Raw genomic sequence first — 60,948 nt, forward strand, 5'->3', positions numbered from 1 at the left:
TACTTAGGTAGCCCTTTTCCCTCCTTTCTAGGTGGGAAGTCGTCTTTGTTTGTGGCACTATAGCCCTTAAGCTTCACGGCCGTGTTTTGTATTGTTTTTGTCGGCGTCATCCTAAATAAAAGGAGTATGTACGCTCACCACGCTGCGGTTTGGTCTACTTCTTACGACGGCCGTGACATGAGTAATTTGTGTCTATTTGTGATAGTGTGTTGCTTATTTCGGCTTTTCATCTAGGATGAATTTGCTGCACACTATTGAGGAAGAGAGTTGTCTTTTCACACCCACATGTGTTTGACAACAGCTGATAGTCAGATAAGGCTGTACCAAAATTAACGAATGGCGGGGAACAACCTAATTGCACATTAGACGAAGCCTTCTCAGTATGCATGAGCGTACTATGTTTCTATTTATTCCGTTTTTACTAAACAGTATGTTATAGGTAGTGTGGTTAGCACACAGTATGTAGTAGGCGAGAACGATTTCAGACACAGCCTATGTTTGTAACTTACTATGACTTTCATCTTCCACACAGCAATCCTGACGGTGCCAGCTATAACTGTGACCACCATGGGAGATGCCCTGCAGGTGACTTTCAAAAGCCTTCCCCTGACCGTGGGAGTGACTGTGACTATCTGGAAGAGAGGCGAGTTGGTCATGGTGAGGATTTTACATGTACAGTATATTATAGTCTTGCAGGGATTTTTCTGCCATTGAAATCCTTGGGCGGGCCTCTAAGCGTTTTTTTTTCGGGTCACCTATGTTCAAACAGTGTAAAAATATATATATAAGATACAAAAAAAATACAAATAATTACCAAAATAAAAGCTAGACAGTCAGGGAGAATTCAAAAAGCAATGAATTTAGCAGTTTTGATTTTATTGTTATGTTTGTGCAAAAGAATACAATGTCAGCCATGGAAAAATGCATAGAATTGCAGGAAATAAGCTTTAAAACAGCAACAACAACAAAACTGCTCTCCATGGCAGAATATGTAGTATTGCAGGAAATGAGATTTAAAACTGCACCATATTCTCTCAACTCCATGGCAAAATGCGTAGAATTGCAGGAAATGTGCATTAAAACCTGTTATGGCTGCAAGGGGCAGTATTGAGTAGCCAGTTAAATCGTGCCCATTTCAAACGGCCTCGTACTCAATTCTTGCTCGTACAATATGCATATTATTATTACTATTGGATAGAAAACACTCTCTAGTTTCTAAAACCGTTTGAATTATTTCTCTGAGTGAAACAGAAGTCATTCTGCAGCACACTTCCTGACCAGGAAGTGGAATGTCAGAAATCGATGCTCTGTTCAACTTCCTGCCTATACATGGGCATGATACGTAAGAGTCTACATACACTTCATACACCTTCCCCTGGTTGTCAAGAGGCGGTGAGAGAAAAAAATTCGTGTTTATCTTGGTCTGAGGTGGAATTAAAGCTCTTTGTTTGACGTGACCGTCCACTTCCTGTTTCTGGAGCGCGCGAAAGAGGACATGGATTTGCCTTCTGTTTTGCTCTCGTTATGGACGACTAACATCTCCGTCTTAGATTTTATTTGATACATGTGACCATATCATCGTAAAGTATGTTTTTTCAATATAGTTTAATCAGATTATTTTAATTTTTTCGGGAGTTTTGCCGTGTTCCGTTCTCTGACTTTGTTGACGTTGGAGAGATCCGTAGCACTTGGCAAGTGCCCATGCTAAATGAAGAGGAAAATTTGCCGTTCCAGATCCAAACAACGACTGTTCTGGACAAAGGACACCTTGTCCAACATTCTGACGGAAGATCACCAAAAGCAAGAAACATTTTATGATGCTATTTCTAATATCTGTCGTGCATGTGAACTGGTCGTCGGCGCCCAAGTGTTTCTGGCTATTGTGGCTATGCTAATATAACGCTACATTTTGTTTTCGCTGTAAAACATTTAATAAATCGGAAATATTGTCTGGAATCACAAGATGCCTGTCTTTCAATTGCTGTACACTATGTATTTTTCAGAAATGTTTTATGATGAGTAATTAGGTATTTGACGTTGGTGTCTGTAAATATTATGGCTGCTTTCGGTGCAATTTCTGATTGTAGCTGAAATGTAAACTATGATTTATACCTGAAATATGCAAATTTTTCGAACAAAACATATGCTATACAATAAATATGTTATCAGACTGTCATCTGATGAAGTTGTTTCTTGGTTAGTGGCTATTTATATCTTTATTTGGTCGAATTTGTGATAGCTACTGATGGAGTAAAAAACTGATGGAGTAAGAAAAGTGGTGTCTTTTGCTAACGTGGTTAGCTAATAGATTTACATATTTTGTCTTCCCTGTAAAACATTTTAAAAATCGGACATGTTGGCTTGATTCACAAGATGTGTACCTTTCATATGCTGTATTGGACTTGTTAATGTGTGAAAGTTAAATATTTTCAAAAAATATCTTTTGAATTTCGCGCCCTGCACTTGAGCTGGATGTTGTCATAAGTGTACCGGTGTCGGGCTGCACCCCAAACAGGTTAAAACAAAAAAAAACTTATCTCAGCTCCATGGACAAATTTGTAGAGTTGCAGGAAATTGGCATAAACATTTTAAAATGTATCTACACCGCCAAGACGGAGACTTCTTCTAAAATTCAGCCGCCCCTACGGGACAACAGCGGCCATTGCCACGCCCCCTGCCACACCCAACACCTAAGCCCCTTTTTCATCTAGAGCAGTGGTTCCCAAACTTTTTATAGTCCCATATCCCTTCAAACATTCAACCTCCGCTGTGTATCCCTTCAAACATTCAACCTCCAGCTGCGTACCTCCTCTAGCACCAGTGCACTCTCAAATGTTGTTTTTTGCCATCATTGTAAGCCTGCCACACACACTATACGATACATTTATTAAACATAAGAATGAGTGTAATAATAAATAATTTTGCTCTTTATTTAACCATCTTACATATAAAAGGTGAGCCTGATTGGGCATATTGGGTTCACCTGGTGTATGACTATTTAGGTCCTCTGTGGACTGGGCTGGTTGCTCAGGTCTCTTGTTTTGTTTAGTGATTAATGTGCCAGTGCGTTGTTTTTAATTAATTTGCACACAGAAAATCATACAATGATAGAAAGACCTGTGTGTTGTCCTTGTTAATGCAGACAGAAAAGAGCTCTAACTTCTTAATCATAGCCTCAATTTTGTCCCGCACATTGAATATAGTTGCCGGAGAGTCCCTGTAATCCTATATTCAGATCATTCAGGCAAGACAAAACATCACCCTGAAAGGCCAGTCATGTGAGAAACTCGTCATCATGCAAGCGGTCAGACAAGTGAAAATGATGGTCAGTAAAGGAAACTTTAAGCTCGTCTCTCAATTTCCAAAAACGTGTCAATACTTTGCCCCTTGATAACTTTGCCCCTCACTTCTGTATGTTGTAAAAGCGTTACATGGTCACTGCCCATATCAATGCATAGTGCAGAACATACACGAGAGTTCAGGGGCCTTGCTTTAACAAGGTTAAACATTTTCACTGTAGTATCCAAAACATCTTTCAAGCTGTCAGGCATTCCCTTGGCAGCAACAGCCTCTCGGTGGATGCTGCAGTGTACCCAAGTAGCGTCGGGAGCAACTGCTTGTACGCGCGTTCTCGTTACCACTCCACTATGTCTCCCTGTCATGGCTTTTGACCACCAAAGTCCATTTGATGTCACAAAACTGTCCAGTATTTTAAAAATATAATCTCCCGTTGTCCTGGTTTCCAATGGTTTGCAGAGGAGGTCTTCCTTAATTGACCCCCCATAAAAGTAACAGACATATACCAGGAACTGTGCCAGGCCTGCCAAATCTGTTGACTCATCCAGCTGTAACGCATAGAATTCACTAGCTTGTATGCTGTAGTATCCTTAAAGGCTTCTTAGAGTTACGACTCATGAGACTTAAGTACGGCTTAGTATTTAATTGTAATTTCGAATTACACTCTCTTATGCACCTGGCTTAAACTACCTGAAGCTTTCTTGAACATAGTTAAATAGGCAGACATAGGAAATAGCTACGGATAGCGGGAAGCAAACCCCCGTCTTGAGTCAATACTGCCATCTATTGGTAACATAAATATACCAGGTTACTACATATGCGAAGCAGTAATTGTTTCAAAACATCTCCTGCCATGTCACGGATGCGTGGTGAAACGGTGTTGTTTGATGAAGACATTGTCTGTATAGATTTTTTTTGCCTTTTCCCCCAGCATTGTCCCAGCCATATCCGCAGCAGCAGGAAGAATTAAGTCCTCCACACTAGTATGGGACTTGCCTGTCTTAGCCACTCGGTAGCTCACCATATAAGATGCTTCTAGCCACTTCTTATTAATGGTATCTGTTTTTTTTATTCATGTCTTACTACTCAAAAGTAATCTTATTCTCGCTCAAAAAACTCCTGTGGCTTATAAATGGACTGTTTGAAAATGTGAAAAAAAAGTTTTACATGTGAATCACATTTTTATTTGACGTACCACCGACGGCGTTGGGAATACCCCTGGGTTGGGAATACCTGACCTAGACAACCCTGTCGTGTATTGGGAGAGATTGGAGCTTGTTGTGTGGGAGATGCCTAGGGATTGGAGCAAGGGATTGGTTTGGAATTGGTCCTAAAGGTGACCCGCTAGGTAGAACGATAATGACCTCCTCCTATAAAACTCACTTCAAGCAGTGGTTGAGTTCTCTCTTCAGCAGCGTCTCACTGTGCTCTGTCTCCTAGGGCAAGTCCTCCTTGCGTGTGATCACAGTGCAACAGAATCCGCTCCACATCGACGCCCTGCAGGAGGGAGCAGTGTACTGCGTCAAAGCCCAGGCCCATCTGGACACCCACAGCAAAAGCAGCAGCACTGACACACAGTGCGTCTCCATCACAGGTGGGCTGCAAATTATAATACACACTCATAAACACACACGTACAGTACATCTGCATGTGCTCACACATTCTGTTAAATGTATTGATCATTTATTGATCCTTCAAACCAGATAGACCTTTGGCAATTGGTCGTTCGAGACAGATGTGGCCTTTTTTAAAACACACACACTGATCAGGCAATGGTATACTTTACCATTATGTGTACCATGGAAAGAGATCCGAAATATAACGTCTTGTATCTATTTCACGTGCGCATACATTTCAAATGCACACCAACCACACACACATAGGGATTCTCGATCGTCTCTGTGCACTTTGTAACAGTTCTAGCTTTCTACTTAAGAGTAATGCATAAAAAAATCTGCAAATCATGGAAACATAACCTTGCGATGGATACAGGCGCCTTGACTTTTACCACATTTTGTTACCTTTTAAAGCCTTATTCTAAAATTTATTAAATCGTTTTTCCCCCTGATTTGATCTACACACAATACCCCATAATGACAAAGCATAAACAGGTAAAAAACATTTTTTATAATAATAAAAAATACCATATTTACTACTAACTTTGCTATGAGACTCGAAATTGAGCTCAGGTGAATCCTGTTTCCATTGATCATCCTTGAGATGTTTCTACAACTTGATTGGAGTCCACCTGTGGTCAATTCAATTGATTGGACATGATTTGGAAAGGCACACACCTGTCTATATAAAGTCCCACAATTGACAGTGTATGCCAGAGCAAAAAACAAGCCATGAGGTTGAAGCAATTGTCTGAGCTCTGAGGGGAAGGGTACCCAAAACATTTCTGCAGCATTGAAGGTCTCCAAGAACAGTAGGCTCCAAATCAAATCAGTTTAAAGTTTATTTGTCATGTGCGCCTGTGCGAATACAACAGGTGTAGACCTTACAGTGAAATGCTTACTTACAGGCTCTAACCAATAGTGCAAAAAAGGTATTAGGTGAACAATAGGTAAGTAAAGAAATAAAAACAACAGTAAAAAGACAGTGAAAAATAACAGTAGCGAGGCTATATACAGTAGCGAGGCTTTAACAGTAGGGAGGCTACATACAAGCACCGGTTAGTCGAGCTGATTGAGGTAGTATGTACATGTAGATATGGTTAAAGTGACTATGCATATATGATAAACAGAGAGTAGCAGTAGCGTAAAAGAGGTGGTGGTGGGTGGCGGGACACAATGCAGATAGTCCGGTTAGCCAATGTGCGGGGGCACTGGTTGGTCGGGACAATTGAGGTAGTATGTACATGAATGTATAGTTAAAGTGACTGCATATATGATAAACAGAGTAGCAGCAGCTTAAAATATGGGTTGGGGGGGCACACAATGCAAATAGTCCGGGTAGCCATTTGATTACCTGTTCAGGAGTCTTATGGCTTTGGGGTAAAAACTGCCTTTTTGTCCTAGACTTGGCACTCCGGTACCGCCTGCCATGCAGTAGTAGAGAGAACAGTCTATAACTGGGGTGGCTGGGATCTTTGACAATTTTTAGGGCCTTCCTCTGGCACTGCCTGGTGTAGAGGTCCTGGATGGCAGGGAGCTTGGCCCCAGTGACGTACTGGGCCGTACGCACTACCCCCTGGTAGTGCCTTGCGGTCGGAGGCCGAGCAATTGCCGTACAAGGCAGTGATGCAACCAGTCAGGATTCTCTCGACGTTGCAACTGTAGAACCTTTTGAGGACCCATGCCAAATCTTTTTAGTTTCCTGAGGGGGAATAGGCTTTGTCATGCCCTCTTCATGACCGTCTTGGTGTGTTTGGACCATTCCAGGTGTTGGTGATGTGGACACCAAGGAACTTGAAGCTCTCAACCGGCTCCACTACAGCCCCGTCGAAGAGAATGGGGGCGTGCTCGGTCCTCCTTTTCCTGTAGTCCACAATCATCTCCTTAGTCTTGGTTACGTTGAGGGATAGGCTGTTATTCTGGCACCACCCGGCCAGGTCTTTGACGTCCTCCCTATAGGCTGTCTTGTCGTTGTCGGTGATCAGGCCTACCACTGTTGCGTCATCTGCAAACTTAATGATGGTGTTGGAGTCGTGCCTGGCCATGCAGTCGTGGGTGAACAGGGAGTACAGGAGGGGACTGAGCACGCAACCCTGGGGGGCTCCAGTGTTGAGGATCAGTGTGGCAGATGTGTTGCTACCTACCCTCACCACCTGGGGGCGGCCCGTCAGGAAGTCCAGGATCCAGTTGCAGAGGGAGGTGTTTAGTCCCAGGATACTTAGCTTAGTGATGAGCTTTGAGGGTACTATGGTGTTGAACGCTGAGCTGTAGTCAATGAATTGCATTCTCACATAGGTGCTCCTTTTGTCCAGGTGGGAAAGGGCAGTGTGGAGTGCAATGGAGATTGCATCATCTGTGGATTTGTTTGGGCTGTATGAAAATTGGAGTTGTGTCTAGGGCTTCTGGGATAATGGTGTTGATGTGAGCCATTACCAGCCTTTCATCATCATTCTTAAATCCATCAACCGTCATTCTTAATTGGAAGAAGTTTGGAACCACCAAGACTCTCCTAGAGCTGGCCGCCTGGCCAAACTCAGCTGAAGAGTTTGGCTAAGAACCTGATGGTCACTCTGACAGAGCTCCAGAGTTCCTCTGTGGAGATGGGAGAACCTTCCAGAAGGACAATCATCTCTGCAGCACTCCACCACACAGGCCTTTATGGTATAGTGGCCAGACGGAAGCCACTCCTCAGTAAAAGGCACATGATAGCCCGCTTGGAGTTTTCCAAAAAGCACCTAAAGGACTCTCAGACCATGAGAAACAAAATTCTCCAGTCTGATGAAACCAAGATGGAACTCTTGGGCCTGAATGCCAAGCATCACATCTGGAGGAAACCTTGTGGTGGCAGCATCCAGCTGTGGGAGGGACTGGGAGACTAGTCAGGATTGGGGGAAAGATGAACGGAGCAAAGTACAAAGAGATCCTTGATGAAAACCTGCTCCAGAGCGCTCAGGACCTCAGACTGGGGCTAAGGTTCACCTTCCATCAGGACAATGACCCTAAGCACACAGCCAAGTCAACACATGAGTGGCTTCTGGACAAGTCTCTGAATGTCTGAGTGGCCCAGCAAGAGCCCGACTTGAACCCGATCTAACGTCTCTGGAGAGACCTGAACATAGCTGTGTAGCAACACTCCCCATCCAACCTGACAGAGCTTGAAAGGATCTGCAGAAAATAATGGGAGACTCCCCAAATACAGGTGTGCCAAGCTTGTAGCATCATACCCAAGAAGACTCGAGGCTGTAATTGCTGCTAAAGGTTCTTCAACAAAGGACTGAGTAAAGGGTACTTATATAAATGTGATTTCCCCCCCCCCCCCCCCCCCATAACTTTGCAAAGATTTCTGTAAAGCTGTTTTTTCTTTGTCATTATGGGGTATTGTGTGTAAATTGATGGAAAAAATGTTTTTAATCCATTTTAGAATAAGGCTGTAACGTAACAAAATGTGGAAAAATTCATGGGGCCTGAATTCTTTCCAAATGCACTGTATTGCGCTGTCGTGCTACATTAAGGCTGTATACTTCACCTTAATAACAGTAAGACAAATATTGTCACTGTGTTCAAAGGTCCTGGACCTACCTGGCTGAAGCCCACTACAGTGACTGTTATCGTGGTGATATTGGCCGGCCTGGTGTTTTTTCTCTCTTGGTCAGTAACCCACTGTAGCCCAGAGGCCTGCTACGCCTATTTTCGCAAGGAGCCACAGCCCACTGCACTGGTGAGTCCTGCAATGATTGGTCATTATCTCTCTCTCTCTGCCCATGCAAGGCACTGTTGAGCATGAGTCCAGTGCCTGTAGACATATTGTAAACTTTGATGTTTTCAAAGGAGACCAAAATACAATTGCAATCTCTCTCTTTTCTCGGTTCCTGGTATCTGTAGCTCCTTGATTGGCCGCTCACAAGAGTCAAGATCTATCCCCAAGATGAGCTTCGTGAACCAATCCACGCCGTCCTTTTAACTGAGCAGCAAAGAGGACTGAGCAGCAGTGAGCCATCCAGTCAATTGGATAAGTGGACACGATCTATATGTTCAGAAGGCACAGACAGACCATATCAAGTTTGATTGATACTGTAGGTTAATAAGAATGGTCAGAAGTGATGAGTCTGGATTGGAGAAGTCAGGAGGCCGGCAGTTGCTCAGAGGGAGACAGAAGGGTCCTGTGTGGCTCAGTTGGTTAGGGCAATGACGCTTGTAACTCCAGGGTTGTGGGTTCGATTCCCATGGGGGACCAGTATGAAAAGTGTATGCACTCACTTCTGTAAGTCTGCTAAACGTCAATGTACAATTTAGTATTTGTGTTCTAGATAAGTCCGAGATGTATATGGGTGATTCTACAGAAGTGGTGCAAATTGCAGTCCCACCCCCCAAAAAAACTGTTACGTCTCCAAACTTAGGAACTTTATTTACATCATGATATGTTCTAATTCAATCTAAGACAATAACAAACATATTGTTAATTAATATAATACAAAGTCATTGTTTATACACTATTTATATCGACAGGTGGCTATTCCAAACCATGTCTCCTAAATTCCATGTTTGAAAATAAAGCAATGAATGATTTTAGTAATTTTTATTTCAGTTGAACATCTTGACTTGTTTTATTGAAAGATACTGATCTAATTATTAGTTTATTTTATTTTAAACTTCTTAAAAAAAAAAAGTGATCTCACTACCGAAATACACACCAAAAGCCTGTAGAATGAATGTGCCTTGAGCCCTACAAATATCACCAGGTGATGGGATTGCACCCCTCTACATGGCCACATGGTGAGTAGTCTGTCTGCAACGATTTTGGAGAAAATCAGTGAGCAAGTTGGTAAATCTTCATGTATTTTTAAGAAGTGTCACTACCTAATCTAATATATCAACAAATATGTAAAGTACGGTTTTGGGACAGAAATATACAGTATGTTTGCTGGGATGTACATCTGTCCAAATGAAAGATCGACCTCCATATGTTAGCTATGGGGATTCTTTATTAAAGGCCAAAATAAGTCAAAATTGTCCAAACTGAAATGGTCACAACCCAAACAATTGACACCATTAGTGATGTGTGGGTCAGCTGTTTGTTCACCTGCCCGCAATTGCTAATAACCCTTCTGCAACCGGCAGACTGTGATAAATGTACCTTTTAAGATAGGCTTATGTTTCTGCTTATAATTATAGGCATTTTGGGAGTCAACTTATCTATAATTAGATACATGCAGCTTCTCTTCTGTCATTATTTGTTGCCCTAGAAGACTAAATAAACCCGTGCTCACCTGAAGTTCTCTTTCGTCTCTTCTCTCACGCAAAACGTCCCCAAAGATGTGTACGGACCAGGGAGAAAATGAAGTAAGATTGTCTGTGCGAAAATGTTCAAATGACATCCGTTTGACAGTTTTCAGGAATTAAAAGCTGTGAAAACTACCCAACATGTTTCTGATCAAATGTCAGTTTGGCTTGGATGCATATTTTGGGGTTGAGAAATACTATCCGCTTTTATGATGCTGATAAAGATAGCACCTTTACAGACGGTACCTAAGCGTGCATTCATTCTCTCAAGACACTGAAATAAATAAATCATATTTCTTCACTCCATAGTCAAAATGTACATTTGGTGTATAATTTTACTGCAAGAAATGCTTAATTGTGCAGGAGTTAATATTATATTAGGCTACAGTCAGTGTCCAGACTTCAGTTACTTCTATTGAACCCATTTGAACAGTAGCCTACAGTTCCCTTGATGTGCCATTTTGAAGTCCCGTCTTGTGACTGTCAAATTTGTATAGCGCCTCACAATCATCACACATAACATAGCCGGCCGGCACTGCTTTCACCCTCTTTTGCCACTTCACCAAATATTTCCCAGCCCTCCCTTCTATATATTTGAAATTCTCAATTTTGCAGCTTTTCTCTTATTGAATTAAATGCCAACATTGTCCTTTTTGCCTCAGTGGATCGACCTTAACCTTTTCTGCACAAGTATTAGGCAATTGGTGTTTATTTGGCGAGTGTACAGTTAGGCCCTAAGCTTAGGCTACACACTAGCGCATGGGACTGAGGGTTTTAAGCCAACCTGTGCATCACTAGACACCATAGAGATATATAGAGGTCTCATCTTTGTATCTGTGCCATTATGGCATTTATGACAGCACGGGCACTGCCGTTGAGGCTATCTCCATTTTAAAGTAGCATGTACCATGCTCTACCAACTGAGCTACAGAGGACCACCATGTGGGTAGTGGACTGACGGCGCAAAAGCCATGACAGGGAGACATAGTGGAGTGGTAATGCGCATGCAAGCATTTGCTCCTGACGCCACTTGGGTACACTGCAGTATCCACCGAGAGGCTCTTGCTGCAAAGGGAATGCCTGACAGCTTGAAAGACATTTTGGACACTACAGTGAAAATGGTTAACTTTGTTAAAGCAAGGCCCCTGAACTCTCGTGTATTTTCTGCACTATGCAATGACATGGGCAGTGACCATGTAATGTTTTTACAACATACAGAAGTGCGCTGGTTATCAAGGGTCAAAGTATTAACACGTTTTTTAAAATTGAGGGACGAGCTTAAAGTTTCCTTTACTGACCATCATTTTCACTTGTCTGACCGCTTGCATGATTACGAGTTTCTCACACGACTGGCCTATCTGGGTGATGTTTTTTCTCGCCTGAATGATCTGAATCTAGGATTACAGTGACTCTCTGAAACTATATTCAATGTGCGGGACAAAATTGAGGCTATGATTAAGAAGTTGGAGCTCTTCTCTGTCTGCATTAACAGGGACAACATACAGTTTTTTTCCATCATTGTATGATTTTTTGTGTGCAAATGAAGTCAAGCTTACAGACAATGTCAAATGTGATATAGAGAAGCACCTGAGTGAGTTGGGTGCGCAATTACGCAGGTACTCTCCCGAAACGGACACAACCAACTGGATTCGTTATCCCTTTCATGCCATGCCTCCAGTACACTTACCGATATATGAACAAGAGAGCCTCATCGAAATTGCAACAAGCGGTTCTGTGAAAATTGAATTTAATCAGATGCCACTGCCAGATTTCTGGATTGGGCTGCGCTCAGAGTATCCTGCCCTGGTAAATCGCGCTGTTAAGACACTGATGCACTTTGCAACCACGTACCTATGTGAGAGTGGATTCTCGGCCCTCACTAGCATGAAAACTAAATACAGGCACAGACTGTGTGTGGAAAATGATTTAAGACTGAGACTCTCTCCAATACAACCCAACATTGCAGAGTTATGTGCATCCTTTCAAGCACGCCGTTCTCATTAACCTGTGGTGAGATATTCACAATTAATGAGCAACTAAAGTATTATATGTAAGATGGCTACATAAAGAGCAAAAGTATTGATTATTATTATTTGTGACCTGGTCCTATAAGAGCTCTTTGTCACTTCCCACGAGCTGGGTTGTGACGACAACTCACACTCATTCTTATGTTTAATAAATGTATCGTACAGTGCGTGTATTGTTCATTGTGTAGCAGGCTTACAATGATGGCAAAAAACAACATTTGAGAGTGCGCTGACCCTGGTGCTAGAGGGGGTACGCAGCTGGAGGTTGAATGTTTGAAGGGGTACGGGACTGTAAAATGTTTGGGAACCACTGGCCTACTCAATACCACAGACTATTTCACCAGAATCACAACATTTTCCTTTCTTTCTCTGCCACCCTATGTTTGCATAATACTGGTACAGTGAGCAGGTTTATTTAATACTGTAACATTATGGAACAATGTTGTTTAAATTAAGGAAATGGTTAGCCGGGAGAAGTTTCAAACATTAGGAACACCTTCCTAATATTGAATTGCTCCCCCTTTTGCCCTCAGAACAGCCTCAATTCAAGGACTCTATAAGGTGTCGAAAGCGTTCCACAGGGATGCTGGCCAATGTTCCCGCTCATTTTTTTCGGCACTGAGCAAATTTCAGGTCTGCCAATGCAAACTTGTTGTGAAAATTCTGTGCAACTTCCAGTTTACTGTGAATACAGGCTGTACCCGATTTAAGTTACAGTTTCAGACAGTGGTTAAGTAGGCTACTGTGGCTATTTGATCATAATGTCGGCCTACCAGGGTGGCCCTATCATCAAAAACAATGGAGAAAATTCATCCCATAACATTTTAACATTTTAAAATAGCTGTTCGAACATTCAGCCTACAGTAGCAACCAATGTGTGGTGTTCAATGTAGGCTTACATCCCATGAGACTTTTGAAAAAAAAAACATGCAGGGCTTAACATTAACCTGCTTATCCACTTGTCCTTCAGACAAGGAGGTGACTGAAAATGTTATGTTGTTTGATGCAAGAAAGCACTTTACAAAATAAAATGCATTATTATCCCATAACATTACTACAGAGAATCAGACAAATAATTCTACCCTCTGCCTATTGGCTACTTAGCTCAGGAAGCAATCACTCCCCATTGCTGACTAAAAAGTATTCATAACTGGGCTAATAACTCACTAAGTAGCAAAGGATATGAACAAATGTTCACACTTGGCTACATATTTGCATATAGGCCTACTGCAGCTCTAATTGGTTATGCCACACCTGTCTGTGTAGAGTATGGGCTGTCAATGGAATGGAATCCTACTCAGATGCATTCTGCCTACAGCAGAATCTCTTGCATACTTAGCATACTAAGTCTTGTACGGTTCGTTTTGTTTTTGTAAAGTGGCTAATATTGCGTTGATTAGATCACAATTACCACAGTAAAAGGGGAACGTTGACCTCTTAAGGATCGGACCCTTTTAAAAATGTTCGCCTAAAATGACATACCCAAATCTAACTGCCTGTAGCTCAGGGCCTGAAGCAAGGATATGCATATTCTTGATACCATTTGAAAGGAAACACTTTGAAGTTTGTGGATATGTGAAATTAATGTAGGAGAATATAACACATTAGATCTGGTAAAAGATAATACAAAGAAAAAAACATGCATTTTTTTTTTGTACCATCATCTTTGAAATGCAAGAGAAAGGCCATAATGTCTTATTCCAGCCCAGGCGCAATTTAGATTGGCCACTAGGTGGCAGTGTATGTGCAAAGTTTTAGACTGAACAAATGAACCATTGCATATCTGTTCAAAATGTTGTATCAAGATTGCCCAAATGTGCCTAATTGGTTTACTAATACATTTTGATGTTCATAATTGTGCACTCTCCTCAAACAACAGCATGGTATTCTTTTACTGTAATAGCTACTGGAAATTGGACAGTGCAGTTAGATTAACAAGAATGTAAGCTTTCTGTCCATGTCAGATATACAACCTCATGCTACTCACATTAGCCTACGTTAGCTCAACCGTCCCGCGGGGGGCAACCATTCTTGATACACACGGGAAACTGTTGAGCATGAAAAACCCAGCAGTGCTGCAGTTCTTGACACTCAAACCGGTGCGCCTGGCACCTAGTACCATACCCCATTCAAAGGCACTTAAATATTTTGTTTTCCCCATTCACCCTCTGAATGGCACACATATACAATCCATGTCTCAATTATCTAAAGACTTAAAAATCCTTCTTTAACCTGTCTCCTCCCCTTCATCTACACTGATCAAAGTGGATTTAACAAGTGACATCAATAAGGGATTATAGCTTTCACCTGAATTCACCTGGTAGGGCTGTAATGGCAACATAATGTGTTCCTAATGTTTTGTACACTCAGTGTATATTGGACATGTTATCCTTTATCCCATGCCAGTATTTGTTTTATATCCAATGTATTTAGTTTACGTTAGGATGAAGTAGCCTGGGCCTTCTAATCTGGGTAGATTGCATCCTATCACCTTTCAATATTAGTTATCAACAAATATAAAACCATGTTATCTTGAACATCAGTGTAATTTAATAATATGCATGGGGTGTGATAGTTGTATGAATTAATCAACATGCAAGCCTACTCATTAGTAGAAAGCGGCAGCTCTAATGCAATATTAGGTTAACAGTGAAACACCACTATTCTGGCTATTAATCCTTCTTAAATAGTCAGTAAAATAGCTAATTTAGCTATCTCAAAAAACCATAGCCTCTATGACGTCATGTCCACAACGATGGAGCAGCAGACCGAGCAATATGCGAGAGGAGGACTCCATACCGTAGGATCATTTTTTGGGGTCGGTTAAAAATGTATTAATTAACAGGTATTGAGAAGATCGATTATGTTACTTGTGTCAGATATTTCCATGTTGTGATAGTTGCTCACTGAATTGCTAGCACTAGTTGCTCACATTGCTACAGTGGCAACAATGTGGCTACAAACATCTCACGCTCGGGTGGAATGTGAATACGTTATTATGGGATGCTGCATTCGAATCCCATCCCAAATGTCAGTAACCTACTGGGAAAGTGCTACCTACTACAGTAGGCGCCTTTGGAGACAGGTAGGCAGTAGCCTTTGGAATTGTTAAATAATAACAGTATGCTACACCAACATTAGTTTCCATTCATATAAATTGTCAAAACGGTTGCCCAGCACTGGGCGCGAACTCGTGATGCTCGTGATGAGGTCGGTTGGTTTGCAGAGCCTTCCCTAAAACATAGCCCCCTATGCTGCATTGTATAGCCTACAAACATTTCTTCGAGCTGCCCCTTGCGGCGATTATACATTTCTAATATTTATAAAAATTTATACAAATTCAGGATTATTTTACTCCTGCGGCGAAATGCATAAATGACTATTGCCCCGTAGCACTCACATCTATAGCCATGAAATGCTTTGAAAGGCTGGTCATGGCTGACATCAACACCATCATCCCAGACACCCTGGACCCACTCCAATCACTAAAGCTGTAGACTCTTACCTCCCTCACTAGCTGTAAGCACCAGCTGTCAGAGCAGCTCACAGATCACTGCACATAGCTCATCTGTAAATAGCCCATCCAATCTACCTCATCCCCATACTGTATTTATTTATTTATCTTGCTCCTTTGCACCCCAGTATCTCTACTTGCACATTCATCTTCTGCACATTCGACCATTCCAGTGTTTAATTGCTATATTGTTATTTCTCCGCCACCATGGCCTATGTATTGCCTTACCTCTCTTATCCTACCTCATTTGCACATGCTGTATATAGATTTTTCTACTGTATTATTGATTGTATGTTTGTTTATTTCATGTGTAACTCTGTGTTGTTGTATGTGTCGAACTGCTTTGCATTATCTTGGCCAGGTCGCAGTTGCAAATGAGAACTTGTTCTCAACTAGTCTACCTGGTTAAATAAAGGTGAAAAATAAATAAAAAATGTGCTTACCGCCCCAACATATCCACAGATGACGCAATCTCTATTGCACTCCACACTGCCCTGACCTACCTGGACAGAAGGAATATATATGTAAGAATGCTGTTAATTGACTGCAGCTTAGCATTCAACACCATATCAATCAATCAATCAATCAAATGTACTTATAAAGCCCTTTTTACATCAGCCGATGTGCTATACAGAAACCCAGCCTAAAACCCTAAACAGCAAGCAATGCAGATGTAGAAGCACGGTGGCTAGGAAAAACTCTGTAGAAAGGCAGGAACATAGGAAGAAACCTAGAGAGGAACCAGGCTCTGAGGGGTGGCCAGTCCTCTTCTGGCTGTGCCGGGTGGAGATTTTAACAGTACATGGCCAAGATATTCAAGCATTCATAGATGACCAGTAGTGTCAAATAATAATAACCACAGTGGTTGTAGAGAGTGCAACAGGTCAGCACCTCAGGAGTGAGTGTCAATTGGATTTTCATAGCCGATCATTCAGAGTTAGAGACAGTAGGTGCGGTAGAGAGAGAGAGTCGAAAACAGCAGGTCCAGGACAAAGTAGCACGTCCGGTGAACAGGGCAGGGTTCCATAGCCGGCAGGCAGAACAGTTGAAACTGGAGTAGCAGCACGACCAGGTGGACTGGGGACAGCAAGGAGTCATCAGGCCAGGTAGTCCTGAGGCATGGTCCTAGGGCTCAGGTCATCCGAGAGAGAGAGAGAGAGAGAGAGAGAGCGAGAGAGAGAGAGGGGGAGAGAGAGAATTAGAGGGAGCATACTTAAATTCACACAGGACACCGGATAAGACAGGAGAAATACTCCAGATATAACATACTGACCCTAGCCCCCCGACACATAAACTATTGCAGCATAAATACTGGAGGCTGAGACAGGAGGGGTCGGGAGACACTGTGGCCCCGTCCAACGATACCCCAGGACAAGGACAACCAGGCAGGATATAACCCCACCCACTTTGCCAAAGCACAGCCACCACACCACTAGAGGGATATCTTCAACCTACAACTTACTACCCTGAGTCAAGGCCGAGTATAGCCCATGAAGATCTCCCCAACGGCACGAACCCAAGGGGGGCGTCAACCTGGACAGGAATATCACGTCAGTGACTCAACCCACTCAAGTGATGCTCCCCTCCTAGGGACGGCATGGAAGAGCAGTAATAGGGTAAGCATGGAAGAGCAGTAACCAGTAAGCCAGTGACTCAGACCCCGTAATAGGGTTAGAGGCAGAGGATCCCAGTGGAGAGAGGGGAACCGGCCAGGCAGAGACAGCAAGGGCAGTTCGTTGCTCCAGTGCGTTTCCGTTCACCTTCACACCCCTGGGCCAGACTACACTCTATCATAGGACCTACTGAAGAGATGAGTCTTCAATAAAGACTTAAAGGTCGAGACCGAGTCCGCGTCTCTGACATGGATAGGCAGACCATTCCATAAAAATGGAGCTCTATAGGAGAAAGCCTAGCCTCCAGCTGTTTGCTTAGAAATTATAGGAACAATAAGGGGGCCTGCGTCTTGTGACGGTAGCGTACGTGTAGGTATGTACGGCAGGACCAAATCGGAAAGATAGGTAGGAGCAAGCCTATGTAATGCCTTGTAGGTCAGCAGTAAAACCTTGAAATCAGCCCTAGCCTTAACAGGAAGCCAGTGTAGAGAGGCTAACACTGGAGTATATTCATACTCATATGATCACATTTTTTGGTTCTAGTCAAGATTCTAGCAGCCGTGTTTAGCACTAAGTGAAGTTTATTTAGTGCTTCATCCGGGTAGCTGGAAAGTAGAGCATTGCAGTAGTCTAATCTAGACTACTGAAACACAGGCTTTCAGGGAGGACAATTTTGGGGCTTCACCATGTTTCATTGAAATGAACAGCTGTGTATCAACTGCGTAGCAGTGACAATTAACATTATGTTTCCGAATTACATCAACAAGAGGTAAAATATATAGTGAAAACAATAGTGGTCCTGAAACAGAACCTTGATGAACACCAGAATTTACAGTTGATTTGTCAGAGGACAAACCATCCACAGAGACAAACTGATACATTTCTGACAGATAAGATCTAAACCAGGCCAGAACTTGGCCATGTAGACCAATTTGGGGTTCCAATTTCCCCAAAAGAATGTTGTGAGCGATGGTGTCAAAAGCAGCACTAAGGTCTAGGGGGACGAGGACAGATGCAGAGCCTTGGTCTGACGCCATTAAAAGGTAATTTACCACCTTCACGAGTGCAGTCTCAGTGCTATGATGGGGTCTGAAACCAGAATGAAGCGTTCCGTATACATTGGTTGTCTTCAGGAAGGCAGTGAGTTGCTGCGCAACAGCTTTTTCAAAAATGTTTGAGAGGAATGGGAGAATCGATGTAGGCCGATAGTTTTTTATATTTTCTGGGCTTTTTCAAGAGAGGCTTTATTACTGCCACTTTTAGTAAGTTTGGTACACATCCGGTGGATAGGGAGCTGTTTATTATGTTCAACATAGGAGGGCCAAGCACAGGAAGCAACTATTTCAGTGGTTCAGTTGGAATAGGGTCTAGTATGCCGCTTGAAGGTTTAGTGGCCATGACTATTTTCATGAATGTGTCAAGAGATATAGTATTAAAAACTTGAGTGTCTCACTTGATCCTAGGTCCTGGCAGAGTTGTGCAGACTCAGGACAACTGAGCTTTGGAGAATTACGCAGATTTAAAGAGGAGTCCGTAATTAGCTTTTTAATGATCATGATCTTTTAGTCAAAGAAGTTCATGAATTTATCACAGCTGAAGTGAAAGCCATCCTCTCTTGGGGAATGCTGCTTTTTAGTTAGTTTTGCGACAGTATAAAAAATAAATTTGTGAATTGTTTTTATTCTCCTCAATTAAGTTGGAAAAATAGGATGATCGCGCAGCAGTGCGCAGCAAAAAACATTTGCAGTCGCACCCCTAAAAACAAAAAACATTTGCCATAAGAAACTAGCTCCCTGGTATACAGAAAATACACGAGCTTCCAGAAAATTGGAACGGAAATGGCGTTACTCCAAACTGGAAGTATTCTGACTGGCTTGGAAAGACAGTACCGTGCAGTATCGATAAAATAGATACATAATTGCCAATCTAACTCACCTGGACAGAATCAGCTACAGCACATTGTATCAGTGGAGTGCAACATTGTAACTACTAGCATGCCTGCAGCCTTTCTCTGTACCTCTGTTTCTTGTGGTGTTTTGTTTTTTCACCCATTTTTTTCTTTCTTCTCTCAAGTGAAGCTAGGTGGATTGCACCAACCTGCTGTATTTTTTTATTATAAATAAATAAAATACACATTTCAAGAGACTAAAGAACGTAACCCATTATAACTAAGGAAAATAGGCTGATCTACTCAACTGAGGACTGTTGAAGCACTGTAAAGCCAAGATGCCTGGCAAGGAGGAGGCTCAAACACTGAAGCTTTCTGAAGAGACCCAGCTCCTTCTAAATCACATCTAGGATATAAAGCAGCGACTTCAGACTGTGAAGAAGCACCTAGATGAATGGGATGAGCAACAGAACAAACATCTTGGTGAGGTTGATGACAGTAGAGAGATCCGGGAGGGGGGCCGGCCCATACCCGCCTTTCTACATGGGTGGAATGAGACCATCACTGATGCCACAGCCATTCAACATGCCACTGCCGCAGCCAGCCAGGCCCGTCATCCCACATATCCAGCAGACACCTTCAGCCAGCCCCAAGCCTTGGAGAGCAACCTGAGAACCAACCGCCCAGGAATATCACCAGGATTTGACAATGTCAACAATGTCATCGATATGTACAACTCGCAGACAGTTGATGTGGTGGCCACCTCCACTCAGGTGCCCGCAGCGGTAACAGTGACCGTCAACATGGCCTCAGCCCCACGACACCACACTACCTTCTCGCTGGGGCTCGTCCAAGGCACTATGCAGTGGCTCTGGACCCATATACCCAGCCGGTCAACCCTCTGGACCCAGGCTATACATGACACCAGGGTTACCAGGCTGATGTCTACTCTGGCTGGCCTGTTTCCACGTAAGAACATGATCAGCAACAAAGCCACACATCAGCTACATAGCCTCAATGCCCACCATTCATCATAGCTGAGAATGGCTACTCTCTGCCTAATGCAACGGCCAAACACTATGAGCCCCGTTACCTCACAGACCATGTGAACAATGGACATGGTCAGACTGATGGCCTCTCAGCTACTTGCCACCCTAATGGATCAAGGCAGAGGCAGACAAAGTACATAGGCTGCACTTCTGTCTCAGCGGCACTACCAAGTTTGTGTGAGCACTACCAGAACATATCCGGGAGTCCTACCAGAGCCTAACTAGTAACATGGCTGCCAGGTTTGGACAGAAAGACCAAGCAACCTCGATGGAGTTTGTGGAGGAGGTACGGCACCTCGCTGCCATAGCCTACCCGGGGATGGAACAGCGGCTGCTCTAACATCTGATGCCTTCCTAAAGGGCCTACGTGATCAAACAGCTGGCTTACGACATCATGCACCCTGAACCCCCTACTCTGCTGCAGTTCATCTCCACCTACGAGCTGAACTTCAAAGCCACCATTGGCAGGGATTCCGACAAATCAAGAGAAAGACGCGTGGCCTGGACAGGCCAACAGGATGACCCCTCAGACCTGGAGGAGGCCAGCTCCACATGCCTACAGCTGGAATCCAGCCAAACGCTTGTAGAAAAGGTGGATAAGCTACACATAAACATTAAAATTCTTTCTGAGGCGGCCAGGCTGGGTCCGCCAACACATGCCCCACTGAGCCAAGAACACACATCTCACCCTCCCCAGGAAGACAGGGATCAACAATATCAGAAAGTCAGGGTCGTGTTCGCTTCAGGTCCCCAGCCTCAACACCCCTATCAGTGCATACTTTCTCTTCGGGGAGGAGGGGCACTACAAGAGGAATTGCTCGTGCTCACCAAGCCCCTCTCACAGAGCAACAATCTAACAAGTCAACCGTAAGCAAGATTACAACTGGAGTGGACAGGATAAAGACAGGTCAGAGATCATACAGGTCCAAGAGAGCACTAAACCATGGTCCTAGCCTACGCGTTGCTCCCTCTGTCGAAGACATGCCCATCCATGCGGTGGTGGAAACAGGCGCCAAAGCTGCTATAATGTCTGAGATGTTCAAGCTGCTGTCACGAAGAGAACAACCTAACGAGAGAACAGTGCATCTCAAGAATGCAGTCTGGCAAGGAAATAAATGCAAAGGGAAGAATCAAGGCCAACTCCCTGCCATGGAAAATCTGAGTGGCGCCAATCCAGGACCCCCTTCTGCTTGGGCTGGATCTGATGCAAACATAACAATCCAGGAAAAGTCTGTCAGGACAGAAGCTGTTCCTACATTCGTCAGCGAACAGAGCAGTTTCGACTACTCAATCTCCAGAGTGACCTTGGAGAAAGACACCACTATACCTCTGGGGAGCGAATAGCTGGTGTGGGGTGAAGTCCACGATCCTAAACCTGACCTGCATGCTGTTCAAGAAACCTACAATCCTTGCTGATGGAGTGTAGAAAGGAAGCTCACTGACTGAAATGCAGCTGAGGGTCCCAGTCAGATTGTGCAATTGGTCTCCTACAAACAAGTCTCTCGCAAAGGGCTTCTGCCTCAGCTTCTTGGTGTGGAGGCTATCCCATCTCTGCGCCAACTGAGAAGGGGACGTCACCAGAGGACCCCTCTAGTTTAGTCACAAGAAGACACAACACTACCAGCTCCAGAGATAAGAGTCAGCGCCGTTAGCCTGCTGGATCTTTCAGAGCATCTACAGTCCTTGTATGCCAAGTCCACTGACGCTTTAACGGTGGACCAACAAAAGAAGCTGATCAGTCTGCTGATAGTGCACAAGTCTGTGTTCTCTGCCCAGCAACGCAGACTTTGGAAAATTCTCAGCTGTCACCCACCAGATCGATACAGGAGCAGCAAGACCCATTTGCCAACCTGTAAGACGCACACCCTTGGGTTTACAAAGTTAAGAAAAATAACACCTGCAGACAATACTGAATACAGGAGTTGTGGGGCCATCCAGCTCTGAGTGGGCCTCACCAGTCATCCTCGTCAGGAAGAAGGATGGAGGTGTACGTTGGTGTGTTGACTATAGAGGGATCAACGATTTCACTCTTCAATTCTTTTCCTAAGATTGAAGTATGCCTGGATGTCCTGGAAGGTACAAAGATCTTCTCGACGCTGGACTTACATTGAGCCCCTGGCCTGAGAGGATGGATGAATTTATGGTTGGATTAGAATTGTGGTATAATCATTGGCCAGAATGGAGAATTGGCTGCAGCGATGGTCAGCAGACTGCACCAGGAGGTGAACGACAGCAGGGGGATCTGATAATTGCTCACCTCTCCTGCAATAAAAGTGTTGAATGCAGAATGGTGATTGAATGAAAAATAAATCCTTGCCACTAGTTGAGAAGAGCTGATGTTGCTAAACTAGTCCCAGATCTGTATGTCCACTCACCCACATCTACTAATCTATAAACCAGGAGGTCAGTCTGAAGTTATAGACAGGATGAGGGAGAGCGAATTCTCCATCAGAGTAGGAGTGCTGATCTAGGATCAGGCCACTCTCCATATAAGACTAGTATTCATTCTTATATTTTGCAAATGCTTAGTCTGGATTGTTGTCTTAGGTCAAAGTGGACCCTGTACATGAATGAAATAGCACTCTAAATCCATATGAACATGTACTGGCTACCTGTAGTAGTAGCAAAAACAGGATACTTGTATCAGCTGTTATACATTAACTTCATGACAAAGAGCTTATACATGGGCTCCAGTATTAAATGTGCCCTCCTATGGCCACCACCACTCCTCCAGCCACATCGGAATCTCCAAGACAGACAGGCTGGCTGGCAGGCATACAGACAGACGCATACACACAGTCAGAGAGCTCGGCAAAATAGACTAATGTAAAACAAATGTTGTTATTCATAGGTTGCACATCCGGCACTGGGTCGCGTCATGCGTTCTCAAGCAGCACTCTGCCGGCAGCGCCATAGTGGTGCCAAGAAGTCGTGATAGATAAAGGCTAGCGACTGTTTTGTCTAAATAACACTATAGTGGCCTGGAAATATGATGCCATTGCTAAAGTGGCAAATGTTTAGTAGGAAACAACTTAGCCATTACTATCATGTCGTCAAATGGATGGTAGAACATATTGCATCCAACATTTCATCAAATGTTGAAATGTTTCATCAAATGTTTCATCAGACTTCAAAATCGGTGGTGTGAACTAGGTTTCTATTCAAGCGTTGATCGACATGGTAATGGCTCTATAGTATTGGAGAAAAGTTGAAAAAAAACGTTACATCTTGACGTGTCATGTCGTAACGTACAGCACGCATAAAGCAACTATTTCTGTCTTACAATCTCTATCCACCAGGTGTAGCACTTCTCTCATCGTTTAAAAACAAGAAATGGACAGTGACGGGGGTAAGGGGGGGATACCTAGTCATTTTTTTCGTCATCATTGCATGCGATCATCATTCTCAAAGCCGCTATTTTAGAGGCGATAAGGTGATAATTTGGACAGATCGAGTGAAAAAAGCCATTTTCCCACACAACATCTGTTCTTCTCACGACATCTGTTCTTCTCACTATCACGCATTAGTTTCGCTTCCCCACCCGCCATTTTTTTTTTTACCCGACGGGGCTCATTGCCTCCTTGAATTATGCAGAAACGGGCAGTGTTTAGGTCATGTAATTTATTTTGTTGGAAAGGGGAGAAATTGTGCTTTACAATGGTATTGACATTACAGTTGATCTGGAAGTATTACGTTTTCGGGGCGCTAAAATAAGGGCAATTGTACGGACCAAGGCGATGTACGAGTTTACATTACTTGGCCGTAGCGATCCCCTCGAGAGTAGCTTATTTTATTGTATCATTCATATAGCTTGCAAGCTAGCTTGTTGGCTATGCTAGAAATGATATAATCATGTTAGCTAATTGTTTCAATGCACCTTCCAAATGTGAAATTACAAGACAAAAACGATTCTTACTCTTAATGTTCCTCCATGTCCTCTTCTTGGTTGTGAAGGTAATGTAACGTTAGCAAGCTAGCTAGCTAATCTCGGTCCCAGAGACTTCCGACCAAACGTGCACTCCATGGGGGTCTAAAATATGATGTAAACACCTGACTGTTTTGAGTCACCACATACAGTATCCCGCTTGGGTGCATTAGCTTGTATCCATGAATCTTCACGTCAGCCCAGGTGATCAAGAAAGAGTTATTCTATGTCAAGGAGGTCCAATGTTTTTTTCCGTCTGTAGAGCCTTTGCTTGAAGGCTGAACATGAATGATGAATAAGAAAAGGGTAACAAACAAAATACGTAACCCGACCTATGAGGAAATTAGATGTGATATGTTAAACTAAAGTTAAACACTTATATAAAATGTTAAAATGCTTGTTCAACGTCACAGTTGTATGAAGTAGCACCTACAATTCAAGTAGCTCATGTTATATTTCAACATGGTACAATGACCAATGACTTGATAAGGTAGTGATTACATTACCTATACACAAATACATAAATACACAGAACCTGCTACCGGCAAATGGATTTAGACTGCCATCCAGTGGTCACCAAGAGGTCAAATGACTAAACTCACATTTTCTCTGGAAGCAATTGTCAGTGGAAGGCTTACCGTATACCGTATACCAGGGTATTCCAAATACCGACGGTATGATTAAAAGTACAATAAGACATCTAAGATGTGTCAAATAAATGATATCCAGCTAATGCATTTGTTATGCTAACTTTAACACATTTCTTATGGAAGCAATGTTTTTGAGTTTAGCTAAGTGTCAAGATCAAGCTTCTTGGTTACAGCAGACATTCAAATTGTTTTGTGCCCCCCCCCCCCCCCTCCAAGTTATAATAGCGCCCCTTGTGTGCACTTCCAGCAATACAGAAGTGAACAGTATGAAAACCTGAATACTGCCCAGCCCTATTCAGTTGCACTCTGTCAATTGAGTTCAATGTCAGAGGACCTGCCCGAGCAGCATAACTACTTTCAAGTTCCAGATCGAAAGTCTTTTCAATGTTCACGTTACATTCTTGTGGGTGCAGTCATACTCTACTTATCCAGCGAGGCCAAAGAGGTGGTGGTAGGCAATAACTTTTATTTTCTTCTGGAATGTAAAGTAACACATATTACATCCAAAGCTGCCTGACGTACACAACAGTAAAATAATGGCACACAAAATAGTTCTCTTCATGATGTACCTCTTCCTTAAACAGTGTGTGAAACAGATGAAAACATACATTTTTCCTGACCAAAGGTTTGGTTGTCTTTTCAAAACACAGCGAGATGAGATATTGGCACGATAACTTAAAAACATAATACCACTTTGAGTGGCTTCATTCTGAACAGACATAGATCACACATTCATCATAGGACCTTTGAAAGAAGTTACCACTATAATCACTTCGTGAAGAGAAAATGTACTCATGTATCAGATCGATCGATATCTATCTAGTCCCATGACTGGATATCCCTATTGACACTGGCTAAATTAACAAACTTAGGGATAGAGATGGAGCCTTTTTTCTCTAATAGACTACTTTCATGGGGAGAAAATGCTCAACACAGTGTTACTTGTGAGATACTGTACCTCGTAAATTAGCCTTGATTTGCAGAGCTAATTCAAACCCATTCACAACCAACTTTCCTCTGTGAGGACAATGTAACAGACTTAAAAGACTGATCCAAGTCCCCCCCACCGAGTATAGCACTATGCACACAATTCCCGAGGCATAGTGATATTAACTGCCCTTAAATTGGCTTGATTCGTTTTGATCGGGCATTTAAAGACTTGGTGCACTGTTACCAAGGAGGTGGGTTAGGTTGGGATTAAAACAGGCTCAAGCCGACTGGCACTTACAATGTTTAAAGTTACAACCTGTGGTACAGTGGCCCCGAAATTGGGCATGAAGCCTCCTTGCCCAATCAATGAGCTTTCACTTGACCCTTGTGGATTTGAAATAAACACAACATTAAAAGGATTGGCCCTTGTTCTGACGCCCACAAACAAAGCTTGTCCTTTCCAAACATCCCGTCAACAAAACACGGTCCTCCATTTAGTTTTTTTTTAACTGTAAATCTTGACCAGAAATAAAACATGAAGCACACTGAGGGAAGACAGACAGCTACGCAACACCAAAGGTTTGTCAGACATAAAAAACACATACAGAACACATGCCAATTGACATTTTGCAACAGTTGTACCTTGACCAAAAATAAATGTTCACACTAATCATTTCTTTTTCACTTCTTGGAGGAGAGGAGATGAGAGGGAAAGACACCGTAATGGCTGACTCGTGATGTGGCCACTTGGCAGATGAGACACACGGCGCTTGGTCCTGTCAGTTTGAGGAGTGTTTCTCAACACTGCTGGTGTTCCAAGGATGCCTGTGCATGTGGGCTTACAATCAAACTTAAGGCTACATTCTGTTCTAAATCAACTAACCATGTTCGATTAATCTATTCCTTCTCCCAGTACCAAGTTCGGTTTGGAATCAAACCTGCAAACACAGGGGTCCTTGGAGACCAGGTTTGAGATCCATCAGTTTAGAGGTCTATTTCCAGCTGGATTTTATGTTCAAAGATTGCGATGAGCAGCATGATGCAGAAGCCCAACAGGATGCCTGCGTTCTGGAGCAGGAAGAAGCCGCAGTGGCTGAAGCCGTGGTCCCCAGCATCGTTGTGGAGCATCTCCGGGACCTGTGAAACGTCAAACATTGGTTTGTACTGAACGGAACTTATCTGGTAAAGCAGCTTCTAATTCGAGGCATAGAATCAAGTAAACAGGTAAACATCCCCATTCTCCACCCTTCCGCTAAGTACGCAATTTTACACTTTCTTGAAAGAATTTAACAATGGTGGAAACGCTCTCCAACCAATAATTACACCAACCTTTTGCTTTTAAATGCATGATGGTAGGGGCTGCACGATTTATATTGAAATTGCTATATTTGACATGTGCAATATCCATATCACAAGAGACCCATATTTTTACTATATTTTGAAATGCCACTGAGCCGCTTGTAATGTAAATGTGTGGTAACAGAAGCCTCCAATCACAGACGCACATTAAATTGTATTCCTGGTCGAGAAATTGCTCTTATGCAGCTTTGGAAGACATCGCATGCATTCAACATGGCCACAAGAGGTCAGACTTGAGAGGAATTAGCTGGGCTGTACAACAGTCAGCTGCCTGTGACAGCCCAGTCAGTCCCTACCTGATTCTCTCACATAGGTGTGTGTAACTGCTTCTCTCACGTACGTGTGTGTGTGTGAGAGAGAGAGAAGAGGCCATATGGTTCAGAGGGCCACTTATCAGCAAGCTAAGCAAAAGGCTAAGCAACAGTACAATGCTGTTTGCCTTGGTGGGATGGGTATTTTTGACAAGTCCTGCTGAACCAGCATAACAGATGGCAATGACTGTTGGTAAAAAAAAATCAATGTTGCTCTGTTGGTGGGAGGACAACTGACTACTGCTAAAAACACTGTATGGCCTGAAAATTAGGGGTGTAACAGTTCACCAACCCCACGGTTCGGTACGTATTGCCGTTTTGGGGTCATGTTTTTCCTTTTAGCAGGAAAATGAAACGTCAACAGTTAAATAAACAAAAAATGTTGTACAGTAAGTAAATGCAAAGTGTTGGTATTCCTGATTCCATACATTATCACGAGACATAATGACTGATGAGAGAACAAAATCAGGAACACCAACACTTTGTATTTTCTTAAATTAAAAAACACACTATTACTCAACAACACTAAAATAAAGTGCAATATGCGTGTGAAATCAATATGTAAACATGGCTTAGACATTGTATAGGTCTATGCTAAATTGTTTTCTTACAAACAGAAAGAAATATGTGAACTTGTGTGACTTTCATAAAGAGTGTGTAGCACAGTACTTCTCATTTCCCACTCCGGTATAATGTGATGTCACAGTGCCTTCGGAAAGTCTTCTTGGGTATCACGCTACAAGCTTGGCACACCTGCATTTGGGGAGTTTCTTCCATTTTTCTCTGCAGATCCTCTCAAGCTCTGTCAGGTTTGACAGGGAGTGTCGCTGCACAGCTATTTTCAGGTCTCTCCAGAGATGTTAGATTGGGTTCAAGAGACTTGTCCCGAAGCCACTCCTGCATTGTCTTGGCTGTGTGCTTAGGGTCGTTGTTCTGTTGGAAGGTGAACATTCACCCCAGTCTGAGTGCTCTGGATCACTCTGTACTTTGCTCCATTCATCTTTCCCCTCGATCCTGACTAGTCTCCCAGTCCCTGCCGCAGAAAAACATCCCCACAGCATGATGCTGCCACCACCGTGCTTCACCATAGGGATGGTGCCAGGTTTCCTCCAGACGTGACGCTTGGCGAGGTCAATATTGGTTAGACCAGAGAATCTTGTTTCACATCGTCTGCGAGTCTTTAGGTGCCTTTTGGTAAACTCCAAGCAAGCTGTCATGTGCCTTTTACTGAGGAGTGGCTTCTGTCTGGGGAGACGAAGTTGTGCTGTTTTTGTCCGGTGGTAGGAATATGTAAACGTGAGGTGTTGGCTGCTGAATAGGATATTCTCGTTGAGCGTTGGCAACATACTCTCTGTCCATCGCCATTGTAATCTACTGGGAAGCCAAAATGTTCCCAAACTGGAGTTTTCAACGAGGATGGAGAATCCTCCAGGTTTATCAACCCCACCATTCACCATCGTGCATAACTAGTCAGTGGTGTAAAGTACTTAAGTAAAAATACTTTGAAGTACAACTTTTTTTACATTTACATGTAAAAATGTGTCGTTCTGCCCCTGAACAAGGCAGTTAACCCAGTGTTCACCAGTAGGCCGTCATTGTAAATAAGAATTTGTTCTTAACTGACTTGCCTAGTTAACTTCTTGCCACTATAGGGGGTGCTGTTTCGCATTAGCATAATTTGCTCTCCAGATTAAACTGCCTAGTACTCAATTCTTGCTCGTACAATATGCATATTATTGTTATTATTGGATAGAAAACACTCTCTAGTTTCTATAGCCGTTTGAATTATGTCTCTGAGTGAAACAGAACTCATTCTACAGCACTTTTCCTCCCAGTGTGTGAGATTTCAGCTATCTTGGCCTCTGGTTCCAGATCAGTTTTAAAGTCCCTGTAAATCCTATGAGGATACAAACACTGCCCACGCCTTCCTCTAGATGTCAGTAAGTGGTGACAATTTGAATGGCGCAGGATGGACGTTGGACCTCCTCTCTTTCCAAGCTGTTGTTTAGCCACTTATATATCGCCGGTCATGTTTTTACTCGTTATTGGTGTTAAAAACATCATAAGGTAGTTAATTTAAACCGTTTTATAGCAATTTATATCCGTTTAGTGCGATTTTGAGGCAGTTCTATGTGACGCCCATCCAAGAGCTGGGCACGTTTCGGGGTCCCGGTCGAACGTTAGTGGGCATTTCGACGGACAGAGGACATCTTTCGACCAAAAGAAGATTAGACCCAAGAAAGGATACATTGCCCAAGATTCTGATGGAAGATCACCTCATAGTAAGAAATATTTAAGATGATAAATCGTTGTTCTGTCGAAAAATTTTAAACGCATATTCCGCCATTTTGTTTGGTATAGCTTCGCTTGGCGAACCCTGTATTGCACAGTAAGGATAATTTTAGAAATGTAATTCAGCGATTGCATTAAGAACTAATTTGTCTTTCGATAGCTGTCCAACTTATATTTTTTTAGTCAAGTTTATGAATAGTTATCCATGAGACAAGATCACTGTGAAAGATGGCGTCCGACATTTTCAGGCTAGTTTTGCTAGTATTGTCATTGTATAACCACGGTTGTTTGTGGCTAAATATGCACATTTTCGAACAAACTCTATATGTATGTTGTAATATGATGTTACAGGAGTGTCATCGGAAGAATTCTGAGAAGGTTAGTGAAAAAATTAATATATTTTGGCGATGATTACGTTATCGCTCTCTTTGGCTTGAATCGATGCTCTGGTAACGTTTGCACATGTGGTATGCTAATATAACGATTTATTGTGTTTTCGCTGTAAAACACTTAGAACATCTGAAATATTGTCTGAATTCACAAGATCTGTGTCTTTCCATTGCTGTGCGCTGTGTATTTTTAAGAAATGTTTTATGATTAGTAATTAGGTAATACACGTTGCTCTGTGTATTTATTCTAGTCGAGTTGTGATGGTGGGTGCAATTGTAAACTAGGATTTATACCTGAAATATGCACATTTTTCTAACAAAACCTATCCTATACAATAAATATGTTATCAGACTGTCATCTGATGAGGTTTTTTCTTGGTTAGTGGCTATCAATATCTTTATTTGGCCGAATTGGTGATAGCACCTGATGGAGTAAGAAACTGATGGAGTTAGGAAAGTGCTTTTACTTTTACTTCCCTACAATCCTAGAGAAAATAATGTACTTTTTACTCCAAACATTCTCTGACACCCAAAAGTACTCGTTACATTTTTAATGCTTAGCAGGACAGAAAATGGTCCAATTCACACACTTCAAGATAACATCCCTGGTCAACCCTACTGCATCTGATCTGGTGGACTCAAACACAAATGCTTAGTTTGTCTGAGTGTACCCCTGGCTATCCGTAAATAAGTAAAAAACAAAAGATAATTGTGCCGTCTAGTCTGCTTAATTTAAGGAATTTGAAATGATTCTTACCTTTTATCTTGATATTTAAGTATATTTTTGCAATTACATTTACCTTTCTATTGGTGTTTTTTATATTTAAAACCAAATACTTTTACTCAAGTAGTATTTCAATGGGTGACTTTCACTTAAGTCATTTTCTATTAAAAAGGTATCTTTACTTTTACTCAAGTATTACAGTTTGGTGGAAAAAGTACCTATGTAACTAGTTCCCGGCTGCGCCTCACAAAAAAGAAAGTTTGAAACGCAGCAATTAAGATGCAAATTTTGATCACAACGTGAGCATAGGCTCTAGTTGTTTTAACGGAATAGCCCGAAATGTTTGTTTTTTCAGCTCCAATTTACTCAAGAGGCACACAACGCAGCGTAGGCATAGCCTATAGGCCTAAAGTTTTTATTTAAATTTTTTTTTATGTACAGAGGTCCCTGTATGAACAGTTCGGGTACGAATATGTGTACCGTTACACCCCTACTGAATATGACTATGGCTTGTGCAAAACATTTTTAAAAGTATGGCCAATAACGCTATCATTTACAAAGCTACACCATCTTCATTACAATGTCCTTTCAAGAACCTGCGAGTACACAGACATGCATGTTAATAATGTTCAAACCGTGGGACTTACCATGTCCACCAGGGCAACATACAGGAAGAGCCCGGCGGTGAGGGCGAAGATCCACATGCAGATGTTGTCAGCGTAGTGCCCAATGAGGATGCCCGTGATCATGCCCAGGTACGCCATCATGGCAGACAGCATGTTGTAGAGAATGGCCTGTCGCACTGTCATGCCAGCCTTCAACAGCACAGCGAAGTCACCTAAGGGGGAGGAAGGATGCAAGGCTTTAGGACACATGGACCGGAGAAAAAGATGCAGCAATTCAATCAGAGCAGTGCACTGGGGCAGGGCCGAGGCAGTGATTTTTTCTAAATTCCTTTAGCAGCGGCACTGCACCAATGTTAAATTGTTGCCAAACCCCAAAAATATGGAACACGAAAAAATATTTCTGAATAGGCGCACTTTCAAGATGCTAAAGCTGTCCACGTTCACGAAGACAATCCCATAGTAGTAAGCTTTTCTATTGGTCAGCTTGTCGTTGTGCGTTCTATGAGAGAGAAAAACATTCCTCGAAGTGCTTTCAAATTGCAAGTGCTACTGCCAGAGGGAGAGAAACATGCAAAAGCCCAGTCATTGCACAACATTTTGATGCAATTGGGGAAAACCACACCTTTGAAAGCAGTTTTGACGGCTACTGTTAAAAAAAATAAAAAGAGGGGGTGTTCATTCAACATCAAAAGTGTCCAACCTCAAGTTAAAATGACAGCTGTAAGTATTGGCTAGGCCGTTTCGTCTTACCCAGCTCGTGAGGCAGTTCATGGCAGAACACGGCCACCGACGTACTGAGGCCACTGGACAGCCCTTCCGTGAACGCCGCCCCTGTCATAAGTCATTAAGAAACATTAAATAACCGTAAAACCCTTCATTATGGGTCATAAAGATTGAGTTGAATAATGTAAACAAAATCAATGTTTATTGGTCGCGTACACAGTTTAGCAGTTGTTATATCGGGTGCAGCGAAATGCTTATGTTACTAGCTCCTAACAATTAAAATAAGAATTAAAAAAAAAAAAAAATACAGCAGGGTGATTACTGTAGCAGTAATCAAATGCAATCTATACCCAGCTACAAAAGATAGAGTAAGCCATGTAAAGAATCCAGTGTATAAATAAATATGCAGTGTGTATAAACAGTAACTAAAATACAATGTACAGTGGTAGAAATACTATGATGAGCTGTCAGACATACAGTATTTCAATAGTGCGAAACGGGAAGTGATCAACGGTTAAATGTCTATAGCGTAGGACAGCAGCTTTGGCTGTGGGAGCATGTACGCGAGCGTGTGTGCGTCTTTGTGCGTGTGAGTATGTGGCGTGTGTGTGATAGCTTGTGTGTGTCGTGTGGGAGTGCGTCACCTGGTAGACGGCTAGTGATGGCTGTTCAACAGCGATGGACTAGACATAATACTTTTAAATATCAGATCTTGACAAAACAGCAGATACAAAAAGAGTGAAGTTTCTCACTCTTAAGCCATGGTTAAAAAGTGTTCAAACCTAAGAGTATGTTAAACCGAAGAATATGTAGGTTCAAATAAAATTTCTCCTAAATCCTCATGTATAGTCATGACTAGTACTACTGGCGGTTAAGAGCATTTGGCCAGTAACCGAAAAGTCGCTGGTTCGAATCCAAAGGTGGGAGGAAAAAAATCTGCCGTTCTGCCCTTGAGCAAGACAGTTAACCCAAAAACAACAACTGCTCCCTGGGCTCCAATGATGTGGACTTTGATTAAGGCAGCCCCCCCCCCCCCCCCGCACCTCTCTGACACAGAGGGGTTGGGTTAAATGTGGAAGACATTTAGGTTGAATGCATTCAGTTGTGCAACTGACTAGGTATCCCCTTTCCCTTTACAAAAATGTTAAGAAATAATGTTTCTGCACAGCACTTTGAGAGATCAGCCGATGGAAGAAGGGCTATATAAATACATTTGATTGATTGATTCTATGATAGCGCAAACTCATTTCTCTCCTCGTCAACTTATTTATGTCATCCTCAAATAGCTGAAAAGAAAAACAAACGTTAAAACAGCATTATCACACTATTATCAAACTGACGCTTTCCCCTTGTATTGAGGTCAAGTTAAAACGTGAACCCACCGATGGCCAGGCCGTCACTGAAGTTGTGCAGCCCGTCGCCCATGATAACCATCCAGGCCAGCGTGGCCACACCCGCCTGCTGGAAGTGTTGTTCCGAATACGAATGCGAGTGGCTGTGTGGATGGTGGTTCTGAGAGTGGTGGTGGTGCAGGATGTGATGGTATTCGTGGTGGTGGTGGTGCAGGTTGTCTGCCTCGCCCACCGTGTCGTGGAAGTGGGAGTGGCACTTGTTCTCACAGTCCCCTGCTGTGTAGGTGGCAGCAGCCGCCGAGCCCGACACGGAGGCGTAGCCCTCGGGTGAGGTGGCGGGCGCCAGCATTACCTCCTCCTCCTCGCTGCCCCGGTGGAGTCCATCGCTGTGGTGGTCGCCGAAGTTGCCACCTCCGTTAGTATTCACATCTTTGGGGGATAGGGACACGACAGAAGGCAGGGTTAATTGTTTTGTGTGGTTTTTTTTTTAGAGTGGGTATTCTCACTCATTTCTGTATTTTTCATGTTTATTGGAAAGAGACAGTGAGAGAAACAAAGTTAGGCGGACAGTGTGTGTTAGAAATGGCATGGGTCGGATTCGAACTCACAAACACTAGCATCAATGTGCTCCGAAGGTAATTGCTAACCAACAACACATGGTCGTTTAAATGTTAATCCTTTGGTCTTTTTGTCTGGGTTCTGACGCAAGGACAATGTCTTACTGGTGAAAATTAGCCTTTGAGCTAAATCTGGCACATGCGTTACATAAATGATGATTAAAGTGAATTATCCCTGTCAAATAGACGTCATAAAAATAAAGTAAGTAAAAGGTTGGTTGCATGCATTGTCAATAAATGTTAGGATTATAAAACTAGGAAGTCAAACTTTTGGTCTCTGCATCTGTGTTTTAACGCACTGAGACAGAGTGAATGTTGTCACATTGTTAAACGTCTCCAAAACGATCTCTTTCAGATTGACCTTCAATTGGCTTTAGGTCGTTCTCCTCCAGTCCCGGTAGTTTCTCAGGATCCACCTTGTCATCATTCTGGTCATATTTCTTCACCTGTTTGGTTAATAGGAGATTAATAGTGGTAAGAACAAAGATAATCATCACATTTATGTAAATGATCATTGCTATCCGTAAACCAATTCTGCAGATCGCAAAATACATGAAATCAAAGGCAGAAATACAAATACAAGATGCTGAATGATGGAACCATGTAGTTGTAACGGGATTTCCCCTAGGATTGTTTTCAGCGGTGGTGAAAAGGGTGAGGGGGCATTGCTACTAGCATAAGTACAACGAGACGCTAGCTGCTCCCATTCATCGAATTGACTATCCATTTAAAAGCGTGTCTCGGCAGAAATACTGTACACACGTCTTGTGTAACTAACCTTGTGGGGACACACAATTCAGTCCCATTCAAAATCCTATTTTACCTAACCCCAACCCTAAAACTAACCTTAACCCCCTAGAAATAGCATTTCACAGTGTGGAGACTAACAAAAGTTCCCCAGTTTGTAAAACAAGTATAGTACCACAAGTATAGTTAAACACACACACACACACACACACGTACAAACATTAAGAACACCTTCCTAATATTGAGTTGCACCACCTCCCCCCTTTTGCCCTTAGAACAGCCTCTACAATAGCCCGTTTAAAGGGCACTTCAATCTTTTGTCTTGCCCATTTACCCTCTGAAAGGCACAAATAGACAATCCATGTCTCAATTGTCTAAAGGCTTAACAATCCTTCTTTAACCCGTCTCCTCCCCTTCATCTACACCAGTGCTTCCCAAACTTTTTATAGTCCCGTGCCCCTTCAAACATTCAACCTCCAACTGCGTACCGCCTCCCCTCTAGCACCAGGGTCAGCGCACTCTCAAATGTTGTTTTATGCCATCATTGTAAGCCTGCCACACACACACACACACACACACATTATACGATACATGAGTTTGTCACTTCCCATGAGCCGGGGTGTGACAGAGCTCTTACAGGACCAGGGCACAAATAACAATATAATAATAATGTAGCTCTTTATTTAACCATCTTACATACAAAACCTTTTTAATTAATCGAAAATAACTCACCACAGGTCAATGAGAAGGGTGTGCTTGAAAGGATGCACATTACAACCCAACATTGAAGAGTTTTGGAGAGTCTCGGTCTTAAATCATTTTCCACACAGTCTGTGCCTGTATTTAGTTCATGCTAGTGAGGGCCGAGAATCCACTCTCACACAGGTAAGTGGTTGCAAAGAGCATCAGTGTCTTAACAGCACGATTTGCCAAGGCAGGATACTCTGAGCGCAGCCCTATCCAGAAATCTGGCAGTGGCTTCTGATTAAATAACATTTTCACAGAACCACTTGTTACAATTTTGATGAGGCGCTCTTGTTCAGATATCGGTAAGTGGACTGAAGGCAGGGCATAAAAGGGATAACGAATCCAGTTGTTTGTGTCATGTTTCGAAAAAGTACCTGCGTAATTGCGTACCCAACTCACTCAGGTGCTTCGCTATATATCACATTTAACATTGTCCGTAAGCTTGAGTTCAATTGCACACAAAAGTATCATACAATGATGGAAAGACCTGTGTGTTGTCCTTGTTAATGCAGACAGATTAGAGATTCTTAATATAGCCTCAATTTTGTCTAGCACATTGAATATAGTTCTGGAGTCCCTGTAATCCTAGATTCAGCTCATTCAGGCGAGAAAAAACATCACCCAGATAGGCCAGTCATGTGAGAAACTCGTCATCATGCAAGCGGTCAGACAAGTGAAAGTTATGGTCAGTAAAGGAAACTTTAAGCTCGTTTCTCAATAATAAAAAAAAATGTGGCAATACTTTGCCCCTTGATAACCAGCGCACTTCTGTATGTTGTAAAAGTGTTACATGGTCCATGCCCATATCATTTTGCAAAGAGCAGAAAATACAGTTCAGGGGCCTTGCTTTATTAAAGTTAACCATTTTTCACTGTGTCCAAAACGTATTTCAAGCTGTCAGGCATTCCTTTGGCAGCAAGAGCCTCTCGTGGATGCTGCAGTGTACCCAAGTTGCGTCGGGAGCAAATGCGTCCATGCGCATTATCCCTCCACTGTCTCCATGTCATGGCTGTTGCGCCATCAATACAGATACCAACATGAGCAGCAGCTACAGTTGGCTACATATGGACCATTTGTGGAATTCGCGAGAATCGCATTTTTATTTGGGGTACCCCGAACGGCATTGCGTACCCCAGTTTGGGAATATCTGATCTACACTGATTCAAGTGCATTTAATAAGACACATCAGTAATCGATCATTGCTTTCACCAACAGTTGAAGTCGGAAGATCACATACACTTCGGTTGGAGTCATTAAAACTAATTTTCAACCACTCCACAAATGTATTGTTAAACAAACTATAGTTTTGGCAAGTCGGTTAGGACATATACTTTGTGCATGACACAAGTAATTTTTCCAACAATTGTTTACAGACAGATTATTTCATTTATAGTTCACAGTATCACAATTCCAGTGGGTCAGAAGTTTCCATACACCAAGTTGACTGTGCCTTTAAACCGCTTGGAAAATTCCAGAAAATTATGTCATGGCTATAGAAGCTTCTGATAGGCTAATTGACCTCATTTGAGTCAATTGGAGGTGTATCTGTGGATGTATTTCAAGGCCTACCTTCAAACTCAGTGCCTCTGCTTGACATCATGGGAAAATCAAAAGAAATCAGCCAAGACCTCAGAGAAACAATTGTAGACCACAAGTCTGGTTCATCCTCGGGAGCAATTTCCAAACGCCTGAAGGTACCACGTTCATCTGTACAAACAATAGTACGCAAGTATAAACACCATGGGACCACGCAGCCGTCATACCGCTCAGGAAGGAGACGTGTTCTGTCTCCTAGAGATGAACGTACCTTGGTGTGAAAAAGTGCAAATCAATCCCAGAGCAACAGCAAAGGACCTTGTGAAGACGCTGGAGGAAACAGGTACAAAAGTATCTATATCCACATAACCTGAAAAGCCACTCAGCAAGAAAGAAGACACTGCTCCAAAACCGCCATAAAAAAGCCAGACTACGGTTTGCAACTGCACATGGGGACAAAGATCGTACTTTTTGGAGAAATGTCCTCTGGTCTGATGAAACAAAAATAGAACTGTTGGCCATAATTACCATCGTTATGTTTGGAGGAAAAAGGGGCAGGCTTGCAAGCCGAAGAACACCATCCCAATCGTGAAGCACGGGGGTGGCAGCATCATGTTGTGGGGGTGCTTTGCTGCAGGAGGGACTGGTGCACTTCACAAAATAGATGGTATCATGAGGTAGAAAAATACTTCCAAAGTTGTGGCAAAATGGCTTAAGGACAACAAAGTCAAGGTATTGTCAAATGTTCTATAGCCCTGACCTCAATCCTATAGAACATTTGTGGGCAGAACTGAAAAAGCGTGTGCGAGCAAGGAGGCCTACAAACCTGACTCAGTTACACCAGCTCTGTCAGGAGGAATGGGCCAAAATTCACCCAACTTATTGTGGAAGGCTACCCAAAACATTTGACCCAAATTAAACAATTTAAAGGCAATGCTACCAAATACTAATTGAGTGCATGTATACTTTGACCCACTGGGAATGTGACGAAATAAATCAAATCTGAAATAAATCAATCAATCTCTACTATTATTCTGACATTTCACATTCTTAAAATAAATGTGGTGATCCTAACTGACCTAAGACAGGGATTTTTACTTTGATTAAATGTCAGGAATTGTGAAAAACTGAGTGTAAATGTATTTGGCTAAGGTGTATGTAAACTTCTGACTTCAACTGTATAGTTAAACACACACACAGACTGAGTGTACCAAATATTAAGAACACCTGCTCTATCCATGACACTGACCAGGTGAAAGCTATGATCCCTTATTGATGTCACTTGTTAAATCCATTTCAATCAGTGTAGATGAAGGGGAGGAGACAGGTTAAAGAATAATTTAAGCCTTGAGACATGGATTGTGTATGTGTGCCATTCAGAGGGTGAATGGGCAAGACAAAAGATTTAAGTGCCCTTGAGCGGGGTATGGTAGTATGTGCCAGGCGCACCGGTTTGTGTCAAGAACTGCAAAGGTGCTGGGTTTGTCACACTCAACAGTTTCCAGTGAGTATCAAGAATGGTCCACCAACCAAAGGACATCCAGCCAACTTCACACAACTGTGGGAAGCATTGGAGTCAACATGGGCCAGAATTAGAGGTCGACCGATTAATCGGGGCCGATTTCAAGTTTTCATAACAATCGGAAGCATGGTCTGAATCTGTCAGTCAGTCAGTCAGTCAGAATCTGTCAGTCAGTCAGTCAGAATCTGTCAGTCAGTCAGTCAGTCAGAATCTGTCAGTCAGTCAGTCAGAATCTGTCAGTCAGTCAGAATCTGTCAGTCAGTCAGAATCTGTCAGTCAGTCAGAATCTGTCAGTCAGTCAGAATCTGTCAGTCAGTCAGAATCTGTCAGTCAGTCAGTCTAGTCTCTCTGTCGTCAGCCAGTCAGAATCTCAGCCAGTCAGTCTAGTCTCTCTGTCGTCAGCCAGTCAGAATCTCAGCCAGTCAGTCTAGTCTCTCTGTCGTCAGCCAGTCAGAATCTCAGCCAGTCAGTCTAGTCTCTCTGTCGTCAGCCAGTCATTCTCTCTGTCGTCAGCCAGTCATTCTCTCTGTCGTCAGCCAGTCATTCTCTCTGTCGTCAGCCAGTCATTCTCTCTGTCGTCAGCCAGCCAGAGCCAGCCAGCCTGTCAGTCAGTCTCTCAGTCGTCAGCCAGTCAGTCTCTCAGCCAGTCAGTCTAGTCTCTCTGTCGTCAGCCAGTCATTCTCTCTGTCGTCAGCCAGTCATTCTCTCTGTCGTCAGCCAGTCATTCTCTCTGTCGTCAGCCAGTCATTCTCTCTGTCGTCAGCCAGCCAGAGCCAGCCAGCCTGTCAGTCAGCCTCAGTCAGTCTCTCTCTCAGTGTCAGTGAGTCAGTCAGTCTCTCTCTCAGTGTCAGTGAGTCAGTCAGTCTCTCTCTCAGTGTCAGTGAGTCAGTCTCTCTCTCTCAGTGTCAGTGAGTCAGTCTCTCTCTCTCAGTGTCAGTGTGTCAGTCTCTCTCAGTGTCAGTCTCTCTCTGTGTCAGTCTCTCTCTGTGTCAGTCTCTCTCTGTGTCAGTCTCTCTCTGTGTCAGTCTCTCTCTGTGTCAGTCTCTCTCTGTGTCAGTCTCTCTCTGTGTCAGTCTCTCTCTGTGTCAGTCTCTCTCTGTGTCAGTGAGTCAGTCTCTCTCTGTGTCAGTGAGTCAGTCTCTCTCTGTGTCAGTGAGTCAGTCTCTCTCTCAGACACACACACTATTTTTGCAGCGGTGACTACAATTTAGCAGCAGTGAGACACCGCTGCTATATGAATATAGGGGAAATACCCTGTAACTATACAATATCATTTTTTTTAATCTTTCATTTTTTGCATTACAAATGAATTTTCACACCTATGTTTCCATACTGAATTATCAAAAATGAATAAACATTTCAGCAAATATATAACATGAAGACTAAAACCACATCCGACACAATAGAAGCCACTCCTCGAAGAAACCCCCTGACCTTCTGTTTGTCCTTGTACATTTTGCCCAGTGTGAGGAAGTGCTCGATGAGGAACATGAAGTAGACTCCGCCCAGGGCCGTCAACCCCTTCCACACCCCGTCCAGGTTATGGTCCTCTTCCTCCTCCCCGTGGAGACCGTGCCCTGATGTCCTGTTCACAGAGTGCTGGTAGTGGTGGTGGCCCCCCTGAGACTGGTGGGGGTAGAGGAGGAGATGGGAATGTATGAGTGAGTGCGACTGAAGGATAGGAAGCAATAGGTGCATTTGTTTTAGCTCGCCAGAGCACCGGACGGGCAGTTTTTGTACAGACCATTCAAATTGGTCCTAAAGTGAAGGCAAGCTAAAACTAATGTAACCAATCATTGGGACTTTTTTCCCCCTGATTCATGGCCATCTTGACTTAAGTCCAGCTCAGCACGATTAACAGGCCAGTCACATTGACCGAGCTTCACGTTTAGCTTTTAGAAACTACCCCCATGTTCTGCCCTAATATGTAGTGCCCCAAAGCAGTCATCTAGTGTGACTCACGTGAGGTATGAGGTGCAGGAAGGCGTCTCCGCTCAGCGTGCCCACAGCCAGCGCCACCAGGAAGCTGAGCAGGAACTTGAAGAAGACGCGGTTCATCAACGGGATGAGCACCACGCCAGCCAAGGACAGCAGGCTGATGATGGTGATGGAGACAAAGCCGCCGGCCCACGCTAGAACACACACATTCAAACACATGCACAGATCCGGTTTTCCGGTTTTGATTAAAAGGTTCATCGATGCGAGTGAAACAGTGACATTTTAGCTCACCGCTAATTGCTGACGCAAAATGTCCCCCCAAAGTATAATAGACAAACTGGTGTAACGGAATGAAATTAGCACAGTGAGAAACAGTTCACGACAACTAATAGATTCATCTCATCTGCCACAGAATTGGAGCGGCAGAATACAAAAGGAGGACAAACACTGAAAATTAACCTGGCGCGAAATAATACGGCGGTTCTTACCCGCTTGAATTGAGCCTACTTTCTTGTTTTCATTCACTTGATGGTCCTCGTGAGTGTGATCATGGTTGTGATGACCATGGTGATGGGGATCATTATGCTTGTGAACTGGAAGGGATAAAAAAAACACCAAAAAAACGTGATTAATACATCATAAGGCATTGCTAAAATGAATATGTGCGTAATAGTTTGAATCATTTTCTTTACATTCTGCTGTAGTGAGTGACATCTTCAAAAATGTCATTATTGTCCAGGCACAACCTGTTAACTTCATTAACAAGTTCAGGAGAAGCAACTTTGACTGGATATAAAAGGAACAGATTGTGCCTTGAAAGCAAGCCACAAAAGAGTCATGAGGAACCATACTCTTCAGACGAGAAAATGGAGCTTGTGCAGATTACCAGTATGCACTATTATCAACCTCGCAGTTAATATTTATCTAAAAGGTACCAAAACGCATGTGAAACTCAAGGTCAAAGTCAAGAGACCTCGGCCACTTGATCGGTACTTGAGTGTCCAACTGACTTGCCATGGAATTCAATCAAAGCAGCTATCGTTACATTACATGTCATTGTTGTCTGCAAGTTGAATAAACCGAGGATACTGTAAAAATGAAGAGATTCCTGCACACTGCTAGCTCACACAGTTCCCCTTTTGTTCTGACAAAGATTGGTTGACTGAAACATTGGCACTTCAAACAATTATTGCATTATGCGAGCACAGGTATCATATTATATATTCCAAAGCACCTACCCGAGACTCCCACTAGATTAGCAAGTGTATCCCATTTTTTTATCACTTTCTGGCTAGACAGTGTAAGATGACTACACTTTCTGTAAGAGGGGATACCGGCTCTGTCGAGATTGTTTCGAAATCCATCCTCTGCTCGTCTCCTCCCCTTCAACAGCACTGATTGGAAAAGACCTGACAGGTGAAATCAATACAGCGCATAGAACGGCTGGCTTTGACCTGGACCCGGGTCCCCAATAGCGATGGCACTTAGGCTTACAAGTGTTTTAAACACTCATCTTTCCTACAACAGCGGAAGATGTAACATGCGTTTCCCCAAACATCACACAGAGAGAACGGCCACTAAGTGCGTCGTGCGTCGATACCGATGGGATCGAAAGGGAGCAGCGCTCCCGTATCAGCTTTCTCCATTCAAATAGTTCCTTAAGAATATAATTATTTCACAATACTGACGACGGATCAGCTTCAGAGATATTACCACCTACGGCTGCAAATATTGAGGCGGCTTATTCTAATGCTTACCCAATAAAAATTCACTAAAAAAAAAATCAGATTTGGTACATCATTGCGCACGTTAGGCCACACGTCATGAAATATATTGAAAGAAATTACAGACAGTAGCCTACGTGTAGCAAAATAGAACTCGATTTGAAAACACCTATAGCCTACTGTTTATATGTTAATGCAGTCATCTCGGTTTCCATTTGAAGCATCGTTTTATACATCACTTATCTGTATCAATTGCAAAGACATTGTCAACTTCATATTTGTAGTTTAACTTCAGAACAAAAAATGTTGGTGGTCACAGAGACGGATCAACTATGTGATTTTGTTTAGCGGAGCTCTTGTGTATTAAGTAAGGCGGGGGGGGGCAAAAGAAAAAGCATCTAAAGACGCACTCAGCTGTTCGATGAGTGGTCTGAGCTGGGCGTTAAGATTACAAGCGTTTTCAAGTGCAACATTAATAACGACGGTTGTGGTAAACAGCCTGGATATGTAACGATGCTCCCTATGAAGAGTCTAACCATGAACTTAGCCTTGAGATGCTTTTGGGAAACCGGGCCCTGGTCAGTTCTTTAAGATCAGTTCAATGAAATGAAGAGAAGAGGTCCGATTTTTTCCCCCCGACAATTGCGAAAGAGCCATAATCATACCTTTGTTGACATGCTGGGGTGGTTGGTTGCCGTGCAGTATGCAGGACTTGGCATCGATCTGGTTGAGAAGGGCAGGGCACAGGTAGCCGAAGTCACTGAGAGACAGGGCCCCTTCGGCCATCCCGTGGGACGACAGGATACTGGAGGCATTCAAACACTAAAACACACAACGACGATGCAAATTAGGACCCAAAAATTGCATGTGACCAAATACACAAAATAAATACGATGCAAGCAGATACGGTATGACCGCTTGATGATTTGTCTTGACAAAGATATGAGAGAGAGATCCCGAGTAGAAAAATGTTCTGAATATGGGACAATGAAATAACTGGGAGACAGAATTGAGTTCAAGCACATCAGATACCTAAATATGGGAAAAACATTTGTCATGTACAATGACAAATGTCGGAGTGGTATGTGCAATCGGAATTATGAGTATGAGAATGTTTGCGTGGTTTGAATATCAAACACCCCCGAACGCCACATTGCTGCCCAAATCATACCTCTGCTTTCTCCTGTATGTGATCTTGGCTCTGGTTGTGGAGGCTGTCCTGACCATGGCTGTGGTCATCATGACTGTGTTCATGATCATGGTTGTGATCATTATGGTCATTATCGTGGTCATGGTCGTATAAGTGCTGGTTATCCGAGCCCTCCGGCCTGACCATGGGTGGCTGCGTTTGGTTCTCAGCCCCCAGAGAGTTGCTGACCAGTATGACAGTGGTCAGACTAGCAGTGGGGGCTTCCCGCCGACTGCGCACTGCCTCAGTGGTGGTGCTAATCTCCTGCGCCGCGGTGGTTTTCTTCACATAGAGGTTATGGTGGGCATCCGAATTCTCCACTTTCTTCCCCAGGACAGGGTCATCTACTTTGGGCACTTTGGGGGTCTCGGGAACCTTTTTGGGCTCAATGGGGGGGCGGTGGGAGTGCTTTTGACGGTGTGTGCCATTGTGCTCGTCCTCGTGTTGGTGGTTACGGTGGTGGTTGTGGTGTCCATGCCGATGCCCCTCCGCTCCGTCGTCCTCGGGTTGCTCATGGTGTTGCACCATGACCTTTCGTATTCGGTCGAGTCCCACGTTTTCCAACAGCCGCTTCAGGCCTGCCAGCGAAATGGTGCCATTCTCCCCGTACCTGTACAATTTCAAATAATGTATATTTAGGCGTTATGCAGCTGATTCTCATCACCTTTGTACACAGGTTCACACATTCAGAATGTGAATTAAAAAATTGCTATATTATACCCTATTGAACACACTCAAGTTGTGCATATAGACCAGAAAAATGTTTTGAGCAAAAGGTTTGTGTTTTTTTACAAATGCAAACTTCAAGGAGTACGGCATTCAAGGAGTCGATCTGGTGGAAATCCATGATCTCGCCAACCTCCCCCTTGCCTAAAGGAACAGTAGAAGAAAGGCCCATGTCTAGCTAAAGAATGGCACTGCAATGGATATCTGCTGTTTTACGGGCTTGTGTTGCTGATCGTAACTTCTTTTGGACATAATGAATTCGCCATTGTTTCCTATGACCCAAAGTGCTTCTGGACATCAGAACAGTGATCACTAACAACGAGTCAGCAACGCGGGACATTCTGCTCAGGCCCTAATCCCAGAGACTCGGAAAAGACGGTGTAAGAGAGGCCAAAACCATGTCAGCTAATAAATAATGCGCCTCTACCCTCAGTTCTATTGGCGAACATACAATCACTTGAGAACAAACTGGATGACCTCTGTTCGAGACTATCCTATCAACAGAACCTGAAGAATTGTAACTTCCTATGTTTCTAAGAGTTGTAGCTGAACAAGGACAAGTAGCTGGTTTTTCTTTGCATCATCAAGACCATACAGCAGCGTCGGGTAAGGTTAGCGTGGAGGGGTGTGTCTGTTAGCAACAGCTGGTGCGCGATCTCTAATATTAAGGAAGACTCAAGGTTCTGCTAGCCTGAGTTAGAATACCTCATGATAAGCCGTAGACCATTACGTTCACCAATATATTTTTCTATATTTTTTCATAGCTGCCTATTACCGCCACAAACCGATGCTGGCACTAAGACTGCACTCAACGAGCTGTATAGGGCCATAAGCAAACAAGAAAATGCTCATCCAGAGCCGGCGCTCATAGTGGCCGGTGATTTTAAACTGAAACCTGTTTGACCCAATTTCTACCAGCATGTCACCTGTGCAACTATAGGAGACAAAACTCTCGATCACCTTTACTCCACACAATGGCATTGAGTAGTTTACCACATCAATCACCGGCTTCATTAAGAGCATTGATGACGTCATCCCCACAGTGACCGTACGTACATATCCCAACCAGAAGCCATGGATTACAGGCAACATGCACACTGACTTAAAGGCTAGAGCTGCCGCTTTCAAGGAGCGGGACACTAATCCGACGAACCATCAAAACAGGCACAGCTTCGATACAGGACTAAGATCGAATCCTACTTCGCCGGCTCTGACGCTCGTCGGATGTGACAGGGCTCGCAAACTATCACGGATTACAAAGGGAGCCCCAGCCGCGAGCTGCCCAGCGACGCAAGCCAACCAGACGAGCTAAGCGCCTTCTATGCTAGGGTAGAGGCAAGCAACACTGAAGCATGCATGAGAGCGCCAGCTGTTCCGGACGACTGTGTGATCACGCTCTCCGTAGCCGATGTGAGTAAGACCTTTAAACAGGTCAACATTCACAAGGCCGCAGGGCCAGACAGACTACAAGGACGCATACTCAGAGAATGCACTGACCAGCTTGGCAAGTGTCTTCACTGAATTTTTTCATCCCCTCCCTGACCCAGTCTGTAATACCTACATGTTCCAAGCAGATCACCACAGTTCCTGTGCCCAAGAACTGAACTACAGGTCTTCTCAAATCCACCCGTACCCAAATATCTGAAATGCGAGCCGGATCCAGAATTCTAAATAATGTCACAGTTCTGGGTCGGATCTGACTAAAACAGGTTTTGGGAATGTGTAATTTTAACTGAGTTGTCCGGAAGGGCCCGTACAGATCCGAACGAGACTGCTGAGAGAGAAATTGCACAATGTATGCTGCTGCTCTTGCTTTCCACAAGAGTAAAGCATGGCGCATGTACCTTGTTGTTGTTGCTGGCAAATCAAGTCATCAAAGCGGCAACAGGCTACAGTCATAGAGCCTCCGTGTGTGGCAAAAGTTAGGAGATAGATAGGCCTAATCAATGGAAGAAAAATGACATGATTAAAAGGAGAAGGATAGGCTGCAAGAACCAACAGGTAGACTGCTTGCTCCTTAACATTCTGAACGGAGTGGTTGTTATTGGTAACTGTAGGATAAGAAAGTGCATGCACTGAAGCCTGAATTAGCCTAGCTAGCTAATGTTAACTAGCTTCTCCTAGTTTAATGCCATCAAGACAGGTACTGCGTAGTCATATTTTATGATAAATAACATAGGAGACTAATAGCTGCCATGGCTATAGCGCAAGTCGGTTTGGTTGGTTGAGGTCTCTCTTCTCGCCGTCCCTCCCTCGTCTCTGCGTCACAATACGGCCCCTCTCCCTCCGTATCAGCTCCGGTTAATGAAGTAGCTTACAAATATACTGTATATTTTCTGCTGCTTCCCTCACTTGGATTGGACCGGGTCTGGATCCAACCAGGTCTATACAGAACGGCTATATACCGGGTTCAGGTGGGAAAGCCCCAGGTAGACCTCTAGACTGAACACCTCCCTTTGCAACTGGATCCTGGACTTCCTGACGGGCGACCTCCAGGCAGTGAAGGTAGGCAACAACACATCTGCCACGCTGACCCCTCAACATGGTTGGTGGGTTGGGTGCTTAGTCCCCTCCTGTACTCCCTGTTCACCCACGACTGCGTCGGTCAGGCACGACTCCAACACAGTCATTAAAACCTGTTGAGGATAGGGGGTGCTGTTTTCACTTTGGGGGAAAATCGTTCGCAATTTAAACGGCCTCGTACTCAATTCTTGCTCGTACAATATGCATATTATTATTACTATTGGATAGAAAACACTCTCTAGTTTCTAAAACCGTTTGAATTTTGTCTGTGGGTAAAACACAACTCATTTGGCAGCACACTTTGTGACCAGGAAGTGGAAAATCTGAAATCTATGTTCTGTTCAAGTGACTGCCTATAAATGGGCATGACACGTATGACTATACGGGCACGTCATACACCTTCACCCGGATGTCAAGAGGAAGTGAGAGGAAAAATGAGTTGATTATCTCTGTCTGACGTTGAATAAGCCCTCTTGGAACAACGTGTCCCCCATTTTCTGTTTTCTGCAAGGCGCGTGGAGGGACCTGTTATTGCCTACTGGAAAGCTGTCGTTATGGTCGAATATGATCTCCGGCTTTGATTTTATTTGATACATGTTACAATATCATCCTAAAGTATGTTTTTTCAATATAGTTTCATTAGATTATTGAAATTTATTCGGGACTTTAGGCGTGTTGCGTTGTTTGACTTTGTTGACGTTGGAGAGCTTAGCGCCGCATGGCCAGTGTGCTTGCTAATTCAAGAGGGAAAAAGAACGTTCTGAATCCAAACAAAGACGCTTCTGGACAAAGGACCCCTTCTACAACATTCTGATAGAAGATCAGCAAAAGTAGGAACCATTTTGTGATGCTATTTCATATATATCTGTCGAACTGTGTACTAGTAGCTTTGCGCTCAGGTTTTGGTTATTCCCTTACCATAACTAAGTCTTATGTCGTAATGAAGATATTTTTAGAATTCTAACACTGCGATTGCATTAAGAACTAATAGATCTATCGTTTCCTATACAACATGTATTTTTTTGTAATGTTTATGAATAGCTATTTGGTCAGAATAGGTGAGAGTCTAATAGAAATATCCGCACAGTCTGGGAAAAAGATGCTACGTTAGCACGTTATGCTACGTTATGCTACGTTGTATAACCACGGATTTCAGCTCTAAATATGCACATTTTCGAACAAAACATAAGTGTATGTATAACCTGATGTTATAGGACTGTCATCTGAGGAAGGTTTATGAAGGTTAGTGAAATTTAATATCTTTTGCTGGTTTATTCGCTAACGCTAACGTGCCTATTGCTATCGCTAACGTGCCTTGATGAATGAATGCGGTAGTGTGGTAGGCTATTGTAGTAAGCTAATATAATGCTATATTGTGTTTTCGCTGTAAAACACTTTAAAAAAATCGGAAATATTGTCTGTATTCACAAGATCTTTGTCTTTCATTTGCTATACACCATGTATTTTTTCAGAAATGTTTTATGATGAGTATTTCGGTATGTCACGTTGGTGTCTGTAATTATTCTGGCTGCTTTCGGTGCAATTTCTGATTGTAGCCGCAATGTAAACTATGATTTATACCTGAAATATGCACATTTTTCGAACAAAACATAGATTTATTGTATAACATGTTATAAGACTGTCATCTGATGAAGTTGTTTCTTGGTTTCTTTGGTTTGTTCTAGGTTAGTTTGGTTGATTTTGTGCATGCTACCTCTGCTGTGAAAAATGTCTGTGCTTTTTTTCTATTTGTTGGTGAGCTAACATAAATATATATTGTGTTTTCCCTGTAAAACATTTTTTTTAAATCGGACATGTTGGCTGGATTCACAAGATGTGTGTCTTTCATTTGCTGTATTGGACTTGTTAATGTGTGAAAGTTAAATATTTCTAAAAAATATTTTTTGAATTTCGCGCTCTGGCTTTTCAGTGGAATGTGGGAGGAGTTCCGCTAGCAGAACGCCGGGGCTAGACAGGTTAAGTTTGCTGATGACCCGACGGTGGTAGGCCTGGAAACCAAAGACGATGAGACCGCCTATAGCGAGGTCGTCAGAGACCTGTCAGTGTAGTACCAGGACGACAACCTCTACCTCAACGTCAGCAAGACAAAGGAGCTGATTGTGGACTACAGGAAACGGAGGGCCGAGCACGACGGGTCAAGAGCTTCAAGTTCCTCTGTATCCACATCACTAAGGATCTATCATAGTCCCCACACACAGTCGGAAAGAGGGCACGACAATGCCTCTTCCCCTTCAGGACACTGACAAGTTTTGGCATGGGCCCACAAATCCTCAAAATAATTCTACAGCTGCACCATTGACAGTATCTTGACTGGCTGAATCACCTCTTGGTATGGCAACTGCTTCGCATCCTACCTCAAGGCGCAACAGAAGGTAGTGTGTACAGCCCAGTACATCACTGAGTTTGGGCTCCCTGCCATCCAGGACCTCTATAACAGGCAGTGTCAGAGGAAGGATCTAAAAAAAATTACTCCAGCCACCCAAGTCATAGATTGTTCTCTCTGCTACCGCACGGCAAGCGGTACCGATGCACCAAGTCTGGAACCAACAGGATCCTTAACAGCTTCTACCCCCAAGCCATTAAGACTGCTAAATAGTCCGGGTAGCTATTTGGATAACTAACTGCATTGACCCGTTTTGCACCAACTTTGACTCATCACATAGATTATAAACGGTAGTGTATCTTGTTGCCTAGTCACTTTATTACTAGTTATATGTACATATCTACCTCAATTACTTCGTACCACTGCACAGCGACTCTGCAGGTACCCTGTGTATATAGTCAAGTAATCGTTACAGATTGTGTATTTATTACTTTCATATTTTCTCTCTCTGCATTGTTGGGAAGGGCCAGTAAGTAAGCATTTCACTGTTCGTAAACAACCGCTATAGACTAAACATGTGACAAATAAAAATTGTATTTGATGTCATGACTTACCTGGACTACCTATTGAGATGTGCCTTAAGTTAAGTCAGGTGTTAAATGAGGTGAAAAGGAGACTGGAGCTCCACTTGAAGGATTTACCTGTCGAAGAGAGCTTCCAGGTGCTGCCGCTGGGTCTGTTCTGCCATCTGGGTGTCGATAGTGGACAGAAACTCACTGGCACTTTTACCAGTCTCCCCGTTGACACGAGTGCACTCTGGACCAGTGTCCCCAGTAGAGCAGGGCCAACACATAGCAAGACCCAGCACTGCCAAGGCAGCTGCTGCCCACCTCCTCATTGCCATTCCCTCTACAAGGAAAAGTGAACAACATGGTCATAGGTCAGTTGATTGCTCAAATAACAGCTTGCATTTGTTTCGGTAGCTATGACCGATACCATGTTCACACTGTCGTGCTGACCCAAATTATGCAGGCGCAAATAAACTCAGCAAAAAAAGAAACGTCCTCTCACTGTCAACTGTGTTTATTTTCAGCAAACTTAACATGTGTAAATATTTGTATGAACATAAGATTCAACAACAGGTTCCACAGACATGTGACTAACAGAAATGGAATAATGTGTCTAAATCAAAAGTAACAGTCAGTATCTGGTGTGGCCACCAGCTGCAATAAGTACTGCAGTGCATCTCCTCCTCATGGATTGCACCAGATTTGCCAGTTCTTGCTGTGAGAGGTTACCCCACTCTTCCACCAAAGCACCTGCAAGTTCCCGGACAATTCTGTGGGGGAATGGCCCAAGCCCTCCGATCCAACAGGTCCCAGACGTGCTCAATGAGATTGAGATCCGGGCTCATCGCTGGCCATGGCAGAATACTGACATTCCTGTCCTGCAGGAAATCACGCACAGAACGAGCAGTATGGCTGGTGGCATTGTCATGCTGGAGGGTCATGTCAGGATGAGCCTGCAGGAAGGGTGCCACATGAGGAAGGAGGAGGTCTTCCCTGTAATGCACAGCGTTGAGATTGAGCTTGTTGTATTTGCAGGCAGTCCGATGATGCTGTGACACCGCCCCAGACCATGACGGACCCTCCACCTCCAAATCGGTCCCGCTCCAGAGTACAGGCCTCGGCGTAACGCTCATTCCTTCGACGATAAATGTGGATCCGACCATCACCCCTGGTGAGACAAAACCGCGACTTTTTAGTGAAGAGCACTTTTTGCCAGTCCTGTCTGGTCCAGTGACGGTGGAGTTGTGCCCATAGGCGACATTGTTGCCGGTGATGTCTGGTGAGGACCTGCCTTACAACAGGCCTACAAGCCCTCAGTCCAGCCTCTCTCAGCCTATTGAGGACAGTCTGAGCACTGATGGCGGGATTGTGCGTTCCTGGTGTAACTCGGGCAGTAGTTGTTGCCATCCTGTACCTGTCCAGCAAAGTGTGATGTTCAGATGTACCGATGTGTTGTTACAGTGGTCTGCCACTGCGAGGACGATCAGTTGTCCGTTCTGTCTCCCTGTCTTAGGCGTCTCACAGTACGGACATTGTAATTTATTGCCCTGGCCTCATGCCTCCTTGCAGCATGCCTAAGGCACATTCACACAGATGAGCAGGGACCCTGGGCAGCTTTCTTTTGGTGTTTTTCCAGAGGTCAGTAGAAAGTCATCTTTGGTGTCCTAAGTTTTCATAACTGTGACCTTAATTTCCTACCGTCTGTAAACTGTTAGTGTCTTTATGACTGGGAGCATGGGAAACAGTGTTTAAATCCTTTACAGTGAAGATCTGTGAAGTTTTTTGCATTTATATTAATTATCTTTGAAAGACAGGGCCCTGAAAAAGGGAAGTTTATTTTTTTGCTGAGTTTATTTCCTTTTCAGCAGGGTTAGAGAAACTATGGTGGATGCATAACCAGGCTTGCCGGCCATCTCAAAACAGCTTGATTTGGCCGTGTTCAGTTCGGCTTAGTAGTGTGAAAAGGATATGATAAAGAAGACTATCGAGACTTTGTATTCAACAGCCCACACAATAAATCTTAGTGTGTGTGTGTGTTAAGTGAATGAGTGAGTATCAATGTGTGTGTCGGCACCTGAGCTGAGCCATAGAGCAAACTGAGCATTTACCACCCCATTATCAGATTAGGGGTGGGGACAATTTATGCTTTTTGTCCCGACTTTCTGAAATCCATCACCCACTGATTAACTATGCATTTTTGCAGATAAATATTAAAAGTATTAGCTTAACTTTATTTATCTTTAGAAATTAGCATGGCATTTACTGAGCCAATTAATATAATGCAGCTTTGTATTTTACACCCCATCTCCAAAGCAAATGGTTTAGACCGTTTGGAAACGTATGTAGCTCCCCGACCAATGCGACAATACGCAGTTCACAAAGACGATTGCTGTCCCTTAAGAAATTACCCTAAAAATGACTGCTTAAAGCAAAACTATTTCTAATGGTGAACCTGAACAATCGAAATAAAATCTATAGGATTGAAAACCCCAATCAGCAGTTGGATGTGTTGTGTGTCCACTCCGCTAGGCTAGGCTATACCACTCCAGTAAATCTATTTTCTACAGCGAATTTGGAAACAATGACCTGGCAAATTACATTGGTTTCTATTAGTTGTCAACCAATAGCTTTAGTAGAATAGTAGAAAACCAATAGCTTTTGCTCATGATGAAAATATATTGTATGGTCATCCTCACAAGTCAACCCAGTCCTCCTCGAAAGCCATTGGGGCAGCAGGTAGCCTAGTGGTTAGAGCGTTGGGCCAGTAACCGAAAGGTTGCTGAATCCAATCCCTGAGCTGACAAGGTAAAAATGTGTTGTTCTGCCCCTGAACAAGGCAGTTAACCCACTGTTCCCCGGTAGGCCGTCATTGTAAATAAGAATGTGTTCATAACAGACTGGCCTAGTTAAAGATTACATAAAAAAAATATTATAATAATAAAATAAACTCTGGACCTCAAAGCCAGTTCCACTGCTTCTTTTTCTTCTTCAGTTGTCCCCCTCTAATCAGGGACTGATTAAGACCTGGGACTGATTAAGACCAATTAATTAAATCAGGTAGCACAGAAAACCAGCAGGCTCTGGATCTCGTAGGTTAAGAGTTGAATACTCCTGACCACATACAAGAATTTCAAAAACTTTCCTGAGCTACAGATCATATGAGAAAAATCAGTCAATTGAAAAATTCATAAGGCCCTAATTTATGGATTTCACATGACTGGGATTACAGATATACATCTGTTGGCAATATACATCTTAAAAGAAATGGGCCTCAAGATCATCACGGTATTTCTGTGCATTCAAATTGACACCGATAAAATGCAATTGTGTTTGTTGTCCGTAGCTTATGCCCGTTTAATCAGCTTCTTGATATGCCACACCTTTCAGGTGGATGGATTATCCCGGGAAAGGAGAAGTGCTCAAACACGAATATAAACAAATTCGTGCACAAAATGAGAGAAATAAGCTTTTTGTGTGAAAGGAAAATTTATGGGATCTTTATTTCAGCTCATGAAACATGGGACCAACACGTTACGTTTATATTTTTGTTCAGAGTAGTTAACGCCGGTAAAGTGGTTTCATTTAGGGACCGGGGAGAAAACGCAACTCCAATACACTGGAAAGATTGGTCCTGTGCAAAATGTTATCAGTTTGACCAGTTTTAAGTCAACGAAAAGCTGAGAAAATGATGAAACACGTTTCTGATAAAACTTCAGTACTTGCATAACAGTGTCAGAGACCACACACTACAAGCGCATTTTCTCAAGAAATGCTGAAATAAATATATTTCTCCACTCCTGTTTGAGACAAAATTAACATTAGTTGTATAATTTTACTGCAAGAAATGCATCATTCTGCAGGAGTTCATATTATATTGTGCTACATGTGAGATGTTATAGGCCTACAGTCAGTGTCCATATTTCACTTACTATTCCATTTTACCCATATGAGGAATATTCAGTTTATTCATGGCTACAGGGATACTCGTGAGCAGGATATCAAAGATGGGTGTAAAACAGATGATCCCGAATAAGACCATAAGCGGGATATGAGCTACTATTCGGAATACAGTGCGCATGTACACGTGGTCATTGTGTTTTTAGAACTTTTACCATTTAAGACCATAACACTGAAACCATTTCAACTGCTGCCGCCTAATGGTTTGCTTGTTCACTGGGATTGGTCTAACTAATCCAGACCTTTATTGAAGGGAATAACCCCCACAGAGGCCGTTTCCAGGACAAAGATTACAGTGCTTTCGGAAAGTATTCAGACCCCTTGACTTTTTCCACATTTTGTTCCATTTTAGAATAAGGCTGTAATGTATTAAATACAACAATAAAAAAAATCTTCCCACACACAATACCCTAAAATGACAAAGTGAAAACAGGTTTCGTAATGCTTGCAAATGTATAAAAAAAAAAAGAGATATATTTTTTTAACATATTATTCAGACCCTTTGCTATGACACTTGAAATTGAGCTCAGGTGCATCCTGTTTCCATTGATCATCCTTGAGACATTTCCACAACTTGATTGGAGTCCACCTGTGGTAAATTCAATTGATTGGTCTATATCAGTGGTTCCCATAGTTTTTTTTAATAGTCCCGTACCCCTTCAAACATTCAACCTCCAGCTGCGTACCCCATCTAGCACCAGGGTCAGCGCATTGTCAAAATGTTGTTTTGCCATCATTGTAAGTCTGCCACACAAACATAAGAACGAGTGTGAGTTTGTCACTTCCCACGAGCCGGGTTGTGACAAAGAGCTCTTATAGGACCAGGGCACAAATAATAATTAATGTTGCTGCTCTTTATTTAGCCATCTTACATATGAAACCTTATTTGCTCATCAAAAATTGGGAACAACTCACCACAGGTCAATGAGAAGGGTGTGCTTGAAAGGATGCACATAACTCTGCAATGTTGGGTTGTATTGGAGAGTCTGTCTTATTAAATCTTTTCACACAGTTTGTGCCTGTATTTAGTTCATGCTAGTGAGGGCCGAGAATCAACTCTTACATAGGTACGTGGTTGCAAAGGGCATCCTTGTCTTAACAGAGTGATTTGCCAAGGCAGGATAGTCTGAGCGCCGCCCTATCCAGAAATCTGGCAGTGACTTCTGATTAAATAACATTTTCACAGAACCGCTTGTTGCAATTTTGATGGGGCTCTCTTGTTCAGATATCGGTAAGTGTACTGGAGGCAGAGCATGAAAAGGATAACGAATCCAGTTGTGTGTCATACGTTTCGGGAAAGTACCTGCGTAATTGCTCAGCCAAATCACTCAGATGCTTCGCTATATCACATTTGACATTGTCCGTAAGCTCGAGTTAATTTGCACACAAAAAAAAAATCATAGAATGATGGAAAGACCTGTGTGTTGTCCCTGTTAATGCAGACAGAGAAGAGCTCCAACTTCTTAATATAGCCTCAATTTTGTCCCGCACGTTGAATATAGTTGCAGAGAGTCACTGTAATCCTATATATATTCAGATAATTCAGGCGAGAAAAAAACATCACCCAGATAGGCCAGTCGTGTGAGAAACTCGTCATCATGCAAGCAGTCAGACAAGTGAAAATTATGGTCAGTAAAGAAAAAAAGTTTAAGCTAGTCTCTCAATTCAAAAAAATGTGTCAATACTTTGCCCCTTGATAACCAGCACACTTCTTTCTGTATGTTGTAAAAGCCTTACATGGTCACTGCCCATATCATTGCATAATGCAGAAAATACACGAGAGTTCAGGGGCCTTGCTTTAACAAAGTTAACCATTTTCACTGTAGTGTCCAAAACCTCTTTCAAGCTGTCAGGCATTCCCTTGGCAGTAAGAGCCTCTCGGTGGATGCTGCAGTGTACCCAAGTGGTGACGGGAGCAACTGCTTGCAAGAGCGTTACCCCTCCACTATGTCTCCCTGTCATGGCTTTAGTGTTGGTATCTGTACTGATGGCACATCTTGACCACCAAAGTCCATTTGATGTCACAAAGCTGTCCAGTGCTTTTAAAATATCCTATCATGTTGTCCTGGTTTGCAGAAGAGGATGTCTTCCTTAATTGTCCCCCCATAAACGTAACGGACATATACCAGGAGCTGTGCCAAGCCCGCCACGTCTGTTGACTCATCCACCTGTAATGCATAGAATTCACTGGCTTGCATGTGAAGCAGTAATTGTGTCAAAACATCTCCTGCCATGTCACTGATGCGTCGTGAAACAGTGTTGTTTGATGAAGCTTTGTCTGTATAGTTTTTTGGGGCCTTTTGCCCAAGCATTGTCCCAGCCATATCTGCGGCAGCAGGAAGAATTAAGTCCTCCACAATAGTATGTGGCTTGCCTGTCCTAGCCACTCGGTAGCTCACAATAGAAGACTCTTCTAGTCCCTTCTTATTAAATGGTATCTGTTGCCTTTATACAGTGGGGCAAAAAAGTATTTAGTCAGCCATCAATTGTGCAAGTTCTCCCACTTAAAAAGATGAGAGAGGCCTGTAATTTTCATCATAGGTACACTTCAACTATGACAGGCAAAATGAGAAAAAAAAATCCAGAAAATCACATTGCTAATAAATTCATAAAAAACCTACAAATTATGGTGGAAAATAAATACTAGGCTACCTGTATTTGACATTGTGTTGTTATTTAGCTGAAAACTAGATGGTTAATTTTATTTTTGGCAGTTAAACGAGGCCACCCGGGAGAGAAATAAATAAATAAAATCAGAGCTCTAGAGCTGTCCTAGAGCTGGCCACACTGAGCAATCGGGGGAGAAGGGCCTTGGTCAGGGAGGTGACCAAGAACCTGATGGTCACTCTGACAGAGCTCTAGAGTTCCAGAAGGCCAACCATCGCTGAAGCATTCCACCAATCAGGCTTTATGGTAGTGGCCAGACAGAAGCCACTCCTCAGTAAAAGGCACCTGACAGCCCGCTTGGAGTTTGCCAAAAGGCACCTAAAGACTCCAAGATTGAACTCTTTGGCCTGAATGCCAAGCGTCACATCTGGAGGAAACCTGGCACCATTCGTACTGTGAAGCATGATGGTGGCAGCATCAAACCTGACAGAGATTGAGAGGATCTGCAGAGAAGAGTGGGAGAAACTCCCAAAATACAGGTGTGCCAAGCTTGTAGCGACATACCCAAGAATACTCGAGGCTGTAATCTCTGCCAAAGGTGCTTAAACAAAGTACTGAGTAAAGGGTCTGAATACTTTTAAATCTTTTTTTTAAACCAGTTTTTACTTTGTCATTATGGGGTTGTGTGTGTGTAGATTGAGGAGTCAAGTTTTATTTAATCCATGTTAGAATAAGGCTGTAACGTAATAAAATGTTGAAAAGGTCAAGGTGTCTGAGTACACTGTACATATGTAAGTACAGTATTGTAATAATTCATAGTTACACTGTAATAACATGTAACTGGTGTTAAATATAGTCTGTAATTACAGGGGTGTAACAACAAATGCTTGGTACCATGCTTGTTACAAATGTTAAAGTTTCCGATAGCATCCTAAAGCACCATTTTTCAGCCTGCACAAACCACGTGATAAGTGTTATCCAATTGAAAACCGACCACCTCATTGACACAACTCTGCAATAAAGATCTGGAGTCTGATGCCTGGGCCCAGTGGCAAAATTGGCTTCACATCAAAAATTACTTTAAATTGTTAAATATTTAATGCTGCATTTGACAATGGGTCAACCACTTTAACCATCAATTAAACAGACACATGAATAAACAGTTAAAATTGTGAGAGTCATTTGTGCTTGCCAAATTATAAGCCTATTAAGCTTGGTTGAATAAGGGTTTATAAATGCACTTAAAATGGTCATAAGACAAACTCCATCATGTAACCTTACAAGGGTTTCACTGTTGATGAACATTCTCACTTTTGGATGGGATGCATTGGTGCAATTACTTACTTATAACAGGAAATAAGGCATTATGTCAAGATCTGCCCATCTGCGCAACACTCAAAATAACTGAGGTCATGCAGCAGTATAACGGGGTTGAGAAGGTCAGTGTGTGCAAAATCCAGGCATGAAAGATTGCCTTGACTAGCTAGCTAGGTGTCTTAAAGATGGCAAATATTCTATGGTCCCTACTCGCTAGCTTACTAGCTAGCTAACGTTAGCTGGGCTCGATGGTCTCATCTTCCATTAACCTGTTTCCTCAGGGTATCCGTACCTCAAGGGTATTACATGAATAAGTCTGTAACGTAACAAAACGTGGAAAAAGTCAAGGGGTCTAAATACTTTCCGAATGCACTGTAAGTCTAAGAGAAGGACAAACTGAATTACTCTCATGGAGGACCGACTTGACTTGTGAGGATGACCACACAATTTAGTTTCATCATGAGCAAAAGCTATTGGTTTTCTACCCAAAGTTGCAAAGACAATTGCCATAAATAAACACCAGCAAAATAGATAAAAGGGTGTGACAGGAATAGCGGCATCTAGTGCGCAAAACCTGGTACTTTCACACTTACAGGGAAAGATAAGTGTGAAACGGGGGGAAAAAACATCACCAAATTCACTGAGAACACATTACATCGAACGAATAAACAATACACCAAGCTTTATACTACTTGTCAAACAGAGAACTGATACTGTATACTGGCTGTTGGAGTGGGCGAGATTTGGTTGGGGAGGCCCCCACCTCGCAGGCAAAACATTTTAGTTTTCCGTCTTCTTGACTGCAGAGATAACATTGTACATTTTAAAGTTAATTTCCTGCAATTCTACACATTTGGCCAAGATTTATGCCATGTTAATGAGATCTGAGTGAGTGTGATTAATAAAATAAAAAAAATGGGGGCACCTGAAGGTCACAGCACTGAGCACATGCCCTGCGTGGCCTGTTGGTATTCAGCCACGCTTATTACAAGTTTAGATAGATGGGCTAAACTAACTTACCAATCTAAAAATTGGTAGCGGACATGGTTAATTGAGTGACTGTCAGTGACTGACATAACAAGAGGAAAGACTGCTGATGCACAACCAAATTTCGAAATTACACCTTGTGCATTCTACTATTCTAACTCAACAGTAAATTGAGACTCTGACTGAAGGACTGGAGACACTAAGCGACCGCTTATGTCTGGAGCCGACCCTGCGGGTGTGGCCAGTCCGTGGGTGGCTTTTGGCAATTTCTCATGTCTTACTCATTGTTAGGAAGACGTTTTGTCCAAATCGGATATATATTGAATATTAGAAAGGGAAAAAAATGGCCAATTTGATGCAATCAATTAGATACATTTCTCACAGATCAAATTATATTTCATCTAAACAATGTTGCAGGAATGCTAACCCTATCTGTTTCTAACTACAGAAACAATTTCAGAATAATCTGAGACGGTGGGTGTTGAAATTCTCTTTCTTGCGCCAAGGTGAATCAGGTGTGCTAGTTCACACTTAGATAGCTACAACAAGCCATTAAAAAAGATTATTATTTCATCTGTGCTATTAGCCAATTAGCTAGCTGGCTAACTAGCATGAAGTGATGCATTGCCATTTCAAAACAACAGGAAAGCAAGGCAACAGTAAACATGTTTTCCCCCAGAAATGATGCAACCGCTCTTTATACTTCTACTGGTCAATTTAAGATAGGACTCCGGTACACAGGCAAAAGGCGGGGGCGCTCCAGTGACCTAGGTGGCGGTAATGAACATAATTTTGGACGCCAAGCAACAAAAAACCCTATATAAGAAGGGGTGGGGGCGGCAATGGTGTCCTTCGCCCCTGCCTGTCGGTCACCGCTTTATTGCGGGTCTGTTAATGACTGCGAGGACAGGTGTTCAGCAGGCTGGAGCGAAAGAAACTGTGTGCTATCTAGCTAGGATTCCGGTACACAGCAGGCGGGATAGCTAGTTAGGACACCGGTAGACAGTGTCCTTTGCCCCCCGCCTGTCGGGCACCGCTTTCCAGCAGTTCTGTTAACGTTGAGGGCAAGAGTTCAGCAGGTGTAAGCAAAGGACACTGTGCTGGGACTCCGTTAAACAGCAGGCAGGAGAGACACCGGTAGACAATGTCCTTCTTCCGCGCCTGGCATGCTGGACAGGGGGCGTTCCTGCAGCTGCAGGAATGAAAACATGCAAGAATGCCACGAATTGCTGGCCACAATCACACACACTATTGTATCTTTATGGCAATATGGTCAACATTGCTATCCGGGATCCTTGGTACGTCCCTACACATTCCAAGTTGACATTTAAAATCGTTTCGGTAGGGGTTTAGGGTAGGGACGTCAAAGAAATCGGATTGCACCAACCATGACAAAACGCATCATTTCCCGTGTTTGATCAGAATCGGGCCAGTGGTGTCTGAGATTAACTAGCTACGTAAATACGAACGTCGACAGATCCATACTACTAGTTCGAGGGGGACAATGAGTCGTGTTAGCATAACCACGACAAATCACTTATCACAAAAGGCCAACATGCAAGTACCCAGACTTATAGCTAGATATTTATTTATCAACAGATGCGGCATTTCGAAGGAAGAACATATGGTGGTTGCTTGCGGGCCTTGCCAGGGCCTAGTCAGGGTGTAAATGATAGGCAATCATGCGCAAATTAAAAACAATACAGTTGTGTTTTGTAACGACCACAGGAATCTCGGAGACGAAATACACCGAGTTTACTATCAAAAGAGAGCGCCATGAGCTGAATTTATGCACTCTGCACTAGCAACATCTACGGTGCCGTGTGCATAGAAAACGTCAAGCAGCATAGACCGGAAACTAAACAAACCCATTGAACAAAAACGCAAGGCGGGCGACATACTCCGCCGCTTGATACATGTGTTAAAATCTAGCTAAACATAGCACAAGGAATCTCCTACCTGGAAACCGTAGCGCTTGTAGGATACACGTTTCTTCCAAACCTTCCTTCGAATGAAGTGTGTGTGGTACAGAATAGTGCTGACTAAAGTATTTATCACGGGAGGAGAGACGTCTGGTGGCCAAAATGTGCAGTAGGGTGCATACCAGTATTAGGTGTCTTACCGCCACCTACCGGGATGGAGTGTGGTGAGACTGGTCCCAGGGACGTGATCATTCTTCTGAGCGTTTGCCTTTGATGTCAAATCAAATTTTATTGGTCACATACACATGGTTAGCAGATGTTAATGCGAGTCTAGCGAAATGCTTGTTCATAAGTTTGACAGTGAAGGAGGATGTGATCTGTAGTTTCTGCTCCTGAACAGTTAGGATATGA

General features: G+C 43.1%; 1 protein-coding gene across 2 annotated transcripts; it reads right to left on the reverse strand.

The window, feature by feature from the left end:
• Positions 1-25,305: 25,305 nt before the first annotated feature.
• On the reverse strand, positions 25,306-60,685 carry slc39a6 (solute carrier family 39 member 6). 2 transcript variants are annotated; one of them, XM_039003631.1, is made up of 12 exons: positions 60,575-60,685; positions 49,880-50,087; positions 43,568-44,195; positions 43,062-43,218; positions 41,161-41,265; positions 40,697-40,866; positions 40,169-40,360; positions 34,544-34,628; positions 33,596-33,994; positions 32,241-32,321; positions 31,512-31,702; positions 25,306-26,926 (listed from the first exon to the last, which is right to left on the reverse strand). In XM_039003631.1, exons 2-12 carry the CDS (start codon positions 50,080-50,082, stop codon positions 26,774-26,776), a joined length of 2,364 nt encoding a protein of 787 aa, XP_038859559.1. In that variant the 5' UTR covers positions 50,083-50,087; positions 60,575-60,685; the 3' UTR covers positions 25,306-26,773. The 2 variants fall into 2 exon arrangements, with proteins under 2 accessions (XP_038859559.1, XP_038859560.1); XM_039003632.1 differs by lacking the exons at positions 49,880-50,087; positions 60,575-60,685 and adding an exon at positions 46,156-46,537.
• Positions 60,686-60,948: the final 263 nt, after the last annotated feature.

This window comes from Salvelinus namaycush, chromosome 11 (genome assembly GCF_016432855.1).
Source record: "Salvelinus namaycush isolate Seneca chromosome 11, SaNama_1.0, whole genome shotgun sequence".
NCBI classification, from domain to species: domain Eukaryota; kingdom Metazoa; phylum Chordata; class Actinopteri; order Salmoniformes; family Salmonidae; genus Salvelinus; species Salvelinus namaycush.

Excerpts from the sequence above, each read along its gene's own strand:
- slc39a6 (XM_039003631.1), bottom strand. The coding sequence starts at position 50,082 with ATGGCAATGAGGAGGTGGGCAGCAGCTGCCTTGGCAGTGCTGGGTCTT. Across the intron at positions 40,867-41,160 it reads AGTAGGCTCAATTCAAGCGG|CGTGGGCCGGCGGCTTTGTC; the intron begins GTAAGAACCGCC and ends TGTGTGTTCTAG. Across the intron at positions 33,995-34,543 it reads CGACCTAAAGCCAATTGAAG|ATGTGAATACTAACGGAGGT; the intron begins GTCAATCTGAAA and ends TATCCCCCAAAG.